This window comes from Leptodactylus fuscus, chromosome 2 (genome assembly GCF_031893055.1).
Source record: "Leptodactylus fuscus isolate aLepFus1 chromosome 2, aLepFus1.hap2, whole genome shotgun sequence".
In the NCBI taxonomy this organism is placed as follows: Eukaryota; Metazoa; Chordata; class Amphibia; order Anura; family Leptodactylidae; genus Leptodactylus; species Leptodactylus fuscus.
Genome location: NC_134266.1, coordinates 10,091,510 through 10,163,598, shown reverse-complemented (window position 1 = coordinate 10,163,598; position 72,089 = coordinate 10,091,510). Strand labels below are relative to the sequence as shown.

Genomic DNA, 72,089 nt, shown 5'->3' with positions numbered 1-72,089 from the left:
CCAGGTGCAAATGGGAGGACAGACTAATCAACCAGGAAATAAAGCTGCCTACCAGCAGTGCGCACGTGCAAGTCAGAAGGTGTGCACCAATACTCACGACAGGACAACCCCGCAGCGCCAGGATGCCACCCCAGACACTGCGCAGCCAAAAACTCCCCAGGTAAGAAAAATAGAAAGTAATGAACCTAAATACTCCTAACAGATTTCTCCCGTACATCCCTATACTCTGGAACTCCTTACCACGACACATAAGACTGACCCCCACAATCACAGGCTTCAAGAAGGCTCTGAAGACTAATGGAAGGCCTACACCCCCCAATAACACTATCACCACACCGCCATCTGTACAGCCTCTCCCCACCTTCCGTCTCTATCCCTCTCCCTCATAGACTGTAAGCCCTCGCGGGCAGGGCCCTCTACCCCACTGTGCCAGTCAGTCATTGTTAGCATTATATCTGTTTGTATATCTTGTGAATTGTATGTAACCCCTCTAATGTAAAGCACCATGGAATGAATATAATAATTAATGTATATATATATATATATATATATATATACAGTCCTATGAAAAAGTTTGGGCACCCCTATTAATCTTAATCATTTTTAGTTCTAAATATTTTGGTATTTGCAACAGCCATTTCAGTTTGATATATCTAATAACTGATGGACACAGTAATATTTCAGGATTGAAATGAGGTTTATTGTACTAACAGAAAATGTGCAATATGCATTAAACCAAAATTTGACCGGTGCAAAAGTATGGGCACCTCAACAGAAAAGTGACATTAATATTTAGTACATCCTCCTTTTGCAAAGATAACAGCCTCTAGTCGCTTCCTGTAGCTTTTAATCAGTTCCTGGATCCTGGATGAAGGTATTTTGGACAAACAATTCAAGTTCAGTTAAGTTAGATGGTCGCCGAGCATGGACAGCCCGCTTCAAATCATCCCACAGATGTTCAATGATATTCAGGTCTGGGGACTGGGATGGCCATTCCAGAACATTGTAATTGTTCCTCTGCATGAATGCCTGAGGATTTGGAGCGGTGTTTTGGATCATTGTCTTGCTGAAATATCCATCCCCGGCGTAACTTCAACTTCGTCACTGATTCTTGAACATTATTCTCAAGAATCTGCTGATACTGAGTGGAATCCATGCGACCCTCAACTTTAACAAGATTCCCGATGCCGGCATTGGCCACACAGCCCCAAAGCATGATGGAACCTCCACCAAATCTTACAGTGGGTAGCATGTGTTTTTCTTGGAATGCTGTTTCTTTTTGGACGCCATGCATAACGCCTTTTTTTATAACCAAACAACTCAATTTTTGTTTCCAAAATGAAGCTGCCTTGTCCAAATGTGCTTTTTCATACCTCAGGCAACTCTATTTGTGGCGTACGTGCAGAAACGGCTTCTTTCTCATCACTCTCCCATAGAGCTTCTATTTGTGCAAAGTGCGCTGTATAGTTGACCGATGCACAGTGACACCATCTGCAGCAAGATGATGCTGCAGCTCTTTGGAGGTGGTCTGTGGATTGTCCTTGACTCTTCTCACCATTCTTCTTCTCTGCCTTTCTGATATTTTTCTTGGCCTGCCACTTCTGGGCTTAACAAGAACTGTCCCTGTGGTCTTCCATTTCCTTACTATGTTCCTCACAGTGGAAACTGACAGGTTAAATCTCTGAGACAACGTTTTGTATCCTTCCCCTGAACAACTATGTTGAACAATCTTTGTTTTCAGATCATTTGAGAGCGGGCTGTCCATGTTCGGCGACCATCAAACTTAACTGAACTTGAATTGTTTTGTAGAAAGAAATGGTCCAAAATACCTTCATCCAGGATCCAGGAACTGATTAAAAGCTACAGGAAGCGACTAGAGGCTGTTATCTTTGCAAAAGGAGGATGTACTAAATATTAATGTCACTTTTCTGTTGAGGTGCCCATATTTTTGCACCGGTCAAATTTTGGTTTAATGCATATTGCGCATTTTCTGTTAGTACAATAAACCTCATTTCAATTCTGAAATATTACTGTGTCCATCAGTTATTAGATATATCAAACTGAAATGGCTGTTGCAAACACCAAAATATTTAGAACTAAAAATGATTAAGATTAATAGGGGTGCCCAAACTTTTTCATAGGACTGTATATATATATATATAGTAAGCCAATGGCCGGCAAAATAATGGAGGGGGTGTACATCGCGCCCAGACTGCTCAGGTGGGCAAGATGAGAGGAAGTCCAGGAATGACTTGGTTCTCAGCAGAAAGCTTTTGTCTTCTGAGCATTTTGTTACATGCTCAGTACTGGGCTGGATTTTTTAGGAATGACAGGTAGGATTGGCAGTGGGACCTGTCATTCCACACCCCTTCCAATCCACACATTGTGGATGTTTCTGCAGCGTGTCAGCTGCTGTGGATTGTCCTAATCATGGAGGTTTAAAAGGTCAGCTCCAGCAGCAAGACTTTGGTCAGAGCTGGGCTGCAGGACCAGCTGGAAGGTCACACTGTGGGAGCTGTGTCTGGTACCTTTCAATTTTTACTATTGAAACTGCTGTTATAGGTGAGGTAACCTGTTGATGTTTAGTTAGAGACCAGCCGAGCAGGTATTTATTTTTGTATTGTTTTCCTTTTGTTGCTGCGCTACCCTTTTTTTTTTTTTTTTTTTTTAGTGAAAACCCACAGTGCGAAAACACAGCGTTTTGGCCACAGCAGAAACACAATAATAGAGAATGATGCGTTTTATAGTACCTGCAAAGTATTCTGGCTAATCCCATACACACATTGCCGAAATAAAAGTCTGCAGCGGAAAAGTTGCATTTTCACAGCGCCAATTATACCGGTGGAAACATCGGCGTTTTCCATATACGTATAACACTGGAGAACAATTTGTAACACAATTTCTGTTGAGTTTGATTTTTGAGCTGTTTTATAGTTAATTTGGCATTCTGGTTTCTATACTGTAGTTAGTTTTTTTCTACCACGTCAAGTTTTTTCTCTACACCTTATAAGCTATAAGCAAAAATTATTTTACCTCAATATGTAATTAATGTTCGATAAAAAAAACGATTTGTATAAACACAATTTAACTTGCAGTAACTTTTATAGCCTTTGTATGGATAAAATGATTCTTTGTACAGGATATTTGGTAAGTTTTAAATTTATTTTTCTTTATATGCACAATTTCTATGACTTTTGACGGTATCCTGTAGCTTAACCGGTTAAGGACCGAGCCCAAAAGTATGTTAAAGACCAGGCCTTTTTTTTCAAAACTGACATGTGTCACTTTAAATGGCAATAACTTTGAGACGCTTTAACATAGACAAGTGATTCTGAGATTGTTTTTTCGTAACACCTTGTACTTCATGTCAGTAGTAAATTTTGGTCGGTATGTTATGTCTTTGATTATTAAAAAATATGAAATTTGGCGAAAATTTGGAAAAAAATGCAGTTTTCAAACTTTGAAATTGCATGTCTTTCAAATAGAAAGTCATACCACCCAAATTTTTTCATAAATATAATTAACCATGTCTTTCATTTATGTAGCAATCAAATTTTAATCACTCTTTAATTTTTTTCAGATATTATAAGGCTTACAAATCAAGCAGTAATTTTCAAAATTTTCAAGAATATTTCCAAAACACATTTTTCAAGGGACCAGTTCAGTTCAGAAGGGAACTTGAAAGGCCTCTGTAATAAAAAACCCCATAAGTCACCCCATTCTAAAAACTGCACTCCTGAAAGAATCCAAAACAGCAGGTAGAAAGTTTTTTAACCCTTTCAGCATTTCACAGTAATTAAAACAAAATGGAGGTCAAATTTACATTTTTCAATTCCTATCACTAATATATTCATTTAGCCCTAGAATTTACACATTTACTAAGAGTTAAAAGAGGAAATGCACCCCACATTTTGTTGCACAATTTCTTCCGAACACGACAATACCCCATAAGTGCTGTTACCCTAATGTACGGGCACACAATCGCTCTCAGAACGGATGGAGCGCTAATTGGATTTTGTAGGCCAGATTTTGATAAAATAGTTTGCAGGCACCATGTCCCATTTGCAGAGCTCCCAAGGTGCCAAAATAGTGGAAACCCCCCAAATGTGACCCCATTTTGGAAACTAGACCCCTCAAGGAATTTATCAAGGGGTATAGTGAGCCCTTTGACCCTACAGGTGTCTCACAGATTTATTTACCATTTAGACGTGAAAATGAAAAATTACTTTTTTTGTAATAAAATGTTACTGTAGCCCCAAATTTTTCATCTTTACAAGGGGTTAAAGGAGAAACTGCACCCCATATTTTGTTGCACAATTTCTCCCGAACACAACAATACCCCATATGTGCTGGTACCCTAATGTACGGGCACACGGTCGCTCTCAGAACGGATGGAGCGCTAATTGGATTTTGTAGGCCAGATTTTGATAAAATAGTTTGCAGGCACCATGTCCCATTTGCAGAGCTCCCAAGGTGCCAAAATAGTGGAAACCCCCCAAATGTGACCCCATTTTGGAAACTAGACCCCTCAAGGAATTTATCAAGGGGTATAGTGAGCCCTTTGACCCTACAGGTGTCTCACAGATTTATTTACCATTTAGACGTGAAAATGAAAAATTACTTTTTTTGTAATAAAATGTTACTGTAGCCCCAAATTTTTCATCTTTACAAGGGGTTAAAGGAGAAACTGCACCCCATATTTTGTTGCACAATTTCTCCCGAACACAACAATACCCCATATGTGCTGGTACCCAAATGTACGGGCACACGGTCGCTCTCAGAGCGGATGGAGCGCTAATTGGATTTTGTAGGCCAGATTTTGCTAGAATACTTTTCAGGCACCATGTCGCATTTGCAGAGCTCCCAAGGTGCCAAAATAGTGGAAACCCCCCAAATGTGACCCCATTTTGGAAACTAGACCCCTCAAGGAATTTATCAAGGGGTATAGTGAGCCCTTTGACCCTACAGATGTCTCACAGATTTATTTACCATTTAGACGTGAAAATGAAAAATTACTTTTTTTGTAATAAAATGTTACTGTAGCCCCAAATTTTTCATCTTTACAAGGGGTTAAAGGAGAAAATGCACCCCATATTTTGTTGCACAATTTCTCCCGAACACAACAATACCCCATATGTGCTGGTACCCTAATGTACGGGCACACGATCGCTCTCAGAACGTATGGAGCGCTAATTGGATTTTGTAGGCCAGATTTTGATAAAATAGTTTGCAGGCACCATGTCCCATTTGCAGAGCTCCCAAGGTGCCAAAATAGTGGAAACCCCCAAATGTGACCCCATTTTGGAAACTAGACCCCTCAAGGAATTTATCAAGGGGTATAGTGAGCCCTTTGACCCTACAGGTGTCTCACAGATTTATTTACCATTTAGACGTGAAAATGAAAAATTACTTTTTTCATAATAAAATGTTACTGTAGCCCCAAATTTTTCATCTTTACAAGGGGTTAAAGGAGAAACTACCCCATATTTTGTTACACAATTTCTCCCGAACACGACAATACCACATATGTGCTGTTACCGTAAAGTACGGGCACATGGTCGCTCTCAGAACGGATGGAGCGCTAATTGGATTTTGTAGGCCAGATTTTGCTAGAATACTTTTCAGGCACCATGTCCCATTTGCAGAGCTCCCAAGGTGCCAAAACAGTGGAAACCCCCAAAATATGACCCCATTTTGGAAACTAGACCCTTCAAGGAATTTATCAAGGGGTATAGTGAGCACTTTGACCCTACAGGAGTTTCACAGAATTGGCCCAGCAAATTGGAAAATGACATTTTTTGCTATAAAATGTTGCATTAACCCAAAATTTTGCATTTCCACAAGGGGTTAAAGGAGAAATTGCACCCACATTTTGTTACACAATTTCTCCCGAACGTGACAATACCCCATATGTGCTGGTAATCTAATGTACGAACGGATGGAGCGCTAATTGGATTTTGTAGGCCAGATTTTGCTAGAATAGTTTGCAGGCATCATGTCCCTTTTGCAGAGCCCCCAAAGTGCCAAAACAGTGGAAACCCCCAAAATATCACCCCATTTTGGAAACTAGACCCTTCAAGGAATTTATCAAGGGGTATATTGAGCACTTTGACCCTACAGTTGTTTCACAGAATTGGCCCAGCAAATGGGAAAATGACATTTTTTGCTATAAAATGTTGCTTTACCCCAAATTTTGCATTTCCACAAGGGGTTAAAGGAGAAATTGCACCCCACATTTTGTTACCCAATTTCTCCCGAACGTGACAATACCCCATATGTGCTGGTACCCGAATGTACGGGCACACGGTCGCTCTCAGAACGGATGGAGCGCTAATTGGATTTTGTAGGCCAGATTTTGCTAGAATAGTTTGCAGGTATTCAATAAGTGCTTTAGCATCTTCTTAGAGTATCCAGATTTTTTGTGAAATGTTGAAAAAGATGCAAAAAAATGTAATTAGTATTTTTGTTCCCCAATGTATTCATCTAGGGGTATAATTTAGGGAATTTAGAGTTTATAACAATAGGAATTTGCAGGTTTATGCAAAAGATGGGGCTTGGTGGCAATCACAAAATTAGAAATGGAATTTTCTGGGGAAGAGATCTAATAATGAAGAACAGTGTGGTATCTCTCAAAGCAAGGGACAATACACAGGCCTGGTTTTGAGGGGCATGAGGGACAATGGTAACGGGTATCTCTGCGTCGCCCATTTTTGGTGCAGACACGGCATTTTTTTTGCGCGTTAGCTCGTGTTGTTGTGGAGGGAAGTAGACTAATAAAATGCCTTTCAGTGAGTCGTTTGACATCTTCAGACTGGGGGGTCTCTATGGGGTCCTGAGGGTCAAAAAGGAGGTTGTGAATTATTTTTTCCTGGAAATCCAGATATTTGTCGGTGCCTCCCTTCTTTTTATAAAGTAAAAAGGCATTTTGGATTCCAATTTGTATTAGGTAGATGGCCACTTTTTTATACCAGGTTTTGGTTTTTCTTTTTACTAGATAGGGCTGTAAGATTTGATCACTTAAATCCACCCCCCCCATGTGTTTGTTATACTCGGACACACTTATTGGCTTATGCTTGTCTGCTGTGGCCCCTCTTTCCCTCACTGCCACTGTTCCTGTGGGGTGTATTGTGCTCAGCACATAGACATCTCTCCTATCTCTGTATTTCACCGCCAACAGCTCCTCACAAGAATAAGAACAGGACTCCCCCTTTTGTATGCCCTTCCCCACTAGCTGCTGCGGAAAACCAATTCGGTTTTTGCGCATGGTTCCACATGCACCTGTGCTTGCACAATGCAAGTGTCTAAATAGGGCCACACCTGAATAGAAGTTGTCACAATACAAGTGGTACCCTTTGTGTAGCAGGGGCTGCATTATCTCCACCACTATTTTACTACTGATGGGAAAATTTGGGGGGCATCCTGGGGAATTAATTTTTTTATCTCGTCCCTCATATATTCTGAAGGCGGCGGTGTAGCCAGAACTGCTTTCGCAAAGCTTATATAGCTTTATGCCATATCTTGCCCGTTTGGAAGGGAGATATTGGCGAAAGCTCAGTCTACCGTGAAAACTAAGGAGGGATTCGTCCACACTGACGTTTTGCTCTGGGGTGTAATGTTGTAAAAAGGAGTGGTTCAAATAATTTATGAGGGGTCTCAGTTTGAATAACCGATCACGGTTTGGATCATTACTTGGGGGGGCCTGTGAATTATCACTGAAGTGAAGGAACCTCATTAGTCGCTCATAGCGAAGCCTGGACATGACTGCCGAATATATAGGGGTTGACTGTGCGGGACTTTTTGACCAATATGATCTGATTGAGGGCTTTTTTACAATACCCATATTTAGGGTGAGGCCCCAAAATTTTTTCATTTCCACCAGATCTGTGGGTGTCCAATCTTTGGCATGGGCAGAGGAAGGTTTTTGGGTTATGTACTGGGTGGCATATAAATTTGTTTGAAGGACAATGTCATTGAGGAGGTCGTCGCTTATGAATAAACTAAAATAATTCATGTGGGTAAACTGGGAATCATCCACTGTTATGCCAGGAGATGCAGTAAATGGGTGGACTCTAGGGGCAAAAGATGGAGCAGGTGCCCACTGGAGGGAACGCACATCAATTAGTGGGAAAGTGTCACTGTCTGCTGCCGCACTGCTAGTTCCGGCACCTTCACCATCTGAAGAGTCAATGTCATCAGGGAGAACGTCTCCTGAAGACACATCTGAAATGACACTTGTATTGTCATTTTCATTGTCTGCAAATGTTTCAGTGTCAGACGCATCTGATGCATCTGACCAAAGAATGGCGTATGCCTCCTCACTAGTATAAAACCTCCTCGCCATAATGTCACTGATTGCGAGCCCTCTTTGGTAGAGTGGCTGTAAAGCGCCGCAGAATATGTTAGCGCTATACAAGTCACAGATATATATATACCTATATGGCGGGTATATATATATGTATATATATATCTAAAATTTATACGGTAGATATATATATAGTGCTAGAGAGCTGATTATTGTGAGCCCTCTTTGGTAGAGTGGCTGTAAAGCGCCGCAGAATATGTTAGCGCTATACAAGTCACAGATATATATATACCTATATGGCGGGTATATATATATGTATATATATATCTAAAATTTATACGGTAGATATATATATAGTGCTAGAGAGCTGATTATTGTGAGCCCTCTTTGGTAGAGTGGCTGTAAAGCGCCGCAGAATATGTTAGCGCTATACAAGTCACAGATATATATATATATATACCTATATGGCGGGTATATATATATATATATGTATATATATATCTATCTAAAATTTATACGGTAGATATATATATAGTGCTAGAGAGCTGATTATTGTGAGCCCTCTTTGGTAGAGTGGCTGTAAAGCGCCGCAGAATATGTTAGCGCTATACAAGTCACAGATATATATATATACCTATATGGCGGGTATATATATATATGTATATATATATATCTAAAATTTATACGGTAGATATATATATATATATGGTGCTAGAGAGCAATTTATTGTGAGCCCTATAGGGTACGGTGACTGACACTTTCTGTAAAGCGCCACAGAATATGTTAGCGCTATACAAGTGACAGAAATATATATATATACCTATATGGTGGGTATATATATATATATCTCCCTATCTAGCTCTGATATACACAGATATATATATATATTTATTTTTTTATATATATATATATATGATCTATATATAGATCTGGGGATAGGGGATTAGGAATTAGGGGATCGATGGGTTTGGGGGCAGGATCGGGCAGTGGAAAGTGTGTATAGGGGTGTTTTTTAGCAAGCAATGTCTCAAGTCTCTCTCCTTCTTCTCTTCTCCTCACAAAGTAACAATGTGTAAGGAGAAGAGGAGAGGGAGGAGACTTAAGACGCTGGCTATACTGTAAATAAAAGAGATCGCTGTGACTTGCTGTCACAGCGATCACATGACCGGGGACCAATCAGATCGGTCCCCGGCATCTTCACCAAGTCCCGGGCTAGAGGTAGGGGCGGGACTGTTACCAGGGGGGGGCGCGATCTGCTCTAAAATGGCACCTAAAGACCGGACGTATTTCGACAATAGTCCGGTCTTTAGGTACCATCACATGAGGCCGTAAATTTACGTACGGCGGTCCTCATGTGGTTAAAAAGTTGACGTGATAGACAAAAACTGCGGTTATTTTCGGATCCAGCGGCCAAAAGTGAGTTGAAGACAAGTCACAGATTTAAGACAATGAAATTGCTGTTCCCCAGTGTAATAGGTGCAAAGAGTCCGCAGAGGTAAACTCTGAGATCACAACAACACTGCAGAAAAATATACAATGTGTTTCTGCCACAGTCTTTTTCGCAGCATGGGGCCTCAGCCTAAAGGGGTTGTTTCATATGTATGTAAATTTTTTTTGCATAGCCAAACTAGTTGCTTGTAACCCTATATAAGTCAGGTGCACAAGCAACAAGGCAAATGTCTGTCCCTACACACAATAAAATATTTATATACATATAGAATTATCAAATACGACCGCTATATACTAAATGCTGTGATGTCACCCACTGACCACTATACCAGGACTAAATACTGTGATGTCACCCGCTGATCACTATACCAGGACTAAATACTGTCCCGTCACCCACTGTGTGTGATGTTCCTACCCTGCACTGTAATAGGACGCTGCAGTAAGATAAGTGGTTTGTTCCTAGGACCCACGTACTCCTCACTGGTGAGTGCCGGTGCCTTACAATGACATAGACTGCACCTCTGCAGGTTTGTGGCTGGACAATGATCCTGGAATACCTGAAGACTGATGCAGGCGATGTGCATTATATAGGATATGGCCGTGAACACGGCAGCATCACATGACCCTTTGTTAGTGGCCACTTTCAGGCTACCAAGGCTTGGTGTTTTGCAAAAAGATTCACCAAGACAATTTTTAGAGGGAACTTATTAGTAAAACACTGACCAGTCCGTATCTTGACCTCTGTACAGATTGCAGATACTTCCACATAGGATAACTGTCTGCTGTTGATGTCCCATTGCAGGAAACCAGAAGAGGATTTTTCTGATCTACTCCCCAACAAACAATGCTCAGAATGACCTGCAGCATGAGTGAACACGAGGCTACTGCAGTATAAGCGGCAATGAGGCTGATGCAGCATAAGCGGACATGAGGCTGCTGTAGTATAAGCGGACATGAGGCTGCTGCAGTATAAGTGGCCATGAGGCTACTGCAGTATAAGAGGACATGAAGCTGCTGCAGCATAAACAAACACGAGGCTACTGCAGTATAAGCATTCATGAGGCTGCTGCAGCATAAACGGCCATGAGGCTACTGCAGTATAAGCAGACATGAGGCTACTGCAGTATAAGCGGTCATGAGGCTGTTGCAGCATAAACGGCCATGAGGCTACTGCAGTATAAGCGGACATGAGGCTGCTGCAGCATAAGCGGATATGAGGCTGCTGCAGCATAAACGGACATGAGGCTGCTGCAGCATAAGCGGTCATGAGGCTGCTGCAGCATAAGCGGCCATGAGGCTGCTGCAGTATAAGTGGCCATGAAGCTGCTGCAGCATAAGCGGCCATGAGGCTGCTGCAGCATAAACAAACACTAGGCTACTGCAGTATAAGCAGCCATGAGGCTGCTGCTGCATAAGCGGTCATGAGGCTGCTGCAGCATAAGCGGACATGAGGCTGCTGCAGTATAAGCAGAGATGAGGCTGCTGCAGCATAAGAGGACATGAGGCTGTTGCAGCATAAGCGGACATGAGGCTGCTGCAGCATAAACAAACATGAGGCTGCTGCAGCATAAGCGGACATGAGGCTGCTGCAGTATAAGCAGAGATGAGGCTGCTGCAGCATAAGAGGACATGAGGCTGTTGCAGCATAAGCGGTCATGAGGCTGCTGCAGCATAAGCGGACATGAGGCTGCTGCAGTATAAGCAGAGATGAGGCTGCTGCAGTATAAGCAGAGATGAGGCTGCTGCAGCATAAGAGGACATGAGGCTGTTGCAGCATAAGCGAACATGAGGCTGCTGTGAGACATTCTGCACTTCAGGTCAGATTATACTGCAGGATTTATTTAGATCTCATCCACTCTGCTGCTATTGTACAATGCAGCAAATAAGCCGCCGACAAGTCCGCAGTGTCTAATCCTCTGCATGTTTATCCTGTGTACACTTAAAGGGGTATTCCCAACTCGTTTTTTCACCAACCTGCATGTTGTGTGCTCTGTTCACTTCCTGGTTTTCTCAGTACATTGCTGGGTGGGGTTTTACTTGCTGTCTCTCAGACAAAGCCAGCTCTGCTAGCTCTCTTCATAGCAGTACATGTTTGCAGTCTGTAATGAGGGATGGTTGTAAATAAAACAGCACAGTATCACTGGAAGATGCACAATATGAAGCTGATGTTGCAGAGCTGGATTTGATAGGTGATGAGAATCCCAAATTTACATGCAACAGGAACAAGAGTCAGCTTGCAATAAACTCCATTTTAGGTCTGTGTTTACAAACAGGGTAACAGACTGCCTGTCTCAGCCATTATCAGCAAAATTCAAATAGCCGACCTGATAACTGGGAGATAGCTCAGAAATAGAAGCTGATTCCGAATCCTGAGCACTCAGCTCCCCCTGCCCTCCTGAGAGAAGGGAGCTACATCACTTGTCCTGGGCGGAGAGAAAAGATCATCCCCAGGTCCGTGGTTATGGAAACGCAGTGTAAACAATGAAATGTAGAATCTCAGATAGCGGACAAACAAAGCAGTTTTGCTGAAGCAGTGTATTTAGGAAAAGTCTTAAATCCACAAAAGCTAGCAGTATAGATAGGATCCTTGAGATGGGACAACCCCTTTAATCTAAAAGGGGCTTTCCTATAACCATATTTTGTCATTTGTCCAGAGAATTGGTGCTGTATCTGATCAGTGGCGGTCCTAGGACTGAAATCGTTATCAATCACACACAAGATCCCATGTTCTCTTGTATCAATGGATTGGTGTTCATGTGCAGGTCTGTTCCATTGAAAGTCTAAGGGACATATGACAAGAGCTGACCTCTGACCTCCACCAGTTCTTTGTACAAAGCAGCCGTGCGCTCACTCACCCACCAACCTATTGATATGGGAGAACAAAGGGCATCTGGCCTCACGTAACAGCAGTCGGGCACTTATCACCTATTTTGAGTTAGAAATTTTGATTATCAAAAAACCTCTTAAAGGGAGCCTTCACATGGAGTTTACACTCTGCTCATTCAGACACGTATACACGAGCGATTCAAAACAGATCCCATTCACTTCAATGTGTGCCGGCTTATGCACGCTACACATTGAAATCAATGGGAGGCTTTTTAACCCATTGATTTCAATGTGTAGCGCGCATATGCCGGCACCCATAGAAATCAATGGGAGCTGGTTTTTACACGCTCATTCTGAACAACTTTTACGTTCAGACTGAGCAGAGCGTATACTTCATGTGAAGGCTCCCTAATGGGCTGGTACATTTAGCCCAGTTGCAGGAGGAGTACAGCTTCCTGTCCATTCTATAGAGCTGATCTAAATCCTGTAGCACCCAGCAGCTCTAACACATGCTGATCCTGGCAGGTCAAGTGAGCAACAACATCATGGCTGCACCTATAGCAGTGTATACAGCGCTCATTGAGCACTGTATACATAGCAATGGGGAATGCAGGGGAAATAATACACCTTCCCTACCTTCTCTCTGGGAGCTCTGGATGAAGTTACAGCTGGCTCCCCGTTTCAGCAGCTGTGAAATTTCGTGCAGCTGTTAAAATCTGCTTGGATGTACCGCTATGTCCTTGTAGAACAAGGCAACCACTTTCCAAACAAAGCTAAAAAGCCAATGGGCAGCCTGGAAGCGGTTAAGTTTATGGTTATAAGGTGAGAAAATGTGAAAAAGTTCAAATGGTATGAATACTTTTGAAAGCCACTGTATACGGACACTATTTTCCTGACGTCCTGTATTGAGAAAGTTTGCTTACTGAGATTTTCCTTTCCTGTAGTCTGGAGGCAGCACGCATAGGATTATTATTCCCCTGGATACAGTCAGTAGAGACAGGTTAATCAGCTGTAATTAAGATCAATTAATTATGTACTTCCTATATAAATCTGGAGAGACTTCACACATTCTTTGTAGCAATGAAAAATGTATCTAAACACAAACATGGGACTGTAAAGCAGTGAGAATTTGGATGGGACCTGCTAAGCTTTTATTAGCAGGTTCTGATAAAGGATCTACTCTCTATGCTAGGCTGTCCAGACTGTTCTCGCTGAAGGTGATGCCAGGTCGCTGTTCTTTAGAACTGTTCCTAAGAGATGTGAATTCTGTAACTTTGGCCAAGACGTTGATGTGACGCATGGCTGTAAGATGAATCTGGAACATTAGGGCATAAACTGTACAAAGACACCGAGCCACAGACTGGTTTGGTGACCTGAAGTTATTTGAAGATGGTTGACAGGGGAATAATAAACCCTTACTGGAAGGGAAAGTCCTGCTGTGCTGGAAATCCCCAACATCGGCTCCTTGAAGTAAGGATGACCATAGGAGACAATAGCAATATGGCTATGGCATCCACCTGCATTTCCACCATCTTCCTGACAGAAAAGAGAATTACAAAAAATGTGTTTGCCCAGATAATGAATATTCCATCCATTGGTACCCAATGACCTGGATAAGGAAGGGAAAGGTTAGTTTCATGGATTTGAGTTGCCATTACATGAGAACCAGAAGGCTCCATCAACTTAATATGTGGTAAGGCCAGAAGATTCAGGTTTTATTCTGCAGGGTGGAGGGCGCCACCAGTGAGACAGTCAGATTTTCTGTTATGTGCAGCCTAAAGTGTAAATCAGAATAGTTGATGAGATTGACCTTAGAGCAGGACGATGACTTAATTCTCTGGAAAGAAGATTATGATTTCGTTCTGCTCATTTATGTAGTAAAATGAGGTTAAGATTGGCCATATGAATAAGGATAATGTGAGGGGACAAAAGAAAGCAAGGATCAGCTTGATGTCTCTCAGGTCATCATTAACTCTTCACATGTGATGAGAAAGAAATCAGTATATTTAGGAAGTCCACTCCATCTAGATAAGATGTTGGCTCGAAGAAAGTGAATGGAAGCTTTGGTTCAAGGATGGCATCAATAGCTGATAAGAGTACTGGCCTCCTCATAGGTAACAAAGTTATTACCCTTCGTCAGACTGGAAAAATATGAAAAGATACATAAAAAGATGATAATTACTCTTACTGGTAATTGGAATTCCCTGAACCTCCACAATGGCACCAACAGAAGGAATGCCACGCCCCCTGGGACAGAAAACAACAGGAGCAATTATCATATTACCCTTTGTAAGCCGATGGCTGGTAAGGTAATAGAGGGGGTGTACATCTCTCCCAGACTACTCAGGTGGGTGAGATGAGAAAACTCCAGGAATGTTTGTTCTCAGCAGACAACTTTCGTCTGCTGAGCATTTTGGGCTGGATTTTTAGGAATGACAGGTAGGTTGGTAGTGGGACCTGTCATTCCACGCCCCCTCCAGTCCAGTCCACACTTTTGGGATGTTCCGGCAGCGACTCAGCTGCAGAGAGTCTCCTCGTCAAGGAGGCTTAAGAAGTTGCTCCACCAGCAACACTTTGGCAGAGTTTGGCTGGAGAGCTGACAGAGATGATTCTACTGGCTTTTGATTTCTGTTATTCTAGGTGAGGTAACCTATTCTATGTTTAGTTAGTGCCTAGCCGGGCAGGTATTTATTTTTGTATTGTTTCCTTTGTTGCTGCACTACCTTTTGTGAGTGAAAATAAAACTCTACTTTTGTTTTGGACTAAACAAACTGGACTTGTGTGTCTATGCCACCCCACCTAGCAACCCCAGACCCTGACACCTTTCTCCTCCACAACAGCATCGACAGGAGGAATGACAGAGGAGCATCAAGGGGGTCCACAGCAGATAGTACTTTGAGGCTAAAAGCTAAATCTCTACTTGAAATCTCATCAAATTTATAATGTTTATAGAACGTGTAAGGATTTGCCCAAGTAGCTGCTTGACAAATCTGCTCAATAGAAGCCGAGGTCACCTCAGCCCAAGAGGAGGCTACTGCAGGAGTAGAATGAGCCTTGAGACCAGACAGGACTGGAATCTGCTTATAATAGAAAGACGAATCCGTCAGGAAATCAAACCTTTACTAGCTGCAGTCCCTTTTTTTCCATGATATTTCAAGAAAAGATGATCTGAACACAAATCCCTCAGTGTGCTGGAGTTAGAGCCAAACACATCTTCTGACATCAATGTTGTGAAATTCCTGTTCCTTACTAGATGAAGGACTCTGACAGAATGATGGAAGGATCACCTCCTGAAGGCAATGAAACTTGGATACTACGTTTCGAAGAAGGTGATGAGGGTGATGTTTAAGGATAATACAATTATCCAAGATGGTCAAAAAGGGGACCTACAGGAGAAGGCCTGAATCTCCCACACACATCTAGCCGTGGTTATAGCCAACAAGAAGGTAGTCCTAAGGGTTAACCACCAGAGAGCAATGTCCAAGAGAGGCTCAAAGGGAGGACCAGATAAAACAGATAACACCAGAGTGACATCCTAGGGAAGTACAGAAGGACAAACAAAAGGACAGAAACTCGAAGTCCCTTTAAAGAGGACCTTTCACCACTTTTGGGCACATGCAGTGTCATATACTACCAGAAAGCCGACAGTGCGCTGAGTTCAGCGCACTGTCGGCTTTCCCGATCTGTGCCCGGTGTAAAGAGCTTACGGTGCCGGTACCGTAGTGCTCTATGGTCAGAAGGGCGTTTCTGACCATTAGCCAGAGACGTCCTTCTGCCTCGCGGCGCCAATCGCGCTGTGCTGTGGAGCCGGGAGGAACGCCCCCTCCCTCTGCTCACACAGCTCGTCCATAGACGAGCATTATCAGGAGCGGGAGGGGGGAGTTCCTCCCGGCTCCACAGCACAGCGCGATTGGCGCCGCGAGGCAGAAGGACGTCTCTGGCTAATGGTCAGAAACGCCCTTCTGACCATAGAGCACTACGGTACCGGCACCATAAGCTCTTTACACCGGGCACAGATCGGGAAAGCCGACAGTGCGCTGAACTCAGCGCACTGTCGGCTTTCTGGCAGTATATGACACTGCATGTGCCCAAAAGTGGTGAAAAGTCCTCTTTAATGAACCTCTTGGACACCAGAAGCTCTGCCAATCTAGAATCCAAGTGGCAAATGAGAGCGGCGATCTTAACCTTGATGATGCTGGTTTTTAGATCCAGAATCAATGAGGCAGGGGGTGGAGAAGACAGATCCCATTTATCCATAGAATAATTCCAGGTACTAAAATGAATTTTAGAGCTAACAGTCTTTCTAGACAGGAGGAGAGTACCCACATCCCAGACTTCACATCTGCAGACGAGAAGAGGAAACTCTAAATCCTAATGGGAGAAGAGGAGTCCACTGTGGAGATCGCTGCCCAATACGTGTCCAGCTGCCACCAAATGAGAGGAAGATGAGACCCCAAAGACTATTAAACCCCTCATCACCCCACCTACGCCTGCCTATACCCATCTCAGCAGAGCTGAGTGTGCAGCAGGGTTCAGCGCACACTCAGCTATACTACATCTCCGGCGTAGCAAAGCTCAGCGCACGGCCAGCTCTGCTTCATATCCGGTGTAGCAGAGCTGGCCGTGCGCTGAGTTCGATCTCCGGTGTAGCCGAGCTGAGTGCATGGCCAGCTCTGCTTCATCTCCGGTTTAGCCGAGCTGAGCGTACGGCCAGCACTGCTACATCTTGGCATAGGAATGCATTGACCAGCATTGATTGGCCGAATGACATATTGCTGCCAAGTGCCCATTTACCTCTGAGCCAATGGACTGTGACGCTGGTGGGCGTCGATCACTATTTGCCAGACCTGTGTGTGCTGCGGCACCGGGACTAGAGACTGGGCCTCAGGTCTGCCAAGTTGTGGTGAATGGCCATTCTGTCCAGGTGTTGTTGGACTCTGGTAGCCTGGTCACTCTGGTGCATGCCAGCTTGATAGTTGGGGACTTTATCCCGGACAAACGTATAAGTGTTTGTTGCTTCCATGGGGATGTCAAGGACTACCCTGTGTCCAAGGTCACAATAGAGACTATATTAGGATCTGTTTATTATGAAGTGGGTGTTGTAAAAAACCTTATGCATAATGTGATTTTGGGACGTGATTTACCTTTGTTCTGGGATTTGTGGGGAAAAGGTAAAACCACAAAACCAAATGTGGAAACCCCGCCTACACCCAAAGTGCATGAGGAGGGCAACACCTTTCCGTTACAGGTCTTATCTGGAGAGAAGGATGATGCCTCTTCCCCAGCTCCTGAGCCTAACATACCTGAATTAGAGATCTTACTGGATAATTTTGGTACTGCACAATTGAGAGATCCCACTCTTGCTAATGCTCGTGATAATATGACAGTTGTTAACAATGCACCTCAGGAACCTGATGCTGACCACCAATTCCCACATTTTGCTATGAATAATGAACTCTTGTATTGGGTTGCAGAAAGTATTGGGGAAATTGTGGAGCAGCGTCTTGTACCAAAGCCATATGGTACTTCATATAGCCCATAATCATGTGCTTGGGGGACACCTAGAGGCGGAGAAAACACAGGAGAGGATTCTCCAAAGATTTTATTGGCCAGGCGTGTACAGGGAAGTGAAGGACTATTGTGCGTCCTGTCCTACGTGTCAGGTACATGCCCCAGCCCCACATTTCCATAGTCCCATGCCCATCATTGAAATGCCTTTTGAAAGGATTGGTATGGACTTGGTCGGTCCAATAGTCAAGTCAGCTAGAGGTCAGCAATATATTCTGGTTGTCTTAGATTACGCTACTCGCTATCCTGAGGCGGTTCCCTTGCGTAATACGACATCAAAGAGTATTGCCCATGAGTTATTCTCTATGTTTTCAAGAACAGGCATACCTAAAGAGATACTGATCGACCAAGGCACACCGTTCATGTGAAAGGTGATGAAAGAGCTATGCAAGCTGTTTAAAATTACCCACTGTCAGGGTCTGGGGTTGCTAGGTGGGGTGGCATAGACACACAAGTCCAGTTTCTTTTAGTCCAAAACAAAGGTAGAGTTTATTTTTACTCAAAAAGGTAGTGCAGCAACAAAAGAAACAATACAAAAATAAATACCTGCCCGTCTAGGCTCTAACTAAACATAGAATAGGTTACCTCACCTAGAATAACAGAAATCCAAAAAGCCAGTAGAATCATTCAGGACTCCAAAAATATGACCTCTCTGTTTGCTCGCCAGCCAAGCTCTGCCCAACTGTTGCTGCTGGAGCTGGTTTCTTAAGCCTCCTTGACGAGGAGACTCTCTACAGCTGAGTCGCTGCTGGAACATCCCCAAAGTGTGGACTGGAGGAGGGTGGAATGACAGGTCCCACTAACAAACCTACCTGTCATTCCTAAAAATCCAGCCCAATACTTAGCATTTACCAAAATGCTCAGCAGACGAAAGTTGTCTGCCGAGAACAAACATTCCTGGAGTTTTCTCATCTCACCCACCTGAGTAGTCTGGGCGAGATGTACACCCCCTCCATTACCTGACCAGCCATCGGCTTACACCACATACGGACCTCTGTGTATCAACCCCAGACAAATGGGTTAGTGGAGCGCTTTAATAAGACTCTCAAACATAAGCTTAAAAAGGTGGTAGAAAAAGATGGTCGTGACTGCGATTGCCTGTTGCCATACCTGATGTTCTCTATTAGAGAGGTTCCACAAGCGTCTACAGGTTTTTCCCCTTTTGAATTAGTCTATGGTAGACACCCCAGGGGCTTACTTGATATAGCCAAAGAAACCTGGGAAACAGTGGCTTCCCCATACCATAGCGTCATAGAGCATGTAGCTCAAATGCAGGATCACATTTCAACAGTCATGCCAATTGTAAAAGAACATCTGCAAAGAGCACAAGAGGCCCAAAGCAGAATTTACAATAGTTCTGCCAGAGTCCGAGAGTTTAACTCAGGGGAAAGAGTCCTTATTTTGGTGCCCACTGTGGAGAGCAAGTTCTTAGCGAAATGGCAAGGCACATATGAAATTGTGGAAAAAGTAGGGCCAGTCAACTATAAGGTTCACCAACCAGGGAAAAGGAAGCCTTTTCAAATCTACCATGTGAACTTGATTAAGCCCTAGAACCAGAGGGAATCGTTGGTGGCCTCAAATACAGAGGTGGGTGATTCGTTGCCACCAATCCCTCCAGTCCTTGTGAATGAGACCCTCTCATTGTCCCAGCAACAGAAGGCAAAAGAGTTCATGCAGAAAAATAGACGCAAGTTCTCTGATCTACCAGGGAGTAATACACACCCGATAGAGCAACATGTAGAGACAGAACCTGGGAGGAAAGTAAACCTCAAACCCTACAGAATACCAAAGGCACGTAGGGAGGTAGTGTCAGCTGAGGTTAAATGTATGCTGGAGTTAGGTGTAATTGAGGAATCCAAGAGTGAGTGGTCTAACCCAATTGTATTGATACAAAAGCCCAATGGTACTTACGTCTTAGGGCCTTTTTCAACTCTGTGGTTGCTTCAGCCTTTTTTGGTGTGGCCTGCTGGGGGAGCAGTATATCAACCAGGGACAGAATTAGACTTGACAGGCTGATCAGGAGGGCCAGCTCTGTCCTGGGGAGCCCCTTGGACCCAGTACAGGTGGTGGGTGACAGAAGGATACTGTCTGTGGTGAGCTCCATGTGGGAGAACAAATCCCACTCCATGTATGAGACCTTGATGGCACTTGGCAGCACTGTAAGTGACCGTCTACTTCACCCCAAGTGTGAGAAGGAGCTATCGCAGGTCCTTCCTTCCAACTGCGACCAGGCTGTATAATCTACATCAGACCAAGCGCACAGAAAACTAAACGATTATGAAGTCTTCCTTCTGTTCCTTATCTGCTATGGACTAGTATATCTTCTCTTCTCAGCATATGCGTGTCTACTTCCATAATATATTACTGTGTATTATCCTGTATCTGTATTACTCTGCTGCTGTAACATATTGAAATTTCCCCACTGTGGGACTATTAAAGGATTATCTTATCTTATCCTACCTCACGTCCTGAATATATTACACAACACAGGGTCCTCAGCAAGAGCCAAGCAGGGTTCATGCCAAACCACCGCACCACGGAACATATCTACACCCTGCACAGCCTCATCAAGACCCACATCCAGAACACCAAAAGAGGCAAAATATTTTCCTGCTTCGTGGGCTTCAAGAAAGCATTCGACTCAGTATGACACCCAGGCCTGCTCCTAAAACTCCTACAGAGGGTCATTCCATATCAAGTGATCCAAATATGAATATTTTTTTTTACCTGACGTCTTTAGATTTTTTTTATTTTATGAAGTACAACTTAAGTTCATTACAAATTAAAAGTTTTGAATTTTTTTTCTTAATCCGTTAATTTTTTACTTCTAAAGTTTTGAAAAAGCGCAAATTTTGGCCTGGTATGGCTTTACATTTTTTAGCATATCTCAGGCTAGAATTAAGATAAAGAGGTGGGAGAGGCAGCATTTTTCTCAGAACGGAACCGGCTTTCATTTGATATGTCACAAGACTATGTTTCTTTATATTTTATTTTGGAGAAATCAAATTCAAAATTTTGATGCACAATTGTGAAAAAAACATATGATTTAAAATTGTGAAAAAATGCATGTGTGTTACTTTTGTTCTTGGTTATACTTGTACAGGGTTTCAACTTGGGACCAAATTGAGATCAATTTTTTTTAAAAAAATTTTTAAGCCTTGAATCATCTGATTTTATCTTTGTGTGAGCTTCTTCCTTTTTTCTTTTCAAATTACAACTTGCTGAATTCAACATTTATATGCAACAATAAAGAAATATAAAAAACAAATCCTGTAAGTGCCAGAACAAATACATCTTATCATCAGAACACAACTTGTTCAGCATTTTCAACCTGAATGCATTGAACAAACCGAAAGAAAAAAGGTGATCATATCCAAGTGGGATTTTCTAAATACAGATTTATCCTAATTATATGTTAAGAAGATTAAAAGAACCAATGTTTTTAACACATTTTTTCTACATGTAACAATTTTTTTTATTATATCACTAAACATGTAATTTATTAACCCCTTAGCGACCCTTGACGTAACTGTACGTCATGGGTCGCATGGGGATGTATGGAGCGAGCTCACACGCTGAGCTCGCTCCATACACGGCAGATGCCGGCTGTATAATACAGCCAGGACCTGCCACTAACAGCAGCGGTCGGTGCCCGAGCCGATCGCTGCTGTTAACCCTTTACACACTGCGGTCAAACGTGACCGCAGTGTGTAAACGGCGCCGGCGGCACGGGTGCCGCCATGTTTCGCCGATCGCCGCCCTCCTGAACGTCACAAGAGGGCGGTGATCGGTTGCTATGACAGCCGGAAGCCTATTGAAGGCTTCCAGGCTTGTCTCTGCACCAGATCTATTAGACGATGCCAGAGGCAGCCTCTAATAGAAGTGCTGCGATTTTCCTATTCACTGCAATACTGTAGTATTGCAGTGAATAGTATGAGCGATCAGACTCCCTAGGTTTCAAGGTACCTAAGGGGTCTGATCATAAATATAACAGAAGAAAAAAAAAAGTTTTTAAAAGTATTAAAAAAATAAAAAAAATATAAAAGTTCAAATCACCCCCCTTTCCCTAGATTAGCTATAAAAGTAATTAAAGAACATTAAACATAAACATATTAGGTATCCCTGCGCTCCAAAATGCCTGAACTATTAGAATATTAAAACATTTATCCCGTACTGCGAACGGCGTAGCGGCAAAAAAAATAAAAACAGCCAAAAAGCGTTTTTTTCAACACTTTGCCTCCTATAAAAAATTGAATAAAAAGTGATCAAACCATCGGATCTTTCCCCAAATGGTATCAATAGAAACGTCATCTTGTCCCGCATAAAAAGACACCACAACCAGCTCCATACATGGAAATATGAAAAAGTTACAGGTGTTAGAACATGATGACACAAATTTTTTTTTTCTATTTTGCAAAGTTTATCATTTTTTTAAAAGTATCAAAAAATTTCAAATACTATATAAATTTGGTATCACCGCGTTTGTACTGACACGTAGAACACATGTAACATGTCATTTGTACCAAACAGTGAATGCTGTAAAAATTAAACCCATAAGAAAATGGCGCAAATGCATTTTTTCTCCAATTGCGCCTCATTCTGAATTTTTTTCCAGCTTCCCAGTACATTGCACAGCATATTGAATGGTGCCATTACAAAGTACAATTTGTCCCGCAAACAATAAGCTATCATGTGACTCTGTGAACTGAAAAATGAAAAAGTTATGGCTCTTGAAATGTGAGGAGGGAAAAACGAAAATGTGAAACCAAAAAATGGCCTGGTCCTTAAGGGGTTAAGAAGAATAGTACAGTAGTTAAATCCTCATTCTATAAAATACCAGCAGTTACCCGCGACTTCGTCTGCGGTTTGGCGGTGGTGCCGAACCGCTTATATTTCTTGTCCCCCTATCGGTGCCCCCAGTATCTTGTCCCCCATCTCTGCCTTTAGCTTCATGCCCCCCCCAATCTCTGCTCCCAGTTTCTTCCCCCATCTCTGCCCCCAGCTTCATGTCCCCCCTTCTCTGCCCCCAGTTCAATTCATCTGCCCCGTTTTTTGCCCCCCATCTCTGCCCAGTTTCTCCCCCATCTCATGTCCCCCCATCTCTGCCCCAGCTTCATGCCCCCCATCTCTGCCCCCAGTTTCTTCCCCCCCATCTCTGCCCCAGCTTCATGCCCCCCATCTCTGCCCCCAGTTTCTTACCCCGTCTCATGTCCCCCATCTCTTCCCCCAGCTTCATGCGCCCACCCCACCCGTTTCTTTCCCCCCATCTCTTCCCCCAGCTTCATGCGCCCCCCCATCTCTGCCCCCCAGTGTCATGTCCCCCCATATCTGCCCCCAGCTTCATGCCCCCCCATCTCTACCCCCCCATTTCATGTCCCCCCATCTCTGTCCCCAGCTTCATGCCCCCCCCCCCTACAGCGGCCCCCGTGTAGTACCACCCACCTGTGTCTCTTTCCTGTGCTCCTGTGTGTGCTGGCTGCCTGCATAGACTTCTCATGATGTTGCCTGTGTGTCGTTTATGTAGCAGAGTGAGCTCCGGCGTCATAGCAACCAGACGCCGGAGCTTGCTGTGCTTCATATAGGACACACAGGCAGCCGGCCGCGAAGTGTATGCAGTCAGCCAGCACACACAGGAGCGAAGGAGACCAAGGTGAGTGTTACTACACGGAAGGAACTGAAGCTGGGGACCTCCCCTACCCCCCCCCCCAGGACACCCTCTCCCCGCCGGACACCCCATCCCCCCGCTGCACTGACCTGTATCTGTTGGGTCGGGTGCAGCAGCCTCCTCCACGATGTGTGTGGCAGCCTGGCATAGCTGCAGCTCCGGGTCCCTGTGGGCGGCTGCCATGTTGTTCTCTGTGTCACTGCTGAATCGGCACGCCCACATTGAGGTCTCAACCTATGGTGCCGCAGCCCTGGCTCCATATCCCGCCCACAGCTGTCATGCACCAATAGGAGGAGCGTGGACAGAGCAGCGCTGGCAGAATGCCAGCTTCTATAGCCGAGCCCGGAGGGGTGTTTGGAGGGTGACAGTGGCGATTTGGGGTGAGTGACCCACATTTAAAGTAGCCTATCATTCCTTCCTGAGAAATATATGTATCTGTGTGAAATTTCACCAAAATCCATTCAGCCGTTTGGCTGTGATTGAGGAACAAACATCCGAACACACAAACCTTTATAATATTAATAGGATGAAGTAATCAAACACTTAATAGGACGTTTTTAAACTACCGGCCTTTTATGATCAATTTGTCCCTTCTAGTGAGTGAAATGTAATCTTGTCCATAAGCGCTTACTAGCAATGTGTCACAGAGTGTGTCCGGCCTGTCATGGTGTTCGCCTCCACCTGAGTTAAAGGGATTTAATCATTAACCCCTTCCTGCCGATGGCACTTTTTGACTTCCTGACCAAGGTCGATTTTTCAAAACTGACGTGTCATTTTATGTGGCAATAACTTTGGAATGCTTTAACTTACCAAAGTGATTTTGAGATTGTTTTTTCGTAACACATTGTACTTCATGTTACTAGTAAATTTTGGTAGATATGTTTTGTGTTTAGTTATAAAAAAATAGGAAATTTGGTGGAAATTTTGAAAAATATGCATTTTATAAAGTTTGAAATGATATGCATTGCATAAAGATAGTCAGACCGCCAAAATTACATCATAAATCTCATGTCCCAGATCTCTGCTTTATGTCGGCATCAAACTATAGTCACCCTTTTATTTTTTACGGACATTAGAAGATTTACAAGTGAAACAATAATATTCAAAATTTTCAAAACCCATTTTTTAAGGGACTAATCCAGTTATGAAGGGGTTTTGAAAGACCCTTGTATTAAAGCCCCCCATAAATCACCCCATTTTCAAAACTGCACCCCTTAAATAAGCCAAAACAACATATACCTAGTAGTTTAACCCTATAAGTGCTTAACAGGAATTAATACAAATTGGAGGTGAAATTTTCAAATTTGATTTTATTTCACTAATATTTTCGTTTAGCCCTAGAATTTGCACATTCACAAGGGGTTAAAGGAGAAAACGCACCCCACAATTTGTTATGCAAGTTCTCCCGACTACCATAGTACCCCACTTGTGGGTGTAAACGAATATATGGACGCTCAGCGAGACGCAGAAGGGAAGGCGCGCCAAGGAGCTTTTGGAGGGCAGATCTGGCTGTGATCAGTTTCAGGAACCATGTCGCATTTACAAAACCCTTGAGGTGTCAAAACAGTGGAAACCTCTAGAAAGTGACCCCATTTTGAAAACCGCACCCCTCAAAGTATTAGCTCCTATGACATGGACGGGGAAGAGGGGCATTCTGGGGGATCAGCGCTGGTGTACTCTCTCTCATAAGCTATAAATATGGGGGGTCCCCTGAAAATGCTCGCACAGCTTACACATTTCCTTCTAGTCGCAGCCACTTACGTTCTAATGATTTGGCGACTTTTGGGGTTTTTGTCTTTACATTGTACAAGGTAGATTTTTATTTTCTGGCAATGTGGCCATATGAGGGCTTGGTGTTTGCGGTATTAGATGTACTTCTCAATGCCACCATTTTGGGGCCTGTAACTTATTGTAATTTTATTAACTCTTTCTGGGTGGGATGTAAAAGGAAACATCAATTCTGGCATTGCTTTCTAGCATTTATTTTTCCCCCCGTGCAGAGTACAGGATAAGTAACATGTTACCTTTATTCTGCGGGTCGGTACGGTTACAGCGTGCAGAGTACAGGATAAGTAACATGTTACCTTTATTCTGCGGGTCGGTACGGTTACGGCGATACCTCATTTATATGATTTTTTAATGCGTTGCTATTTCTGCAGAGTAAAATTCAATTTAGGGAAAAATCAATTATTTTTGCATCACCATCTTCTGAAAGGCGTAGCATTTTTATTTTTCGGTAGACAGCTGGTTGAGGGCTTATTTTTTGCGGGATGACCTCTGCTTTTTATTGGTACCATTTTGGTTTTCATCTGACCATTTGATTACTTTTTATTGAACATTTTGTAAGGGAAAGGTGGTGAATAATCATTATTTTGTGCGTTTTTCTACTTTTTTTTTACGCCGTTCGGGTTAAATAATGTTTTAATTTGATTGTTCATGTTATTACGGACACGGCGATACCAAATATGTAATTTTTTTTCTATTTTTCTTTATTTTACATAGTAAAACATTTTATATGGGGAAAAAGAGATTTTTTGGGCTTTATTTATTTATAATTTATTTTAAACTTATTTAAACTTTTTTATTTTTACTTTTTTGTAACTTTTTTTTTCTGTCCCCATGGGGGATTGAAGCAGTGATCGGCTGATCACTGCTTCACTATGTATATCTGCAATACACGTGTCACACGTGTATTGCAGAACACAGGAAGCTGTCAGCCTGTGTGGACGCATGGGCTGACAGCTTCATTTACGGCAGGATCAGCCAGGTGCGCGGACGGGGTAAGTGATGGGGCAGACCCGGGGTCACTGATCGGACCCCGGGCTGCCCCCTACGAACACTGGCACCCCCCGAAACCGGCGCGGGGGTGCCGATCGGCACATTATATTGAAACCCTGGAGATGCCGATGGTCATGTTGACCGCCGGCACCTCAGGGGTTAACACCCGCGATCGGACCCGGGTCCGACCGCGGGTGTTACAGGGCATAGTCAGCCATAACATACGCCTGACACCTGCAGCGCATGGTGCGCACACAGGTTCTGTGTGCGCACCATGCAGCCGCAGTAATAGTACGGCGCTGTGCGGGAAGTGCTTCCCGGCTGCGCCGTACTATTACTGACGATGTCGGGAAGGGGCTCTATCACTAGGAAAAGTCATTTTTGACTAATCACATCTTTGCATAGCCTGTAGAAAGTCTATTCCACACTTACCTTTAGTACATAGATTGCCTCAGTGGTTTCTGAATAAGTCCGTTTTTATTCATATGCTAATTAGACCGTTGCACGATACATCGTGCACTTCTCTCCTGTTGTTTCCTATGGGAGGCTGCTGCTGCTGATGACTCAGCTTCCTGTTTGCATCACACATAGGAGATAATAGGAGAGAGGAGGCTGCAGGGAACTTCCTGAGCTGGCTGGAAGCTCATTAGCATATGAATAAAAACGGACTTATTGAGAAACCACTGAGGCAAGCTACATACTAAAGGTAGGTGTGAAGTAGCATTTCTAAAGGCTATGCAAGGATGTGATTAGATAAAAATGACTTTTCCCAGTGATAGAGCCCCTTTAAAATGACATTTTTTTCTCCCTAACACATAGGAATAGCCTTAAGAAAGGCTATTCTTCTCCTACCTTTAGACATCTTCTCCGCGCCGCTGTTCAGTAGAAATCCCGGTTTTCTTCTGTATGCAAATGAATTCTCTCGCAGCACTGGGGGCGCTCCTCAGCACTCAAGCAGCACTGGGGGTGTCCCCAATGCTGCGAGAGAACTCTCCGGCGCCACCTCTATTTTCGCCTGGAACGGCCTTCTCCCTGCGTCTTCTTCCTGCGCTGGTTTCAAACTTCTGGGCATGCGCAGTCAGCTCTGTCGCTGGGCCTCGGGCAGAGCCGACCGCGCATGTGTGTAATCAGCCACATGAAAATGGACACTTACACCAGTTTACTGTGTAAGCAGCCACAGGAAAATTGCCGCGGGCATGCACAGTCTGCTCTGCCCGACGGCAGAGCCAACTGCGCATACTCGGAAGTTTGAAGCCAGTACCGGAAGAAGGGAGAAAAAATGTCATGTTAGGGAGAAAAAAAATGTCATTTTAATGATTGAATCCCTTTAATATCTGATTTTTGTTAAGTTTTAAAATGTCTGGTTTTCTTGGATACACAAAGGATGGCGCTGGACCAGAAGGATGCAAAAAAGTCAATTTTACGTCTTCATTTTCACAATCTTTGGAGAGTACAGTAGCCAGCTATCAGCGCCGATCATATTCACAGGTCACAGAACTAGTTATGTCATCCATTGCCAATCTTGTGCCGCCTTCTACCACTTCATGGACTTCACTGTCATTGAATGAAAAAATCCTTGTTTTTATTTCTGTTTCACTCCATGGAATGAAAGTGTGGTATTGCGAGTCCCTTTGATGGGTTCTGCTTCCTGTAACCGATGTTTTAAAAAACTCTCCTCTTCTTCGTAGTTAGGACATGAAAGTTCTGAAGCTCTGTCTTACTTCCTGACTCTGCGGTGAACAGATATTTCACATGACTCTGGGTTCACACCAGCGCCTGATTTGCGTTTTCAGGTTTCCGTCTTCTGCTGACAGAAGACAGAAACTTGACAAACCGTGTCCAGCTGTGAGTGCCGGTGAGCGTTTTGTGCTCTCTGTGGCGAAACATTTTTTTTAATCGGGCACAAAGTTCTGCATGTCCGACTTTGTGTCCGGTAAAAAAAAAAACGGTTTCACCGCGGAGAGCACAAAACGCTCACCGGCTGGACACTTTCCAAACCCATTCATTTGAATCGCTTTGAAAAATGCCTGCAGGTTTCCGTGTCCTGCGCAGTTTCGGGCAGGAAACGGAAATCTGCATAATGGAGACTGGGGCGCAGATGTGAACTTACTGACAGAGTTGTTGGCCTGTCATCTGCTCTGCATTCAATGTCTATCCCTGGTCATTCTCAGGTTGAGCCCTAACAAAGCTTTCTCCTCTGTCCTCTCCTGCTTCTAAAGTAGGGTTCACACTACCGTTGGTGTCTGTAAAAAACCTCCCCAAAAATGGACAGTTACTGATGGCTATCAGTTAGTGTCCATTATATGTCCGTTGCCCATAGACCTCAATGGTTAAAAAAAACCCCAAAAAATGGACACTTACTGACGTTTTTTTCGAACGGACAGAAAAGTCCTGCATGTAGGATTTTTTTTGTCCGCTTGAAAAAACGGACATGGTTGTAAACGGACACTAAAGGAACACAAGATAAAATTCCATTGAAATGAATGGAAATTGCAAAAGGACCAGCGAGTGTCTGTTGCTAAAATCTTGTACGGACAATAACCATGGACACTGCTGAGTGGACACCAATGGTAGTGTGAACGCCCCCTAAACTGTAACAAAATAAAATAATACAGTAATATCTAAAAATCATGGATTATTTGGTAAATTTAGACCCCACACTTTTGGACCACAGCCTGAACAGATCTGAATTCAAGATTTTTGAATCGACACTGTAATAGTTATACTTTAAAGCTGGGCTCTATCAGCAAAATCATGCTGATAGAGCCCCACATATGCGTGAATAGCCTTTAAAAAGGCCATTTAGGCACCGCTAAAGTTATATTAAACTACCCCCAAGTTTTAAAATAAAACCCTAAAACAGAATATGATCAACTTACCCATCGTGCACGGTGGGCGGGCATTCAGGGTCCGCCGTCTTCTTCAGCCACACCTCCTCTTCCAGCGATGTCCTCTGGTCCCGTCTAACTCGCGAACTGACATTGATAAAAAATGGCACGGGCGCATGCGCAGTAGTAGAAGAAGCACGCATATGTGGGGCTCTATCAGCATGATTTTGCTGATAGAGCCCCTTTAAAATATGATCCCATCGCGATCCCAACTTGAATTTTGGTACAGATGTGGTTTGGAGCATAACAGGCACATGTGCATTTTTGGAAATTTTTAAATTGAACGTTTTTTTGGAAATGCATTTTAAAATTTTGTGTTTGTGTTCGCATGGGTAAAATATTAACAAAGATACTATAGTGACATATCTGGTGAAAGCCCATACAGTTCTGAGTAGAATGGTGTTTATTTTGTTTCTCTATCTTTTTTTCTTTTTATCTTTTTTTATGAGGAGAAATGTAAAGGCAGGCAACACAGGAATTCTCACTTTTTCTGAACTTTGAAAATCAATTAAAAATCAAAAACATTTACTAGAATTTTTTTTTCTTCACATTTTGCATTCTCTGACACACTACTACCAAATAACAAAATCTCAAAAGAATAAAGAATACAGAGGTAAAAATAATTGGTTCACTTGACATGGAATGACCCATGATGGAAAAGGAAGAAGAACGTACGATGTCATCAAGAGCTCCTACAGCGGAAACCAGTGCAGTGTGAAGGTGAACGGGAAAAGGACAGCATACTTCCAACAGGCACGAGGGGTCAGACAAGGCTGTAGCCTGAGCCCAACGCTCTTCAACATCTATATCAATGAACTGGCTACAGCCCTGGAGGCCTCACCAACCCCAGGCCTCACCCTGAACGACCGGGAGGTGAAGTTCCTGCTATACGCCGACGACCTCCTACTCCTGTCCCCCACCGAGAAAGACCTCCAAGAAAGCCTGTCAGTGCTGGAAAAATTCAGCACCACATGGGCTCTACCCATCAACCAGAAGAAAACCAAAGTCATGGTATTTCAGAAGAAGGGCCACAATAAAGCCCCACCCTACTGAACGGCTCCACTCTGGAGAAAACCAACAGCTACACCTACCTGGGGCTGGAGCTCAACCAATCAGGAAGCTTCAAAACAGCAATAGAATCCCTGAAAGCAAAAGCCTGCAGAACCTTCTACGCCATCAGAAGACAACTGTACCACCTCAAACCACCGGTGAGGGTCTGGCTAAAGATTTTTGATGCAGTCATCGCTCCAATCCTTCTTTACAGCAGCGAGGTTTGGGGCCCATCCACCTACCCAGACCATCCAAAATGGGACTCCAGCCCAACAGAGACCTTCCACCTGGAGTTCTGCAAATACCTGCTCCATGTCCACCGCAGCATGTCCAACATACCCTGCAGGGCAGAGCTAGGCAGACTCCCCCTATGGCTCACCAAAAAGAAGAGAGCACTAGCTTTCCAGGCGCACATTCAGGGGAGCAACCCCGACTCCTACCAAGCATGGCTAAACCACATAACTCGAAAAAAACCAGACACCCCCCAACCAAACAACAGCCGACCATCAAACCAAAACACCAACAGATGATGAACAAGGCCCAAATAAAGGCGACCACAGAGGCAAACAGAGAGCGGTACATTGAAGAAGGGAGAAACGAAACAAATAACTCCAAGAAACTCACCGTGTACCAATCCCTACAAAGGGACTACACCATGGCCACCTACCTGGAGAAAATACCCCTCTGTATACTGACACTATTCTACCTCATGTCCTGTATATATTATATATATACCCCTCTGTATACTGACGCTATTCTACCTCACGTCCTGAATATATTATATATACCCCTCTGTATACTGACGCTATTCTACCTTACGTCCTGAATATATTATATATACCCCTCTGTATACTGACGCTATTCTACCTTACATCCTGAATATATTATATATACCCCTCTGTATACTGACGCTATTCTACCTCACGTCTTGAATATATTATATATACCCCTCTGTATACTGACGCTATTCTACCTCACGTCCTGAATATATTATATATCTCCTCTATATACTGCCGCTATTCTACCTCACGTCCTGTATATACAGTGCCTACAAGTAGTATTCAACCCCCTGCAGATTTAGCAGGTTTACACATTCTGAAGTAACTTGGCATTGTGACATTTGGACTGTAGATCAGCCTGGAAGTGTGAAATGCACTGCAGCAAAAAAGAATGTTATTTCTTTGTTTATTTATTTTTTTTAATTGTGAAAAGTTTATTCAGATGGTCATTTATTATTCAACCCCTCAAACCACCAGAATTCTGTTTGGTTCCCCTAAAGCAGGGGTAGGCAACCTTTTTTGTTCGGCGTGACGATTTAAATAAAAAAATCAAAGATGAGGTCCTCGGAGTGCCGGGCAATAATTGTAAAGCTGACGACACTGAACTAAGGTCATATAACACAAACCACAACATAGGGGTTGCTGTCATACTGCGCTCCCAGCCACATGCGCTTACTACTGTTTGTCTGGATACACATGTTCTTTTCCATTAGAAGCAATGTAACATATGTAACCCACAATTAGTGGTAATGTATGTGACTGGGAGAAGAGTAAGGTCATACCTGTGGCAGTGGACATTAGCAGTGGACACTAGCTGTCGGACACCGACGGTAGTGTGAACGATCCCTAAGTGAAACACAGATTAATTTCAGTCACTTTTAGTTCCTGGTGGTGCAGTAACCACAAAACCCTAGCCAGGAATTAATGGGTGTCACACTTACACCAAAGTGACAGCACAGGTGCCCAGGAACTGGATTTGACTATAATTGCATCTAGTTACAGTGTCACCACCCAATAGAATCACACTAAGGCTGAGGCCCCACATTACAAAAATGCAGCTTTTTTTGTTGCAGATTTAGCTGCGTTTTTTTTCCGTCAAAGCCAAGAATGGCTAGAAAAGGAACGGGAAATATATAGGAAGCTTCTTACATGTCTCCCTTCTGCTCAATCCTCTCCTGGCTTCGGCTCAAAAAACACAGCAAAATCTGCAACAAAAAAAAAAAAAAAAAAAAAAGCTGTTTCTGCAATGTGGGGCTTTAGCCTATGGCTGAGGCCCCCACGTTGTGAGAACACAGCTTTTTTGTTGAATATTTTGCTGCGTTTTTCTGAGCCTAAGGGCTCGTTCACATCTGCGCCCGGTCTCCGTTCTGCAGGTTTCCGTTTCCTGCACAAAACAGGAGACGGAAACCTGCAGGACTCTTTCATACCCATTCATTTGAATGGGTATGAAAGATGTCCGGTCGTGAGCGGCGAGGAGCGTTTTATGCTCTCCGCCGCAAAACCGTTTTTTTTTTAAATCGGACACAGAGACGGACATGCAGTACTCTGTGTCCGATTTTAAAAACCGGTTTCGCAGCGGAGAGCATAAAACGCTCACCGCCGCTCACATCTGGACCCGGTCTGACAGCTTTCCGTCTTCTGCGTGCAGAAAGCTGAGAACGGAGATTGAACGCTAGTGTGAACCTAGCGAAAGCCAGGAGTGGATTGAGCAGAAGGGAGACGTATAAGAAGCTTCCTATATATTTCCCATTCTTTCTGTAGCCATTTTTAGCTTTGGTTGAAATAAACTGCATCAAAATCTACAACAAAAACGCTGCGTTTCTGCAACGTGGGGCCTCAGCCTTACGCCTCCTGCACACAAATGGCACGGATGTGGTTTTCACTGACCTATATGTTAAAAATGAATTGACAAGGCGGAAAATGCAGACAGATATAGGGGATGTATAGGACAGATATAGGGTACGTATAGGACAGATATAGGGTACGTATAGGACAGATATAGGACCTGCTCCATAATTTTTAGCTCTTCATTTTGGCCCAGATACACAGCCACAAAAAATTGCTGTATATATGGGTCAATTGAAATGTATAGGTCTGTACTCTTATCCAAAGTTGTGGATAAAGAGTCTGGTCATTTATATTACAGCTTAGTAACTCATATTAATAGCAGTTAACCCCATCATGTCCCTCACATTAACCAACTGTGTGCTTTACATAAGGGATACTGATATGTGAGACATATGGAGGTAATAAGTGAATATCTTCATTATATAGGTCCTTTATTAGTACCCCCATATGTCTCACACATCAGTAACCCTTATGTGAGCCACACAGGGGTTAATATGAGGGATATGATGGGGTTAACTGCTATTAATGTGAGGCACATGGAGTTAATAAAACTAAATTAATAACCCCAAATGCCTGACATTAATAAGAATAGTTAGCAACACACACGTACCTGGTGTTTTTACTTTCACTTTGCTCCCCGAAGCTTCCTCTCCTCTTCAGGGCTGCAGACGGCAGGAGCTCCTCCTCACACGTAGCAGCTGTAGCAGCTGTAGCAGCAGGTCCAGGGAGCCCTTATCCTGTGCAGTGAGAGGCTCACCTCTGATTGGTGGCAGGGAGAGAAGGGGGCGTGTCCTACACCTCGGCTTTAGCCGAGCTTCTGAAAGGACGCTCTCTCTCAATTTTAGTGCATGAAGGTTGCAGGCAGGCTGGCGTGCCAGCAAAATATGCCTCGCGTGCCACTCTTGGCACGCGTGCCAGGGGTTGCCGACCCCTGCCCTAAAGTATTAAGAAGTAGTTCAGGCACAAAGAACAATGAGCTTCACATGTTTGGATTAATTATCTCTTTTTCCAGCCTTTTCTGACTATTTAAGACCCTCCCCAAACTTGTGAACAGCACTCATACATGGTCAACATGGGAAAGACAAAGGAGCATTCCAAGGCCATCAGAGACAAGATCGTGGAGGGTCACAAGGCTGGCAAGGGGTACAAAACCCTTTCCAAGGAGTTGGGCCTACCTGTCTCCACTGTTGGGAGCATCATCCAGAAGTGGAAGGCTTATGGAACTACTGTTAGCCTTCCACGGCCTGGACAGCCTTTGAAAGTTTCCTCCCGTGCCGAGGCCAGGCTTGTCCGAAGAGTCAAGGCTAACCCAAGGACAACAAGGAAGGAGCTCCGGGAAGATCTCATGGCAGTGGGGACATTGGTTTCAGTCAATACCATAAGTAACGTACTCCACCACAATGGTCTCCGTTCCAGACGAGCCCGTAAGGTACCTTTACTTTCAAAGCGTCATGTCAAGGCTCGTCTACAGTTTGTTCATGATCACTTGGAGGACTCTAAGACAGACTGGTTCAAGGTTCTCTGGTCTGATGAGACCAAGATCGAGATCTTTGGTGCCAACCACACACGTGACGTTTGGAGACTGGATGGCACTGCATACGACCCCATGAATACCATCTCTACAGTCAAGCATGGTGGTGGCAGCATCATGCTGTGGGGCTGCTTCTCAGCCAAGGGGCCTGGCCATCTGGTCCGCATCCATGGGAAGATGGATAGCACGGCCTACCTGGAGATTTTGGCCAAGAACCTCCGCTCCTCCATCAAGGATCTTAAGATGGGTCGTCATTTCATCTTCCAACAAGACAACGACCCAAAGCACACAGCCAAGAAAACCAAGGCCTGGTTCAAGAGGGAAAAAATCAAGGTGTTGCAGTGGCCTAGTCAGTCTCCTGACCTTAACCCAATTGAAAATGATAGGGACATCAATGGATCCCTCCGTATGTTGTAGAGGTCCTAATTAGAGATTAGATCGCAGGCCTGGAGAAGTCACACGCACAGCTGATGGTGTACCAAGTGAATTCTAATTTTATTGTAAGAAAAAGGTAGTTTAAATACATTACAGACAAAGAGCTGGCTTGGCTATTCTAATTAGTATAACATGATTGGTTATAGAGATATAAGATAAGCCTGGCACATGACTATTGGCTGAGGCTCATTATAACTTTCCAAACTGGGATGGACTTTCCCATGAAACAAAGAAGGATTCAAAATACTTATGTGTGAGCTAACATCCCAGACTATGTCTATATGTATATATCATGGCAAAAGAGATAAGATGACACGCTCCAACCTAATTAACAATAAGCTACATAGACTCTGTGTCTATACACGCTCGAAGTGACCTTCATATACCATAAAATATGACAGAGTGCCCAGATACCATAAGATTAATACTTTTGTTGGTTATGTGTCCATACATCATGTAAAGGAGATAAGAGATATACAAAGTCAGCTGCATCTTCTCAAAGTGAGGCCCTTGAGAGATAAGGATTAGCAACCTATGCATTAACGTTCATTATCACATTCCTTACAAAGGGCCTCCTTGACTTAAGCAGAAAAATACATACTTATACAGTTTATATGTGAAAGAGTACAAGATGGCTGCCAAAATACAAGATTAGAGGATTTGACTCTCACACTATTCTACCTCACATCCTGTATACATTATATATACCCCTCTGTATACTGACACTATTCTACCTCACGTCCTGTATATATTATATATACCCCTCTGTATACTGACACTATTCTACCTCACGTCCTGTATATATTATATATACCCCTCTATATACTGACGCTATTCTACCTCACGTCCTGTATATATTATATATCCCCCTCTGTATACTGACGCTATTCTACCTCACGTCCTGTATATATTATATATCCCCCTCTGTATACTGACGCTATTCTACCTCACGTCCTGTATATATTATATATACCCCTCTGTATACTGACACTATTCTACCTCACGTCCTGTATATATTATATATACCCCTCTGTATACTGACACTATTCTACCTCACGTCCTGTATATATTATATATACCCCTCTATATACTGACGCTATTCTACCTCACGTCCTGTATATATTATATATCCCCCTCTGTATACTGACGCTATTCTACCTCACGTCCTGTATATATTATATATACCCCTCTGTATACTGACGCTATTCTACCTCATGTCCTGTATACATTATATATACCCCTCTGTATACTGACACTATTCTACCTCACGTCCTGTATATCTATATACTGCTGATATACTACCTCACGTCCTGTATATATTATATATACCCCTCTTTATACTGACACATTCTACCTCACACCCTGTATATATTATATATACCCCTCTTTATACTGACACATTCTACCTCATGTCCTGTATATATTATATATACCCCTCTGTATAACTCACCTCCTGTATATAGTATATATCCCCCTCTGTATACCTCACCTCCTGTATATAGTATATATACCCCTCTGTATACCTCACCTCCTGTATATAGTATATCCCCCTCTGTATACCTCACCTCCTGTATATAGTATATATCCCTCTCTCTGTATACCTCACCTCCTGTATATAGTATATCCCCCTCTGTATACCTCACCTCCTGTATATAGTATATCCCCCTCTGTATACCTCACCTCCTGTATATAGTATATATACCCCTCTATACCTCACCTCCTGTATATAGTTTATATACCCCTCTATACCTCACCTCCTGTATATAGTATATATCCCTCTCTCTGTATACCTCACCTCCTGTATATAGTATATCCCCCTCTGTATACCTCACCTCCTGTATATAGTATATATACCCCTCTCTATACCTCACCTCCTACTGTATATAGTATATATCCCTCTCTGTATACCTCACCTCCTACTGTATATAGTATATATACCCCTCTGTATACCTCACCTCCTGTATATAGTATATCCCCCTCTGTATACCTCACCTCCTGTATATAGTATATATCCCTCTCTCTGTATACCTCACCTCCTGTATATAGTATATATCCCTCTGTATAACTCACCTCCTGTATATAGTATATATCCCCCTCTGTATACCTCACCTCCTGTATATAGTATATATACCCCTCTCTATACCTCACCTCCTGTATATATCCCCCTCTGTATACCTCACCTCCTACTGTATATAGTATATATCCCTCTCTGTATACCTCACCTCCTACTGTATATAGTATATATACCCCTCTGTATACCTCACCTCCTGTATATAGTATATATCCCTCTCTCTGTATACCTCACCTCCTGTATATAGTATATATCCCTCTGTATACCTCACCTCCTGTATATAGTATATATGCCCCTCTGTATACCTCACCTCCTGTATATAGTATATATACCCCTCTCTATACCTCACCTCCTGTATATAGTATATATCCCCCTCTGTATACCTCACCTCCTACTGTATATAGTATATACGCCTCTGTATACCTCACCTCCTGTATATAGTATATACCCCTCTCTATACCTCACCTCCTACTGTATATAGTATATATCCCTCTCTGTATACCTCACCTCCTGTATATAGTATATATACCCCTCTCTATACCTCACCTCCTACTGTATATAGTATATATCCCTCTCTGTATACCTCACCTCCTGTATATAGTATATCCCCCTCTGTATACCTCACCTCCTGTATATAGTATATATACCCCTCTATACCTCACCTCCTGTATATAGTATATATCCCTCTCTGTATACCTCACCTCCTACTGTATATAGTATATATACCCCTCTGTATACCTCACCTCCTGTATATAGTATATCCCCCTCTGTATACCTCACCTCCTGTATATAGTATATATCCCTCTCTCTGTATACCTCACCTCCTGTATATAGTATATATCCCTCTGTATACCTCACCTCCTGTATATAGTATATATCCCCCTCTGTATACCTCACCTCCTGTATATAGTATATATCCCCCTCTCTATACCTCACCTCCTGTATATAGTATATATCCCCCTCTGTATACCTCACCTCCTACTGTATATAGTATATACGCCTCTGTATACCTCACCTCCTGTATATAGTATATACCCCTCTGTATACCTCACCTCCTACTGTATATAGTATATATCCCTCTCTGTATACCTCACCTCCTCCTGTATATAGTATATACGCCTCTGTATACCTCACCTCCTGTATATAGTATATACCCCTCTCTATACCTCACCTCCTACTGTATATAGTATATATCCCTCTCTGTATACCTCACCTCCTGTATATAGTATATATACCCCTCTCTATACCTCACCTCCTACTGTATATAGTATATATCCCTCTCTGTATACCTCACCTCCTCCTGTATATAGTATATACGCCTCTGTATACCTCACCTCCTGTATATAGTATATACCCCTCTCTATACCTCACCTCCTACTGTATATAGTATATATCCCTCTCTGTATACCTCACCTCCTGTATATAGTATATATACCCCTCTGTATACCTCACCTCCTACTGTATATAGTATATATACCCCTCTGTATACCTCACCTCCTGTATATAGTATATATCCCTCTGTATACCTCACCTCCTGTATATAGTATATATACCCCTCTGTATACCTCACCTCCTGTATATAGTATATACCCCTCTGTATACCTCACCTCCTGTATATAGTATATATCCCTCTGTATACCTCACCTCCTGTATATAGTATATATCCCCCTCTGTATACCTCACCTCCTGTATATAGTATATATCCCCCTCTGTATACCTCACCTCCTGTATATAGTATATATCCCCCTCTGTATACCTCACCTCCTGTATATAGTATATATCCCCCTCTGTATACCTCACCTCCTGTATATAGTATATATACCCCTCTGTATACCTCACCTCCTACTGTATATAGTATATATACCCCTCTGTATACCTCACCTCCTGTATATAATATATATCCCTCTGTATACCTCACCTCCTGTATATAGTATATACCCCTCTGTATACCTCACCTCCTGTATATAGTATATATCCCTCTGTATACCTCACCTCCTGTATATAGTATATACCCCTCTGTATACCTCACCTCCTGTATATAGTATATATCCCTCTGTATACCTCACCTCCTGTATATAGTATATATCCCCCTCTGTATACCTCACCTCCTGTATATAGTATATACCCCTCTGTATACCTCACCTCCTGTATATAGTATATATCCCCCTCTGTATACCTCACCTCCTGTATATAGTATATATCCCCCTCTGTATACCTCACCTCCTGTATATAGTATATACCCCTCTGTATACGGGACTTTCACCCTCCTTTCCTCAGTGCCATGGTCGCGCGCCTTCACCCTGTACATCCTCGCGCGCTCTCGGTAGAGGCGGGGCCTGTCGCCGTGGTGACAGTGACGTAGCTGCTGGTATAAAGTGCCGGGGGCAGCGCGTTTTCTCTTCTGTCAGGCTGAGGTAGCGCGCGGTCCCGGGAGAAGAGACCGAGAGAACCTACAGCATGGGATACGGGGTGAGGCCGGGGGTGATATAGTAATGGGGGTGCTGGGTCCTGGGTTACTGGGCAGGCTGTAGGGGGCAGTACGCACTGGGCAGGCTGTAGGGGGCAGTACGCACTGGGCAGGCTGTAGGGGGCAGTACGCACTGGGCAGGCCGGCTGTCTTGAGGACTTCATGGCTCACTTTGGTTTGGTTTTCCCATCTGTCTGTATTGATGCGGTGCCCCCTCCCGTTATTGGCTCCTCTTATAGCTCTGGGTAGAGTTGTTGGGTCCTCTCCATTGCTGTCATCTTGGCAGTGAATGGGATAAGCGTTGGCATAGTGGCCTCCGGTGGCAGGAAGAGTCTGCATTGTGAAGGGGGGGTGGGCTGACGTCTGGGCTCTGAGGATGCGGCAGTGATGCCAGGGACGGAGCGTGTGCCACTCACTCTACTGCTTTCACTTGTAAATTAGTGTTGGCACCTCGGCTGGCCCCTGACACTGGCAGCTGTTGGGGCCACGTGTCCCTGCGGCTGTAGCATACAGTGGTGTGTGCTCAGTGGGGGGCACATACTTATTTACCGTCTGTGATGCAGGCAGGCCGGTCGTACGCGAGGATCCTGTTCAGAATGGGTTGAGGCCTTTATATTAGCATTACCTGCATCCTGTGGGGTGGGGAGTTTCTATATTTAGCTCAGGGGAGGTGGGGTCTACACAGATACTTGTGCCCGTCATTCCCTGGGGTAGGTGGTCTTCTCCTGGATGGCCCACAAATACACGAGGGGCTACTTGACCTTGTTGTGTCTTTGCAATGTTACTTAATAGAGGGGCCTTCTGGGGTATCAACAGGTTGTACTGCAGCCAATCCTGCAGTGGTGGAGGGCTCTGTGCCAATGTGTAAGGGCCTCACATGGTTAAAAATGATGGGGTGGCCTCTGAGTGGGCGACCACCAGGATCTCCTGCAAATTCTTGTCTCCTCATCCCAGGCTCCATTACTTCTCTCCAATGCTCCCTGAAGACCTCTTTTGGGCTCATTGCTGCCTTGTCTGCCCCACTCTATTGTTCCCACTTCTTTTTTGCTACCATAGTGCCCACTGTTCTTTACCCTCCTTCTGTATCAGTTCCTGCTGTATTTTGCCCCCTTCCTTATTGCTGCCTGCTTTGTTGCTTCCATATTGCTGCCTGGTTTCTTGTTGTGCCGTCTTCCTTATTGCTACCCGTTTTGCCCCCTTCCTTATTCCCATCTATAAGCCCACTGTGCCCCCTGGTTGTAGAGAAGAATTTTATGGGCCCTCTATGGCTCCAGCTCATCCTGTACTGTACAGCTGCTGTGTGGGATGGGCACTGCAGAGCTGGTGCAGATATTTGCAGCAGGCACATAACCTTTTGTGGATATTTTTGTTTCAGTAAAGTGCTTCTTGTCACCTTTTTTGGTGGGGAGGGTGGTGTTGGTGGCCCAAACATTGGCAGTATTGGTGCACTATAAAGGGGTTAATGTTAATGTCTGAGGTTGTCAAATTGAAATGTTCCTGTAGGTGTTTTGTTCCCAGAATATGTGCCTGGCATTGCTCCTGTGCCCTGAGGGTGTGCCAGGTCTGGCAGTCTCCTCACCTGACCTCTGGCTTCAGGATGTGCCTCTGTTTGTATGACTGGAGGCGTTCTCTGGAGAGGAAAGCTCTGAAGTACCCCGTTTCCCAATCCCTCCCCTCACCCCAGTCTTTCCCAGACTCCTGAATGGCAGTATTGCATCCTCTATCTGTACACAACTGGTCACGGCGTACTGCCTGGATGTGAGTGGACGAACGCCATATAGGGTGTGATAACTGCAGTGGTTGCTGGACTGCACTAATGGCTATATCGCTCCCTAGTAGTGGGCACCTTATCTGCGGTGTCTGCAGGCACAGGGTTTACCTTTATTTTCTGTGGAGTTTGGTTCCATCAAGCATTTTATGACACTGAGATGATGACTTGGATTACAAGACTCTGGGCACCATTGTTGGTGACATGTCCTCCCTACCCCCTCCATGCTGGGCGATGAGCAAGTACACCTCCTACCCCATCATGTGCAGGTCCATGGGCTACCCTCCTGTTCTCTGTTGGCTGATGTGCAAGTACATGACCCATGAGGTTATGATGTGTGGGTTGTGCAGCATGATGAGACTCACTGACACCATCTTATCGTCTTTTTGGTGGCATGTGGGGCGTGTCGCTCTGCCTGTAACCTTGGCCAAGGTCATTGCAGTAGGCACCTCCGGACATTGTCTGAGAATCGTATTCCTGTAATGATTAAGTTTATAGTGGGTGGAGTCTGAGGACTGACGGAAGGCGTGCGCTGTTCTCAACGTGCACTCCTTGGGCTTCATGGCCACCATAGTATAAGGGCTTGTTCACATGTTGCGGATTTGCTTCCACAAGTGAATAAAATCTGTTCTGTATGTGTGAATGGTGAGGTCATAGAAGTTTTAGTGACAAACCTGCCATATGTGCATTCACCCTGTGTATGCCATCTCCCCGGCCATTGTCTGGTCATCTTCATTATCCATGCATCATCTTGATCCCTGGAGCTTACAATCTGTTGACTGTTATGTTGTTGGCTGAACCCACCCAGAGACCTGTCGGCATTGGGCCTGTAGCTGTAATGACCGCCCTATAGCTTGCTGAGATGTGCTGGATTGGCACTACCAACAGTCTTCACCGTCCCAGTACATACCCAGGGGGCTGTCAAAGAAAGGGTTACTGCACTCCTTATTGCAGAGTCTCCGGTGTCATCAGGAGCCCTGGTGGGAGCAGAGTCATGGAAACAGTGGCTGCAGGCTTCAGAAATTGCCCTCCCTGTACTGTGTGACTGCAGCATTGTTCAAGGCTGGGGGTGGGGGCAGGACTTTAACCCTGTCACTGCTCATATTGCTGCATGACTCGCACACCATCAACTCTTCTCTACTATCACTTGTTTTCTTGTTAATGGGTAGTGCCAGTGGAGGTGACCCATAACTAAGCAGCAGGGCTACTCATATGTCTGGAACGGTGGCCCTTGCCATCTGTGATCCTCAATGTTGGCGGCATCATCATTGTGTATAATCTGATGAGTACTAGCAGCTGCATGTCCTGCGGTCCTCTTACATCATCTGTTTCTCCGCAGGCCGGACGTGATGAGTATGAGCCCGCAGCCACTTCTGAACATGGCGACAAGAAGAAGGGCAAAGGGAAGGAAAAGGATATGGATGAGCTCAAGAAGGAAGTGGCACTGGTAAGAGAAGACACCATGATAGATCTTGTTACTAGAGATGAGTGAGTAGTATTCGATCAAATACCTCGCTCCCATAGGAATACATGTAAGCGATTGAACACCAAGGGGTTAAGCGCATTGAATATTCAATGCGCTTAACCCCTTGGTGTGCAGCTGCTTGCACGCATTCCTATGGGGGCGAGGTATTCGATCGAATACTACTCGCTCATCTCTACTTGTTACCCTTGTATGGCTCTTATCCCTCCATGCTGCCTCTCAACTGCTCTCCTCTTTATACAGGATGACCATAAGATGACCCTAGATGAGCTGCATCGCAAGTATGGAACCGATCTGACCCGGGTAAGATGGCTGCTGTCTCTGTGATGGCTATACAGTTGTCATCGCTTTATCTAGTCATATAACACACATGTTCTTCTTACAGGGGCATACCACAGAACGGGCAGCAGAAATCCTGGCACGAGATGGTCCGAATGCCCTGACCCCACCTCCCACCACCCCAGAATGGGTGAAGTTCTGCCGCCAGCTCTTTGGAGGCTTCTCTATGCTGCTGTGGATCGGGGCCATTCTCTGCTTCCTGGCATTTGGTATTCGGAGTGCAACTGAGGATGAGCCACAAAATGATGATGTGAATATCAGCAGCAACACCCTAAGATACAACTCCATGGTGCTGTGTTCTCTGTGTGACATGTGGTCTTCTCCCCTCCTCAGCTCTACCTCGGTGTTGTCCTGTCCGCTGTCGTCATCGTCACTGGCTGCTTCTCCTACTACCAAGAAGCAAAGAGCTCAAAGATCATGGAGTCCTTTAAGAACATGGTGCCTCAGGTGCGTCCCTTAGCAGACTGTGCACAGGTGACGCGTCTTATCTTGTAGTCGTCTATTATATAGCCCTGTCTATGTTCTCCTGCAGCAAGCCCTGGTCATCCGAAATGGCGAGAAGCTTAGTATCAATGCAGAAGAGGTTGTCCTGGGAGATATTGTAGAAGTCCAGGGTGGTGACCGGATCCCAGCCGATCTCCGGATCCTCTCTGCCCATGGCTGTAAGGTGAGGGGAGCCGCATACAAACCCCATAGCTGGTTCAGCACTTGTGTCAACCTATTCACATACTTTGTTCAATCCCACTAGGTGGACAACTCTTCCCTGACTGGCGAGTCTGAGCCCCAGACCAGATCTCCAGACTTCACCAATGAGAACCCTCTGGAGACCCGTAATATCGCCTTCTTCTCCACCAACTGTGTGGAAGGTAAGTGTCTGCTGGGACTTGTCAGTTGCAGTCTGGGAGATTCTAAGAGTCTGGTGTGACACTTCATTGCCCTCTCAACAGGAACAGCTCGTGGTATCGTCATCAACACCGGTGACCGCACTGTTATGGGACGTATTGCAACCTTGGCTTCTGGTCTTGAAGGCGGCCGTACCCCCATCGCTGTTGAGATTGAGCACTTCATCCATATCATCACCGGTGTGGCAGTCTTCCTGGGTGTCTCTTTCTTTATCCTGTCACTCATCTTGCAGTATACTTGGCTTGAAGCCGTCATCTTCCTCATCGGTATCATTGTCGCCAATGTGCCTGAAGGTCTCCTGGCTACAGTCACTGTAAGTAGCCTGGGCTAGGGGGTTACTGTGATGCCCTCTCAGCATATCTTACAGTGATTCTGTCCCATAGGTGTGCCTTACACTCACCGCCAAGAGGATGGCTCGTAAAAACTGCTTGGTGAAGAACTTGGAAGCAGTGGAAACCCTTGGCTCTACCTCGACCATCTGCTCTGACAAGACCGGAACCCTGACTCAGAACCGCATGACCGTAGCACACATGTGGTTTGACAACCAGATTCATGAAGCAGACACCACAGAGAATCAGAGCGGTACGATCATTTCTCTAAAGCTGTGAAGGGAGGGTCCTGGGGTTTATGGGATGCTGGAAGGGGGGGATCTCATCCTTCTGTTTTTCCCCACAGGTGCCGGCTTTGATAAGAGCTCCCTCACCTGGACAGCTTTGGCTCGTATTGCTGGTCTCTGTAACCGTGCAGTGTTCCAGGCTGGACAGGAGAACACTCCTATTCTGAAGGTGAGTTCCTCTGGTTCCTGGCCCATTGTTCCGTAGGTTTTGTAACTCTGCAGCGCCTTACTCTTGCCTTCTGTTTTGTAGAGGGATGTGGCCGGAGATGCCTCTGAGTCTGCTCTGCTGAAATGTATTGAGCTCTGCTGTGGATCTGTCAAGGACATGAGAGAAAAGAACCAGAAAGTGGCCGAGATCCCCTTCAACTCCACCAACAAATACCAGGTGAGCCCTGGGGAAGATGTTCTTTAATCTGTATGTAGTGTCAAGCAATGCTCTATAGTTTTTAAGTGTGGTGTATCCTACTAATATTGTAAATGTGAAAGTTTGTTTTTATCCCGGTAAATGACATGGTTTCACGACTGTTATGAATTTATGTTCACATACTATAATACACTGCTCTTGCCTGCAGCTTATCTGAGGTTCTGATAAAGCCTGGTCTGTTATCTCTCTATGTAAACGAACAGATAACAATGAGTCCATTGTGTACAAAAAATGAGGGCTATGAAGGAAGCCAGAAGTCAACAGAATTCTCCTCAAGCTGAGCTGTAAAGCACCTTGGAATTAATGGTGCTATATAAACAATAATAAAAAAAAAATAAACAATAATAATAGAGCAAGGTAGGCGTCAGGCGGATCATTGGTGCCAACACGTTAATTATATGGTGTCCCAGCAAGCTGCTGAAATGCTGGAACAATCACAGGCACGGCGCGAGGAACAAGTTCAGCAGCAGCACAGCTTGAGAGCTTCTGAAACGTCAGGGCAGGTGAACCATCGACTGCAGCAATTTGCTGAATATAGGCGGATCATCGATGCCAAGTACACGCAGACGAAGTAGCGAGCAAAGGCTAGTATTATCTAGTTGGTAGTGTCAGGAGGTGTTGCTGCTTTGCTGTAGGCCTCAGATGTGATGAATATTGCTGTGGAGTCTGATAAAGGCCAGTGAGGACAGGAGGAGGTCGGTCCGCGTCTGTCAAGTCTGCTTAAAATAAACCTGTAATGTTAAGTGGAGCCGAGGCTGTAATGTTGGCATGTCTACTATGCTGCTTTCCTGTTTATGTGAAGAGCACATTCTGTCTGCTCACATGGTGCTGCTGCGGTTAGGGTATGTTCACACCGTTTTTTTTGCTAGTTGAAAAAAATCTGCTTCAGGAATTAGGAAATGGCTTTTTTGATGCAGTTTTTTTTACATAAGGCGTTTTTGGAGTGTTTTTTTTTTTTTTTTTTTTTTCTGCAGCACAGTGTATGGACCTGGAAACTTCTCTTTGAAAAAAACACTAGCAGTTTTTGCAAAAACCGTGCATAAAAAAATGTCGCAGTTTTTCTGCCTCCCTTTGACTTCAGTGGGTTTTTCCAGGCGGGATCCGCCTGAAGATGGGCAGTAGGCAGTTTGCTGTGGATTTACCGTCCATTCACACGGGGTAAAGTGGCGCTGATTCTGGCACGATAACTCGTGGGAGGCTTTTTAACCCATTGATTTCAATGTGTTCTGCGCAGAAGACAGAATTCATTGAACTCAATGGGAGTCTTTATCAGCGCTGATTCTGCTGTGAGTTATCGTGCCAGAATCAACGCCACTTTACTCTGTGTGACCGGACCCTTACAGCTCCGGTTTGAACATTCCCCGAGGCTTATCTTTTCCAGTAGGAGCCAGTTGTTGTCAATGGCCGCAACTGACTGTAGGAGGCCTAAGCTGTATGGACAGGCTGACTCTTTTAGGTATGTTCAGAGGAGGAAGACTCTTACCCCATTCTCTCTGTCCACAGTTGTCCATACACAAGAATGCCAACTCCTCAGAGTCCCGATACCTCCTGGTTATGAAGGGTGCCCCTGAAAGGATCCTGGACCGTTGCTCTACTATTCTGCTGCAAGGCAAAGAGCAACCCCTGGACGAGGAGCTGAAGGATGCTTTCCAGAATGCCTACATGGAGCTTGGGGGTCTAGGGGAGCGAGTATTGGGTGAGGCGCTAATCTTCTGCCCGCTCCTGTCCTGTTAGCTGCCAGCAGCCATCTTATCTGATACCTTCTCTCCTCAGGCTTCTGCCACTTGGCCCTCAATGATGACCAGTTCCCTGAAGGCTTCAACTTTGATACAGAAGAAGTGAATTTCCCCACAGAGGGCCTGTGCTTTGTTGGCCTGATCTCCATGATTGACCCTCCCCGTGCTGCTGTGCCTGATGCAGTCGGCAAATGCAGAAGTGCCGGAATCAAGGTGGGTGACCTTATTTTGTAATGATGCTGTTGTAGATGTGTGATGCCCTTTTGTGAGTTTAAAATCCATGTTTCTGTGTCTTACAGGTTATCATGGTCACCGGTGACCACCCCATCACTGCCAAGGCTATTGCCAAGGGAGTAGGTATCATCTCTGAGGGCAACGAGACCGTAGAAGACATTGCAGCCCGCCTCAACATCCCAGTGAACCAGGTGAACCCCAGGTATGTGGCGAGGCAGGCTTGCTTACATTGTCCTGACCCCTCTTGTGTCCACACTGGGGACTCATTGCTTTCCTTCTTTTGCTTAGAGATGCTAAAGCATGTGTGATCCACGGCTCAGACCTGAAGGACATGTCCTTGGAACAGATTGATGACATCCTCCGACACCACACAGAAATTGTGTTTGCCAGAACCTCCCCTCAGCAGAAGCTTATCATTGTGGAGGGTTGTCAGAGACTGGTACGTCTATGAATACGTCTATTGTTCATACAGACCCGGATAGGAGGTGACAGTGGCTAATCCTGAATATGGTTGTCCTGCAGGGAGCCATTGTGGCCGTGACTGGTGATGGTGTGAACGACTCCCCCGCTCTGAAAAAGGCCGACATTGGAATTGCTATGGGTATTGCGGGCTCTGATGTCTCCAAACAGGCTGCAGATATGATTCTGCTGGACGACAACTTTGCTTCTATTGTGACTGGTGTGGAGGAAGGTAAGTGCTCCATCGTGACCATGGACCCTCCTTCTTGCCCCCTTTTTCCTCTTGCCTTCCTTTTACCTTTCCCTTCTCTTCCAGGACGTCTGATTTTCGATAACCTGAAGAAATCTATTGCCTACACTCTGACCAGTAACATCCCTGAGATTACTCCTTTCCTCATCTTCATTATGGCAAACATCCCCCTGCCCCTGGGCACAGTCACCATCCTCTGTATTGATCTGGGCACTGACATGGTATGTAGCCATCACTCTCCATGTTGGGGTGGTGATGTAGAAGTTCCAGGGTCACTGATCACCTTATTTCGTTAGGTCCCTGCCATCTCCCTGGCCTATGAACAAGCAGAAAGTGACATCATGAAGCGTCAGCCCAGAAACCCCAAGACAGACAAGCTGGTGAATGAACGTCTCATCAGTATGGCGTACGGGCAGATCGGTGCGTGTCCTGCATGTCTGGTCTGGTGTTCTGGTCTCTGGTCTCTTTTCCAGCTCTCATATCCTTCTTCTTCTCACAGGTATGATCCAGGCCCTTGGTGGGTTCTTCACTTACTTTGTTATCTTGGCGGAGAATGGTTTTCTGCCAGGGACGCTGCTCGGCATCAGGGTGAACTGGGATGACCGCTGGGTAAATGATGTGGAGGACAGCTACGGGCAGCAGTGGGTGAGTATACTTCTCTGTGCCTTGAAGTAGGTGTGTTGGGCACCATACCCCAGGATCCTCACACTTTTGTCTCCTGACAGACCTATGAGCAGAGGAAGATCATAGAGTTCACCTGTCACACCTCCTTCTTCGTCAGCATTGTCATTGTGCAATGGGCTGATCTGATCATCTGTAAGACCAGGAGGAATTCTGTGTTCCAGCAGGGCATGAAGTGAGTGACAACCCCAAGTTGTATTATCAGAAGGTTGGGGTGTGTTTGTCGGTATGGGGGAGTTCTGCTGCTGAGCTGTATGGATGTAACAGTGCTGTCCTGTTATAGGAACAAGATCCTGATCTTTGGCCTGTTTGAGGAGACTGCACTGGCCGCCTTCCTCTCATACTGCCCGGGCATGGATGTGGCGCTCCGCATGTACCCACTGAAGTAAGTGTCGGCTATTGGTCTGATCAGCTCTCTTGTGTACTAGGGGTAACGTCTAATCACTTCTTGTGTATTTCAGGCCAACATGGTGGTTCTGTGCCTTCCCATACTCTCTGCTCATCTTCATATACGATGAAATCCGAAAACTGATCATCAGACGCAGTCCTGGCGGTGAGTGTGGTGTTGTCACAGCGTTCAATGCCTTCTGGTTGTGTCTACACTGTTGCAGTTGCTGATTTGGTTTCTCTTGTTTTCCAGGCTGGGTGGAGAGAGAAACCTATTATTAAGCACGCGGTTTGTCCTGACATTTCACATATTGCCCTCCTTCCCTTCCGCCTGCCTGCACACCCTTGTTCCCTGAGTGCACCCATCCGGCCTGTTTTCCGTGAAAGAAGATGCTTTTTGGCAAAGGGGCGCAGAGTCGCCTGTGTGCGTCCTGTTCAGAGTTCTCATTGTGCCTTCTTTGGTTTAGTTTTTGTAAGGGCGCACGTCCACAGAGATGTTTTATAAATATATCTGCATTTTTACAATAAAGTTGGGTTTCTGAGGTTTCCCCTTGTCTGTCTCTTGTAATGATGTCGGGCCGCTGGTGTTGGTGTGGACTACAGTGTACCGTTAGTAAGTACAGCAAAAATTAGATCTGAACTGTATGTGACGTGAGCAGATGTTGGCTAATACTGATCCTAGTATGTGAAGGATCTGACCTGTTACGTGGTGACTATTTGTATGGTCTGTAAATATGGGCTCTTTGGACTGAGCAGTTGTGTATGTTGGGTGTTTGGGGACACGTGAAGGTCTTGTGTATGGATTTCCATGCTGGAGTTGACTGCTGTATGTTAGATGATCCTGGAGAATGTGCTGGACAAGGGGTTCTGTTCAGCATCTTATAATTCCTGTGGGGACTGCACTTGGTTGCCCAACCTGTGGACATCACTGATCCAAGGAGGGGGCAGGGCTGTTTGTATAGATCTGAAGCCTTGGGGGGTGGGTGATGTGCTGGTATATCTGTCTCTGATGGGGTACACAAGTTAGAGCAATATCCCTCTGTCTGCTGTGAATAAAGCTTCATTATATTTAGACTTTCAGACTGTACTTCCCTTATTTCCCAGCACAATAATTGAGAATTTCTGCCCCTAAGTGCAGGAAGGATGAGGGAAATCTTAATTTCCCTGAATTAATTGCATAGGATCCCCCCCCCCCTACTATAAGTGGAAGAAAAAAAAACTTCCTTTCTTGGTTGTCCTCGGCAGCACAATACACATGGGTTATGGTTCCCTAGGTATGACGACCGAGTCAAGTCAATTAAGCCGTAGTCAAATAATTGAACAATTAACCAGACCCCAGGTATAAATGGGACGCAGTGTATTTCTTTTCTCTCCTAGGTAACAGATCCTGTCTTCATGTCTATCTCCCAGGAAAATGGTGTATCCATTACCCTGGAGGCCGATTGGATGGCTTTTCTGCTCTATATACAGGGTTGATCCCTGTCCCTCAGTGATCAGGGTGTACCATGATGGCAGTGCCCATCTTTGTTCAGGAGCTCATAAGTAGGGGTTCTCTATCCTCCTGCATTATGCCATCAGGACATATTCAGGCAAGTGGCTAAAAGTAATGTTGCTCGCTCTTCCATGTTATGGCACCAGTCTGTTTTTGCTTTGCAGACTTTTAGCTAGCGTCCGTTGCTAAAATCTTGTAGCTGACAATAACAACGGACACTATTAATGATCTCCAACGGTAGTGTGAACGCCCCCCCCCCTATAATATTGGTGGCTTCCTTGGCGCACTCAGCCGACTACTCTGCTTGCTACTGTAAGTATGGCACATGCCTCCAGCCATCTCCATCCATGTATTTTCCAGAAGAGTTTGGAAGTTTTGTCCTGTGTCTTTTTAGCTTTGTTTATCATGCTGTATTTGCTGTTTTGCCTCATGTATGTTTGCCTAGGTGTACTTAATTCTTTCTGCTTATTGTGCAGACACTAAGCATGTGTTTTCTGTGTCTTAGAAGTCATCTTCTCAAGAAAGCTCGAGGGAAAAGGTTCCATAAAGCAAGACACACAGTTTGTAGTGTGAACAGCTGTTGCCTGATGACTTACACAGGCCTCACGTTTCAGAGTATATCCTACAGCTCCATTATCCAGGGAAGATCCAGATGGTTTCTTAAAATGGGTAAACTGCAAATATCAGAGGCCGTGCAGGGGGTTAAATCTGCATGAGAAACTACACGAGCCAGAGAGTTCTCCTCTCCTGATGATATTATACAGGAGTCAGCTGCACCTTTTAGACTCTGGTGTAGATTTCTCCTTTTTGGCTTCTAATATAGATGATTCTGAAGAATAATTTATGTCTAAAGATGGCCTTAATAAGTTACTTAAAAGTGTTAGACACAGTGGAGTCAGATAAAAATGTGCAGTGTAAGCCTAAAAGGCAAAGGTTGTTTTATTTTCTGGCTTTTAAGTACCGTATATACTGAAGTATAAGCTGACCCGAATATACGCTGAGGCCTCTAATTTTACCATAAAAAACTGGGAAAACATTGACTCGAGTATAAGCCTGGGGGGGAGGAAATCTACCATTGTAGATAAAAAAAAGTCTGGTCATACTATTTCAGCATAAAATCTGTGCTGAAAAAGTCGGATTATACTTGAGTATATACGGTATAAGTCATTCCCAAGTCACCACGTGGTGGGATAATGAATGAGGAGAGTTCCGGATAAACCAGATAAGAAGGCTAACCTAGGGTCAAAAATAAAAACTATTTACAAACTAGATGATTCTGTGACAAAAAGCCAGATAATATAAGTAATGATATAAGTATAATAGAAGTAATGGCAACTCGCCAGAATACCAAGCTGCCTCTATTCTACTCTCTGAATCATTGTGACCAAGCCTTGGTGGTGGACAGCTTGTCAATTCCTTGGTCAGGGAAACCGATCTATGTCTTTCCTCTGATCTCAGAGTCCTGGAGAAGATTCGCATTGAGAAGGTGGAGGCTATTGCAATACTTCCATTCTGGTCCCAGAGGGCTTGATTCGCTCTAGCATTGAGTCTTTTGAAAGGCAGGTAATGGAAGCTTCCAGTGGAGAGGAGTCTTTTTTTTTTTTTTTTTTTTTTTTTTTTTTTTTTTTTTTCCCCCAGAATGCAGTGTGCCATGGAGACTGACTGGAAGATCTGATCAACATGGGTCTCACCGGAGGTTGTCAACACCCTCCTGTGTGAGAGAGCCTTCCACAGTGAAAGTTTATAACAGGATAGGGTCAATTTCTAACTCCTGGTGTTCCAAAAATGACACACAGGTGCATTCAGTAAACTCCATTCTTCAATTTCTTCAAGAGGGTTTCAATAAGGGTCTCAAGATAAATAGCCTGAAACTGCAGTTCACAGCACTGATCTTTAGGGCTCTGAAGAACCTAAACCCAGATATGAAGAAGCCATCTCCTTAGTTGGATCTCTCCGTGGTACTCTGCTTTGATGCTGCCACCTTTTGAGCGTGTACGAGATATGTCAATTTGATTTCTTTCTCTAAAAGTATTCTTCTTGGCAATAACTTCTGCCAAGTGAGTGAGCTGCCAGCCCTGTCCTGTATGGAGCCTTACCCAAGGGGATTACCTGCTGTTAAGGGCCATGCCTGGATTTTTGCCTAAAATTCCATAATTCAAGAATATATCAGAAGATCTCTTTGCCTTTTCCCCATCTACAAGGGGAGGAATAAGAAAAATGGAATACTAGATGTTAAAAGAGCTGTACTTGTTTAAATCCAGAGAACATCATTGTTTCAGTTGACAGAGAATCTGTTTCTTCAGTTTTTGGGGTCCCGATAAGGGTCAGATGGATTAGATCAACCATTGAAAGTTGTTATCAACTTTCGGGCCAGCAATCCCCTCTTCAGATCAGGGTTCACTCAACTTGTACCATGGCTACTTCTTAGGCTAAAGTAGGCCACATTCCTCTTGAACAAATTTGTAGAGCAGCCATGTGGTCTTCCATCTCAACATTCATTATAGGACTGATGCATTGGCAGCAAAGGAGGAATTGCTTGGCAAAAGAGTGCTTGGGTTGGCGTCTTTTAACCCTCCCACTTAAAACATACTGCTTCACGGGTCCCATGTATTTTGTGCTGCTGAGGACAACCAGGAAAATGAAAATTTAACTCTCCAAAATTTTTATTTCCTGTAGTCCAAGGCAGCACAAGTATACTACCCTTTAATAATTTTGTTTATACTATCGCTTGCATCAGAATACACTGTGCCTTACTTTCTGTGTCCTATTTATGCCTGGGGCCTAGTTGATTAATTATTTGTTTGATTACGGCTTCGCTAACCTGTCTCTATGTGGTTGTACCTAGGGAACCATAACCCATGTGTTTTGTGCTTTCTCGGACTACAGGAATTAAAAAAATTTTGATCAGTTAAATTTAGATTTTTTTCCTCCCCTTTTCTTCTTTTTGGTAGAGTTGGAAGGGACCTCAAGGGCCATCGGGTCCAACCCCCTGCGAGTGCAGGTTTTCCTAAATCATCCCAGCTATATGTTTATCCAGATTCCGCTTGAAGATTTCCATTGATGGAGCGCCCACCACCTCCCGTGGCAGCCTATTCCACTCTCTCACTACCCTCACTGTCAGAAAGTTTTTCCTAATGTCTAATCTGTATCTCTTTCCCTTTAGTTTCATCCCATTGCTTCTTGTACTTCCTTGTGCTAATGAGAATAGGGTCGATCCCTCTGCACTGTGACTACCTTTCAGATATTTGTAGACTGCTATTAAATCTCCCCTCAGCCTTCTCTTCTGCAAACTAAACAATCCCAATTCTTTTAGCCACTCCTCATAGGACATGGTTTGCAGACCTTCCACCATTTTGGTTGCTCTTCTCTGGACTTGCTCCAATATATCGATGTCTTTCTTGAATTGAGGCGCCCAGAACTGTACACAGTATTCCAGGTGTGGTCTGACCAGGGAAGAGTACAGCGGAATAATGACCTCTCTTGATCTAGATTCAATGCTTGTCTTAATATATCCCAGAATTTTGTTAGCCTTTTTTGCAGCAGCACCGCACTGTTGGCTCATGTTGAATTTGTGATCTACTATTATGCCCAAGTCCTTTTCCCCTATGCTATCACTTAGTTCTATTCCTCCCATACTATATATGTTTTTTACATTTCTGTTACCCAGATGTAGAACTTTGCATTTGTCCCTGTTAAATCCCATTTTGTTCACCTCAGCCCATTGTTCCAGTGTGTCTAAGTCCTTTTGAATACACTCTCTCTCCTCTCTAGTGTTGGCTATTCCTCCTATCTTCGTATCATCTGCAAATTTTATGAGTTCCCCAATAATTCCATCGTCCAGATCATTTATAAAGATATTAAAAAGTACTGGGCCCAGAACAGAGCCCTGCGGCACCCCGCTTTTGACTTTCTTCCACTTCGATGTGTAGCCATTTAGTATTACTCGTTGTGCCCGATCATTAAGCCAGTTGTGAATCCACCTAACTGATTTTTTGTCAAAGCCATACTTAATCATTTTTTCAATAAGAAGGTTATGTGATACTTTATCAAATGCCTTACTGAAGTCAAGATATACTATGTCCACGGCATTCCCTTGGTCCAACCATTCAGTGATTTTGTTGTAGAAGGAAATCAGGTTAGTCTGACAAGATTTATTGGTCATAAAGCCGTGCTGGCTCTGGTTAATTAATGCCTTCCCATCCATGTACCGAAGTAAATGTTCCTTGACAATTTGCTCAAAGATTTTTCCTGCTATCGAGGTCAGACTTACCGGCCTGTAATTTCCTGGATCGTCCCTTTTCCCCTTTTTGTAGATGGGGACAACATTTGCCCTTTTCTAATCTAAAGGGACCACTCCTGTTTCCCATGACTTACCGAAGATTATAGCAAGGGGTTCTGTTATTTCCTCTGCTATCAATATCTTTTTCTTGATATTCTTTTAAAAGAAAAATAAATGTTATGGAGATGTAGTCCACCAGCATATTTCTCATATTCTGAGACTGGCTAAGGTTTCTTTTTCCTGAGTCTTGATACTTGCCAGTTCTGGACTGGAAGTCTGGGCAGACGGAAATTGTGTTTGCAGCCTTGGCTTCCGCTGGTGGTTGCCACTGGTAATCATGGCTTTGGCGTCGTGTCACTGGAAATGGCGCTAGAGGGGTTTTTTTTTTGTTTCTAGTTTCAATCAAGTAGTCTACATGAGGTCTTGTGTCCTCTGAGAGCTTATTCACTGGATGTTATTACTATACTATACCATTGCACTTCTTAGTGGTTCATCTTAAGCTGTTAAGGTAGTCTATTTCCTCTGGGGCTTTTATACAGTGAAAACTTTTCAGATGCATTTTTTCTTTATAGATGTTATCTTCAACTTCTGGTGGTGGAGACTCAACTAAGAGGAAATCTTCCAAATGCAAACACCTGGCCTGTAAGGGATTGTAATATTCCCCTACCTGATGGTTAGGACTATAACTAATGTTGCATCCATTCAGAAGAGCACTCTATGTTGATGTTACCTGGGTCAAGAAGAATATCCAGGACTCCATGAAGGAAATCAAGGACTCTTATGTTGCAGCTGACAAAAAGTCTACATCAGCAGTCCTATTGGATTAGGAGCTTTAGATCTTGAACAAAACAAATACTTCCTCAGATGACGACCACCAAGAGGAATTTAGGAAAGCATATTTTTCCTTTTGTCAAAATTCATAAACTACTTAAGACCATCGGGTCAGGCCACATTGACTGGGGAAACTCTAGAGTTTTACTTCTGCATGGTGTGCTGTTGGGGTCGCTACTAATAAAGTCAGAGCAAAACTGCATAGAGATCCTTAGCAGTTACAGAAGGACAGATTTTGAGGTAGCCAGAGATATCATGTTCTTCATGAAATCTGTTAACTTCTCTGTATATTTCATAATGGATTCTTCGCTTCAGCAGGTAACACTTGAAGCAAAGTCCATGGTCTTGACTATCACAGCCTGTTACGCCCTGGCTGAAACCCTCGATATCTGCCAATACTTCTAAATACAATATCTTCTGACTTTTCATTTAACCTGGGCAGTTCTTTGGGCCGGAGCTTGACAGGATAATGGAAGGCCAACAAGTAAGGGAAGTGTCTTCCCCAATCCTTTTGTGGGAGGGCCAAACAGCCCAGATGTGTCTAGTCACCTCTGAGATCCCAGCAGCAGAGAGGGAGAATTTGTGGGCGTTCCAGAATAGAAATACTGGGCACAAAGATACCAGAGATGCCGCCAAGAACCAGAAGTCAGAGTTCAGAAGCCATTCCTTGGCTGTGACCCAAGAGATTCCTGTGGGAGGTTGCCTATCTTTTTTCAAAGATGCCTGTGTTCAGCACATATGAATCCTTTGGGTTTTATATATAGTGCAGTCAGGATACTGGGTAGAATTCTCTAGTCTTCCTCAAGACAGGTTCATTGTAACTGTTCTTCCTTCCATCAGACAGCTAGCGTTAGAAAAATCCATCCTGGATTACATGCAAAAACAGGTTTTGGAGAAGATACCTATTCTCGAGCAAGATTCAGATATCTATTCACCAGTCTTTCTTGTTCCCAAACCCTTGGGAGACTAGAATGAATATCAAATTGTGGTATCTCAACCGCCACATTCTCAATATAAAGTTTTGTATGGAAATTATAAGATCTGTGATTTTTATTCTGCAACTTGGTGACTTTATGGTCACTCTGGATGTAAAGTATGCCTATTTACCTTCTCCACAGAAAACTTCTGAGGATGGTGGTAGTCTTATAAGGACAGAAGAAGCATCTATAATTTACGGCTCTTCCCTTTGGTATCTCCTCAGCCCCCTGCACAACTTTACAAAGATGGTCTCTCCGATAGCCGCAGCCCTCAGGACCCAGGGTCTGTTTATTGTACCCTACCTAGATGACTAGCTTATAAAAGTCGACTCCATACAAAGTCTGCAGTCCCAGTTTCAAAAGGCAATTGCCTTTCTCAAACAACTAGGTTTGATTATCAATTGGAAAACATTGGATATTGTTCCAGCGACTCTCAAGAAATTTGTAGGGTGCTCTAAAGTTGAGACCCTGCACTTCCAATTCAATCCCAGTGGGATCTGTCTATAGAGAAATAGATCTCAAGTTTCTTGCACATAAGGTTACCTTCTTGTTGGCCGTCGCCTCTACTTAAAAGGATTGGCCAACTCAACTTTCTCAGCTGAGTGACTTTACACTTGTTATTCTGTGGATAGAGAGAAACTGATTCCTTTTGGGATTTCATTCAAAGATTCCAGAGCTCGGAGACCAGTGCTTTTGCACGTTTTATATTTAGTTCCTTCTTGCTAATGGACACTCTCTCCAAGGGTTTCTACTTGCTAGGATCCCTAAGAGAGTGCTACACTATGGTTTAAGCCAATTTAAAGTGTGGTTCCTGTCAAACTTGTTCAACCCAAAATGAATTAGGGAACCGAGCTGCCGAACATGAAACTAATCTTGACAGGTTTGCTTATCTCTAGTTATAAGGAATCTGTCACATTCACACAGTGAGAGGTGGATCGGGGCTGGTGGTGTAAGAGAGGGCCTTCTGCCAAATATGTGCAAGCAGAAAACTAACACAGAGGGAATGTTGAATCCCGCCCAGTATAAAAAAAAACAAAAAACACCCTACTATAACTTTCCTGAGCACTTGGGTGTGGGCATTAAGGATGGTCGTTGGCTGTAGTGGACCATGCCATGTTGTGGACAGTCAGTGGCTATGATGGACAGTGCCATGTTGTGGACAGTCTCTGGTGGTCCATGTTTTGTTGGTGACCACAGTGCATAGTGTGTTGTGGTTGTGAACAGTCGGTGACTGTGGTGATTGTTGCTTTTTTTTGTGCTGTCCAGGCCGCAGTCAGAATTTCTGAGGCCTCACTACATAAACACTCACTACATAAACACTCATCTTCCCCGTCTGACTCCGGCGTCATGTATGATCAGGCGCTGGGATGATACAACATGCCATTTCGAGTTCGGAGGCCTACACTTATCGGTAGGATTATTTCAGATTAAGTTCCTGTATGGAGGGATTATGTTCGTATAAACTGCCTTGTCCCTCGGAGAGACCCACAGATAATGATGCCGCAGATACTGACAGTGACAATTCCCATCAAGGAGTGAAAAATTCCTCCCTGACGTGTGAGAAAATTCCCAGAGAGTATGATGTGTGCAGACAGAGGAGAGAAGTTCCGGGGGGAAGGGGGATAGTTTATTAACTTCATATAAAATTGGTCATAGTCTCTGGCCCTCATGCGGGTCTCACTCCCTGGATGTAGATGAAGTTGCCTCCTGCTGGAATTATAGAGACTCCTTGAAAATCTTTCAATAATACATGAAGACTAGGGCATTGCCAGTAGTGGAGCATGCACCCTGCAGTTGAATCTAGTGGCGTGTGGGCAGGTTAAGGTTTAAGCTCTTTGGGATTTCCCCAGCGCCCTTTGTATTTTCAAAGGTGGTCGCTGCAACCATCAAGCTTCAAGGACTAGCCATTGCTCCTTACATCGACAATTGGCTCATAAACACCTCATACAGGCAAGGCTATCTCTTCCATCTTCAGTTTGCACTTCGGTTTCTTCAGTCTCTTGGGTATATCATAAAGTGGCACAGGTCAGATATTATCCCTTCTATCCCGTCATAAACTCCAACTGAATGATGATCTCCTTGCCTCCTGGCAGGAGAATGAGATTAATAGCTGCCTCAAAAAAATTCCTAATGGTGCCTCAACAGATCTCAGTTGCCTCATAGAACCAAATCCCTGGGTTTTATGGCACCTCCGGCTATTGGGAAGGGACATCCTGATAGTATGGGACCCCAAGGATCTGAACAAGAAAATTTGCCTCTTATCTTTCACTCAGGTGATGTCTCGACCCGAAAATGCATGGTCCAACCAGTTTAGACCCTATTGATGAAAGATCCCTCAGGGAATGGAGAGCACATCTAGAACAGTCTCAAGTGTTATGGACTTGGAGTGCTCAAGAAAGGAGGTTGTCATCCAACATGAAGGAGCTCAAAGCTATGTGGTTAGCCCTCTTCCACGTCTTCACCTGACTCATAAGGAAGATAGAATAAGGTCAGAAAATATGATGACAATCCTATATATCAAAAAGCAAGGAGGCAGTCATTCCCCGCACCTTCAAGTGGGCTTGATCATGAACTGGATCCATAAATGTGGGTGTGGATCATTTGAGCCGAGGCAGAGTTCTTCTGGGAGAATGGTCTAATGAAATAAGATTTTTCATCAGATCACCTTGATATACAGGGTGTTTTACAGAGATAGACCTAATGGCCAATAAATTCAATGCTAAGGTAAAGAAGTTCTGCTCTCTGTATCAGGAGGACAATCCCTTGGCAGTGGATGCCCTGTCCATCCCTTGGAGGTTCAGGCTGGCTTACATCTTCCCCAATTTCCATGATACCAAGGGTATTGATGAAAATCAGGCAGTAATTGCCTCATTCAGATGCTGAGAACAGTTTGAGTTTTGATGTAGAAGAGGAAGAGGAAGCCATGACTGCTGGTGAAGGAGGTATTAGTGGCAAGGGTGGGGTACTGGCAGTCTTGCTCGCAGGGACACTAGGGAGGTAGAAATAATGATTGTAGGGAATAATCCCATGGCTATAATTAATCTAAATGGTGGGAAAGACTATCTAAGCTGATGATGATTCTGTTGAAGACAAGACCTGGCAACCAGGTCATGGAAACAATCAGAGGTAGAAAGTGCAGGCAGTGGTTGTTGTAACAAGTCAATGCACGCCCCAACATAGAAAGAAAAAAAACTAGCAGGGCAGACCTAAGGCAAGCTTTGGTGGAAGTGTTGTTGGTGGTAGCAGCTACAGTGTTGGCCAAAAGTATTAGCACCCCTGCAATTCTGTCAGATAATACTCATTTTCTTCCATACAATGATTCCAATCACAAATTATTTGGTATTATGATCTTCATTTAATTTATCTTCAATGGAAAACCACAAAAAGAATTGTCAAAAAGCCAAATTGGATATAATTCAACAGCAAACATAAAAAAGGGGGTGGACAAAAGTATTGGCACTGTTTGAAAAATCATGTGATGCTTCTCTAATTTGTGTAATTAACAGCACCTGTTACTTACCTGAGGCATCTAACAGGTGGTGGCAATAACTAAATCACATTTGCAGCCAGTTGAAATGGATTAAAGTTGACTCCACCTCTGTCCTGTGTCCTTGTGTGTACCACATTGAGCATGGAGAAAAGAAAGAAGACCAAAGAACTGTCTGAGGACTTGAGAAGCAAAATTGTGAGGAAGCATGAGCAATCTCAAGGCTACAAGTCCATCTCCAAAGACCTGAATGTTCCTGTGTCTACCGTGCGCAGTGTCATCCAGAAGTGTAAAGCCCATGGCACTGTGGCTAACCTCCCTAGATGTGGACGGAAAAGAAAAATTGCTGAGTGATTTCAATGCAAGATTGTGCGGATGGTGGATAAAGAACCTCGACTAACATCCAAACAAGTGCAAGCTGCCCTGCAGTCCGAGGGTACAACAGTGTCACCCCGTACTATCCGTCGGCGTCTGAATGAGAAGGAACTGTATGGTAGGAGACCCAGGAAGACCCCACTTCTTACCCAGAGACAGAAAAAAGCCAGCCTGGAGTTTGCCAGAACTTACCTGAGAAAGCCAAAAATGTTTTGGAAGAATGTTCTCTGGTCAGATGAGACAAAAGTAGGAAAAGGCCTCAACATAGAGTTTACAGGGAAAAAAAAAGAGGCCTTCAAAGAAAAGAAGACAGTCCCTACAGTCAGACATGGCGGAGGTTCCCTGATGGTTTGGGGTTGCTTTGCTGCCTCTGGCACTGGACTGCTTGACCGTGTGCATGGCATTATGAAGTCTGAAGACGACCAACACATTGTGCAGCATAATGTAGGGCCCAGTGTGAGAAAGCTGGGTCTCCCTCACAGGTCATGGGTCTTCCAGCAGGACAATGACCCAAAACACACTTCAGGTCAGCACTAGAAAATGGTGGTGAGAGAAAGCCCTGGAGACTTGTAAAGTGGCAGCAATGAGTCCAGACCTGAATCCCATAGAACACCTGTGGGGGAGGGGGAGAGATCTCTTGGTGGCAGTTTGGAGAAGGCCCCCTTCACATCTCAGGGGGGACCTGGAGCAGTTTGCAAAAGAAGAAGGGTCTAAAATTCCAGCAGAGCCTTGTAAGAAACTCATTGCTGGTTACCGGAAGCGGTTGTGCGCAGTTATTGTGTCTAAAGGTTGTGCTACCAAGTATTAGGCTGAGGGGGCCAATACTTTTGTCTGGCAGTTTTGTGTAAAATGATCAATGATTTGACTTTTTTTTCATTCTCTTTTGTGTTTTTTCATTGCAAGCAAAATAAATGAAGATATTACCAAAGAGTTTGTGCTTGTAATCATTATCTGGAGGAAACTGAGTATTATCTGACAGAATTGCAGGGGGGCCAATACTTTTGTCCAACACTGTACACTATGTATTATGGATATATAGTCCTAGGAGCTCTGACAGTGTCATACACTATGTATTATAGATATATATAGTCCTAGGAGCCCTGACAGTGTCATACACTATGTATTATAGATATATAGTCCTAGGAGCTCTGACAGTGTCATACACTATGTATTATAGATATATAGTCCTAGGAGTCCTGACAGTGTCATACACTATGTATTATAGATATATAGTCCTAGGAGCCCTGACAGTGTCATACACTATGTATTATAGATATATAATCCTAGGAGCCCTGACAGTGTCATACACTATGTATTATCCTACTAATATTATAAATGTGAAAGTTTGTGTGTTTGGATGTTTGTGAGTTTGGATGTTTGTTCCTCAATCACGCTTAAATGCCTGGACGGATTTGCATGCAATTTTCCACAAACATAGTTTTCCCTCAGGATTGAGTCACAGGCTACTTTTGGTGCCACTAAACAACATGGCTTCCTAGCAGGAGACTCACAAAAGCAGGACTCCTAGCCCCAGCTATAGACTCACACACACTGCCTGGCATTTCCTGCCTCAACCTGCCTGCACACTCCTTACTGTCACCTCAGGAGTAGCCCTCACTCTACTCACTCACATTTACATATAGCTTTCCACTATACATACACAATACAACACATCACATTGTAATTACATGTATCTCCTATCACTGCTATATACAGTGCCTGATACATATATACTCCTGTACACAGGCTGTATCCTATTAATATTATAAATGTGAAAGTTTGTGGGTTTGTGAGTTTGTGTGTGTTTGGATATTCGGATGTTTGTTCCTCAATCACGGAAAAACCGCTCCACTGATTTGGCTGAAATTTTCCACAAACATAGTTAATACACCCGATTGCGCAATAGGCTACTTTTCGTCACAATAGCACACATACGTTTGTGCCAGGACCCCCACAAATCCCAAACTCACACCACCATCTCTGCAATCTCACACACTTTGGACCATAGCAAGCCACAAAATTCATATTGCCCTCTGCAGCCTCGCCCCTAACCCCACACAATCTCATATACATATACTTTACCACTTTGCCCCTCACCTTACCGATACTCCAGGAGGCTCTCTTTAACGTGTTTGCAGACCCCCACCGCTCTGACAATCCGCGACACCGCCCACCCATGTCAATACCCTTAGGCGGTCTAATAAATGCAAAAAAAAAAAGTTTTAAAAAAGTAAAAAACATATATATATATATTAAAAAAAAGGATTAAAAATTCAAATCACCCCCCTTTCCCTAGAACACATATAAAAGTAGTTAAAAACTGTGAAACACATACAGGTATCCCCACGTCCGAACTCGCCCGCTCTACAAAGCTATACAAATATTTTTCCTGTTTGGTAAACGCTGTAGCGGGAAAAATGGTCAAAAGTGCCAAACCGCCATTTTTTCACTGTTTTGATTCTGATAAAAATTTGAATAAAAAGTGATCAAAGCAATAACATTTCCCGAAAATGGTAGAACTACAAAGTACACCCGGTCCCACAAAAAAAGACGCCCTATACATCCCCGTACACGCACGTATAAGAACGTTACGGCTGTCGGAATATGGCGACTTTTCAAAAAATAATTTTTAAACACAGTTTTGGATTTTTTTTAAGGGGTCAAAATGTAAATAAAACCATATAAATTTGGTATCCCCGGAATCGTAACGAAACACAGAATACAGGGGACATGTCATTTTGGTTGCACAGTGAACGCCGTAAAACCAAAGCCCGTAAGAAAGTCGCAGAAATGCATTTTTTCTTCAAATCCACTCCATTCGGATTTTTTTCCATGCTTCTCAGTACATTATATACAATAAATAATGGTGGCATCATGAAGAAAAATTTGTCCCAGAAAAAATTAAGACCTCATATGGCTCTGGGAGCGGAGAAATAAAAAAGTTATGGGGTTTAGAAGGAGGAGAGTCAAAAATGAAAATCAAAAATTGCCATCGGCGGGAAAGGGTTAACTTCAAATCAGCGGCGTAACTACCGTGGTAGCAGCAGCTGCCACAGGGCCCGGGCCATTAGGGGGCCCGGTGACAGCCGCTACCGCTGCGGGTTTTTTTTTTTTTTTTAAGTCCGTTACGGGCCCTATTCACTTGCCGATCCTGGCTGGGCCGGGATCGGCAAGTGACACTGCGGGCCCCACAGAGGCTATCATTATACTCGGGGGTCTTTGCAGACCCCCGAGTATAATGATCGGCGGACCGGAGAGGTAAGGTAACATAAAAAACAGTGTTACTTACCTCTCCACGATCCTGCCAGGCCTCCGTCATTCGTGTCTGACGTCACATGACCCAGGCCAGCTTCCCGGGTTATGTGACGTCTGACGTCATTAAAGCTGGACCAGAGCGGCAGCCGACAGGAACAGGTAAGCAACTATCTCTGTTCTTTTAATGGTTTTAATCCCCCGGGTCTCCGATTATTATACTCTGGGGTCTTTTCAGACCCCAGAGTATAATAAATGTTTATAGGTGTCCACAGTGGGACATGTGGGGACACTATAGGGGTTAATACTGTGTGCAGGGGACACTATAGGGGTTAATACTGTGTGTAGGGGACACTATAGGGGTTAATACTGTGTGTGCATTGGACACTATAGGGGTTAATACTGTGTGTGCAGGGGACACTATAGGGGTTAATACTGTGTGCATTGGACACTATAGGGGTTAATACTGTGTGTGCAGGGGACACTATTGGGGATAATACTGTGTGCAGAGGCCACTAATGGACATAATACTGTGTGCAGGGCTTACTAAGGGACATAATAGAGTGCGGAGGAGGGGGTCAGTCGAGGTCTTCGGCATCGGTTTGGGGAGGGGGGGCCCCATGTCAAAAGTTCGCCACGGGGCCCCGCCATTCCTAGTTACGCCACTGCTTCAAATACTTCTGTCTCAAAGTCACTATGTAAAGTTTCTCACAACACCGTATATATAGCAGCTCAAATACAAATTAACTTCAATACAAAAGTCTCACGTATTCTCTGAATTTAGCAAAAACAAGATACAAAGTTACATTTCATATCCCATACCTTATACACAGTACGAAAACCTTACCCGCGCCTGTATATACCCACTGCTACACTCACCGCAGACGAAGTCGCGGGTAACAGCTAGTATACTATATATTACATGTATCTCCTATCACTGCTATATACAGTACCTGATACATATATACTCCTGTACACAGGCTGTATATACTATATAATTACATGTATCTCCTATCACTGCTATATACAGTACCTGATACATATATACTCCTGTACACAGACTGTATATACTATATATTACATGTATCTCCTATCACTGCTATATACAGTACCTGATACATATATACTCCTGTACACAGGCTGTATATACTATATAATTACATGTATCTCCTATCACTGCTATATACAGTACCTGATACATATATACTCCTGTACACAGGTTGTATATACTATATATTACATGTATTACCTATCACTGCTATATACAGTGCCTGATACATATATACTCCTGTACACAGACTGTATATACTATATAATTACATGTATCTCCTATCACTGCTATATACAGCGCCTGATACATATATACCCCTGTACACAGGCTGTATATACTATATAATTACATGTATCTCCTATCACTGCTATATACAGAGCCTGATACATATATACTCCTGTACACAGGCTGCATATACTATATAATTACATGTATCTCCTATCACTGCTATATACAGTGCCTGATACATATATACCCCTGTACACAGGCTGTATATACTATATAATTACATGTATTACCTATCACTGCTATATACAGTACCTGATACATACAGTGGGGCAAAAAAGTATTTAGTCAGTCACCAATAGTGCAAATTCCACCACTTAAAAAGATGAGAGGCGTCTGTAATTTACATCATAGGTGACCTCAACTATGAGAGACAAAATGAGAAAACAAATCCAGAAAATCACATTGTCTGATTTTGTAAGAATTTTTTTGCAAATTATGGTGGAAAATAAGTATTTGGTCACCTACAAACAATCAAGATTTCTGGCTCTCACAGACCTGTAACTTCTTCTTTAAGAGTCTCCTCTTTCCTCCACTAATTACCTGTAGTAATGGCACCTGTTTAAACTTGTTATCAGTATAAAAAGACACCTGTGCACACCCTCAAACAGTCAGACTCCAAACTCCACTATGGTGAAGACCAAAGAGCTGTCAAAGGACACCAGAAACAAAATTGTAGCCCTGCACCAGGCTGTGAAGACTGAATCTGCAATAGGCAACCAGCTTGGATTGAAGAAATCAACTGTGGGAGCAATAATTAGAAAATGGAAGACATACAAGACCACTGATAATCTCCCTCGATCTGGGGCTCCATGCAAAATCTCACCCCGTAGGGTCAAAATGATCACAAGAACGGTGAGCAAAAATCAAAGTACCACGCGGGGGGACCTAGTGAATGAACTGCAGAGAGCTGGGACCAATGTAACAAAGCCTACCATCAGTAACACACTACGCCGCCAGGGACTCAGATCCTGCAGTGCCAGACGTGTCCCACTGCTTAAGCCAGTACATGTCCGGGCCCGTCTGAAGTTTGCTAGAGAGCATTTGGATGGTCCAGAAGAGTTTTGGGAGAATGTCCTATGGTCTGATGAAACCAAACTGGAACTGTTTGGTAGAAACACAACTTTTCGTGTTCGGAGGAAAAAGAATACTGAGTTGCATCCATCAAACACCATACCTACTGTAAAGCATGGGGGTGGAAACATCATGCTTTGGGGCTGTTTCTCTGCAAAGGGGCCAGGACGACTGATCCGGGTACATGAAAGAATGAATGGGGCCATGTATCGTGAGATTTCGAGTGCAAACCTCCTTCCATCAGCAAGGGCATTGAAGATGAAACGTGGCTGGGTCTTTCAACATGACAATGATCCAAAGCACACCGCCAGGGCAACGAAGGAGTGGCTTTGTAAGAAGCATTTCAAGGTCCTGGAGTGGCCTAGCCAGTCTCCAGATCTCAACCCTATAGAAAACCTTTGGAGGGAGTTGAAAGTCCGTGTTGCCAAGCGACAGCCCCAAAACATCACTGCTCTAGAGGAGATCTGCATGGAGGAATGGGCCGACATACCAACAACAGTGTGTGCCAACCTTGTGAAGACTTACAGAAAACGTTTGACCTCTGTCATTGCCAACAAAGGATATATAACAAAGTATTGAGATGAAATTTTGTTACTGACCAAATACTTATTTTCCACCATAATTTGCAAATAAATTCTTACAAAATCAGACAATGTGATTTTCTGGATTTGTTTTCTCATTTTGTCTCTCATAGTTGAGGTCTACCTATGATGTAAATTACAGACGCCTCCCATCTTTTTAAGTGGTGGAACTTGCACTATTGGTGACTGACTAAATACTTTTTTGCCCCACTGTATATACTCCTGTACACAGGCTGTATAACACATCACATTGTCTGTATCACAACATACACAATATAACACATCAAATCACATTTGCTAGCCCACCAAACTTTTTAAAGCACTTTTACAGTTTCACACGTCTGTGTCCGCCCAATACTCAACTCACCGCAGACGAAGTCGCGGGTAAAAGCTAGTAGATATATTTAGTCCTAGGAGCCCTGACAGTGTCATACACTATGTATTATAGATATATATAGTCCTAGGAGTCCTGACAGTGTCATACACTATGTATTATAGATATATAGTCCTAGGAGCCCTGACAGTGTCATACACTATGTATTATAGATATATAGTCCTAGGAGCTCTGACAGTGTCATACACTATGTATTATAGATATATAGTCCTAGGAGCTCTGACAGTGTCATACACTTTGTATTTTAGATGTAGAGTACAATAATGCTGCCATAAAATGACGTTGTTATGTAAATATTTTTTTAAAAAGAAAATAAAAAACAACAATTATTCTCGGTCTCTTCAGGTCTCATAGGCCCTGATGTGGTTCAGTATCAGATAACATAGAAACCACTGGTACTCGCTCTTCCTCACCTCTCCTGGGCATCCAGTCTTCACTTGTGGGCTTTCATGGCCTCTTCCATCATTTTCTCCGATCCCTCATGCCGTACGTCACAGCTGGGTCTTGTGATTGGGACTCGGCAGTCACGTGGTGTGCACTGATGTTATAATACTGTATGAAAGTATCTCAAGACAATGCTGAGGCCCAATCACAGGACCCAGCTGTGATCCTGGGCGCGTGATGCCAGAGAAGTTGCTGGAAGAGGCCATGACAGCGGGAAAAGACTAGATGTGTAAAAGAGTTGAGGAAAGGGGAGTGTCATTAGTTTATTTATTTTGTCTACACCTCTCCTGGGCATCTGCTTATTATTAGAAATGAGCGAGTACTATTTGAAAGTACCGTTTCGAATAGCACACTCCCATAGGAATGAATGGACGCAGCCAGGGCCGGCGTCCTGCCGCTAAACCCCCTGCGCGCCGGCTGCTCCCATTCATTCCTATGGGAGCGTGCTATTCGAAACGGTAGTTTTGAATATTACTCGCTCATCTCTACTTATTATACTCTTGGGTCTGAAGAGAACCCATAGTACAATAATGATTTGCTGATTCTAGCTATATGTGAAACTTTTGTAAAATTTGTAACAAACCCAGCTCACGATGAACCATTTCATTAATCTGTAATAAGTGCCATAATACACCCCCATGTGGTGCTGGAGATACATATTAGGCTAAGATCACATCTGTGTCAGGCTCTCTGTTGTTTGAGTCCACTAGGGAATTTCTAAAACAGCAGTTACATGCTGATACTGGACCACGTTGACCATAATGGGGTCTGCTCTGTGTCTGCCGGTTTCATACTGAAGGAGGCAGAGAATAAAGTCCACTGTGCAGAAATTTGCTCGCTGCCGATTTCTGGCAATTTCTGCAGCAGAGTCTCTATCAGCTCTGACACACCATATAGAGCTCCAGATGTGATATACAGGACGGCACAATAAGCCTCATTATACACAGCCAGGAGAAGGCGGCAAGAGACCCGACAGTGAGAGGAGAAGGCTAGAGGATCCCATAGAACACCTGTGGGGGAGGGGGAGAGATCTCTTGGTGGCAGTTTGGAGAAGGCCCCCTTCACATCTCAGGGGGGACCTGGAGCAGTTTGCAAAAGAAGAAGGGTCTAAAATTCCAGCAGAGCCTTGTAAGAAACTCATTGCTGGTTACCGGAAGCGGTTGTGCGCAGTTATTGTGTCTAAAGGTTGTGCTACCAAGTATTAGGCTGAGGGGGCCAATACTTTTGTCTGGCAGTTTTGTGTAAAATGATCAATGATTTGACTTTTTTTTCATTCTCTTTTGTGTTTTTTCATTGCAAGCAAAATAAATGAAGATATTACCAAAGAGTTTGTGCTTGTAATCATTATCTGGAGGAAACTGAGTATTATCTGACAGAATTGCAGGGGGGCCAATACTTTTGTCCAACACTGTACACTATGTATTATGGATATATAGTCCTAGGAGCTCTGACAGTGTCATACACTATGTATTATAGATATATATAGTCCTAGGAGCCCTGACAGTGTCATACACTATGTATTATAGATATATAGTCCTAGGAGCTCTGACAGTGTCATACACTATGTATTATAGATATATAGTCCTAGGAGTCCTGACAGTGTCATACACTATGTATTATAGATATATAGTCCTAGGAGCCCTGACAGTGTCATACACTATGTATTATAGATATATAATCCTAGGAGCCCTGACAGTGTCATACACTATGTATTATCCTACTAATATTATAAATGTGAAAGTTTGTGTGTTTGGATGTTTGTGAGTTTGGATGTTTGTTCCTCAATCACGCTTAAATGCCTGGACGGATTTGCGTGCAATTTTCCACAAACATAGTTTTCCCTCAGGATTGAGTCACAGGCTACTTTTGGTGCCACTAAACAACATGGCTTCCTAGCAGGAGACTCACAAAAGCAGGACTCCTAGCCCCAGCTATAGACTCACACACACTGCCTGGCATTTCCTGCCTCAACCTGCCTGCACACTCCTTACTGTCACCTCAGGAGTAGCCCTCACTCTACTCACTCACATTTACATATAGCTTTCCACTATACATACACAATACAACACATCACATTGTAATTACATGTATCTCCTATCACTGCTATATACAGTGCCTGATACATATATACTCCTGTACACAGGCTGTATCCTATTAATATTATAAATGTGAAAGTTTGTGGGTTTGTGAGTTTGTGTGTGTTTGGATATTCGGATGTTTGTTCCTCAATCACGGAAAAACCGCTCCACTGATTTGGCTGAAATTTTCCACAAACATAGTTAATACACCCGATTGCGCAATAGGCTACTTTTCGTCACAATAGCACACATACGTTTGTGCCAGGACCCCCACAAATCCCAAACTCACACCACCATCTCTGCAATCTCACACACTTTGGACCATAGCAAGCCACAAAATTCATATTGCCCTCTGCAGCCTCGCCCCTAACCCCACACAATCTCATATACATATACTTTACCACTTTGCCCCTCACCTTACCGATACTCCAGGAGGCTCTCTTTAACGTGTTTGCAGACCCCCACCGCTCTGACAATCCGCGACACCGCCCACCCATGTCAATACCCTTAGGCGGTCTAATAAATGCAAAAAAAAAAAGTTTTAAAAAAGTAAAAAACATATATATATATATTAAAAAAAAGGATTAAAAATTCAAATCACCCCCCTTTCCCTAGAACACATATAAAAGTAGTTAAAAACTGTGAAACACATACAGGTATCCCCACGTCCGAACTCGCCCGCTCTACAAAGCTATACAAATATTTTTCCTGTTCGGTAAACGCTGTAGCGGGAAAAATGGTCAAAAGTGCCAAACCGCCATTTTTTCACTGTTTTGATTCTGATAAAAATTTGAATAAAAAGTGATCAAAGCAATAACATTTCCCGAAAATGGTAGAACTACAAAGTACACCCGGTCCCACAAAAAAAGACGCCCTATACATCCCCGTACACGCACGTATAAGAACGTTACGGCTGTCGGAATATGGCGACTTTTCAAAAAATAATTTTTAAACACAGTTTTGGATTTTTTTTAAGGGGTCAAAATGTAAATAAAACCATATAAATTTGGTATCCCCGGAATCGTAACGAAACACAGAATACAGGGGACAGGTCATTTTGGTTGCACAGTGAACGCCGTAAAACCAAAGCCCGTAAGAAAGTCGCAGAAATGCATTTTTTCTTCAAATCCACTCCATTCGGATTTTTTTCCATGCTTCTCAGTACATTATATACAATAAATAATGGTGGCATCATGAAGAAAAATTTGTCCCAGAAAAAATTAAGACCTCATATGGCTCTGGGAGCGGAGAAATAAAAAAGTTATGGGGTTTAGAAGGAGGAGAGTCAAAAATGAAAATCAAAAATTGCCATCGGCGGGAAAGGGTTAACTTCAAATCAGCGGCGTAACTACCGTGGTAGCAGCAGCTGCCACAGGGCCCGGGCCATTAGGGGGCCCGGTGACAGCCGCTACCGCTGCGGGTTTTTTTTTTTTTTTTAAGTCCGTTACGGGCCCTATTCACTTGCCGATCCTGGCTGGGCCGGGATCGGCAAGTGACACTGCGGGCCCCACAGAGGCTATCATTATACTCGGGGGTCTTTGCAGACCCCCGAGTATAATGATCGGCGGACCGGAGAGGTAAGGTAACATAAAAAACAGTGTTACTTACCTCTCCACGATCCTGCCAGGCCTCCGTCATTCGTGTCTGACGTCACATGACCCAGGCCAGCTTCCCGGGTTATGTGACGTCTGACGTCATTAAAGCTGGACCAGAGCGGCAGCCGACAGGAACAGGTAAGCAACTATCTCTGTTCTTTTAATGGTTTTAATCCCCCGGGTCTCCGATTATTATACTCTGGGGTCTTTTCAGACCCCAGAGTATAATAAATGTTTATAGGTGTCCACAGTGGGACATGTGGGGACACTATAGGGGTTAATACTGTGTGCAGGGGACACTATAGGGGTTAATACTGTGTGTAGGGGACACTATAGGGGTTAATACTGTGTGTGCATTGGACACTATAGGGGTTAATACTGTGTGTGCAGGGGACACTATAGGGGTTAATACTGTGTGCATTGGACACTATAGGGGTTAATACTGTGTGTGCAGGGGACACTATTGGGGATAATACTGTGTGCAGAGGCCACTAATGGACATAATACTGTGTGCAGGGCTTACTAAGGGACATAATAGAGTGCGGAGGAGGGGGTCAGTCGAGGTCTTCGGCATCGGTTTGGGGAGGGGGGGCCCCATGTCAAAAGTTCGCCACGGGGCCCCGCCATTCCTAGTTACGCCACTGCTTCAAATACTTCTGTCTCAAAGTCACTATGTAAAGTTTCTCACAACACCGTATATATAGCAGCTCAAATACAAATTAACTTCAATACAAAAGTCTCACGTATTCTCTGAATTTAGCAAAAACAAGATACAAAGTTACATTTCATATCCCATACCTTATACACAGTACGAAAACCTTACCCGCGCCTGTATATACCCACTGCTACAATCACCGCAGACGAAGTCGCGGGTAACAGCTAGTATACTATATATTACATGTATCTCCTATCACTGCTATATACAGTACCTGATACATATATACTCCTGTACACAGG

The 72,089-nt window shown here is 43.9% G+C and overlaps 1 protein-coding gene across 1 annotated transcript; it reads left to right on the top strand.

The window, feature by feature from the left end:
• The first annotated feature begins 39,558 nt into the window (after positions 1-39,558).
• On the top strand, positions 39,559-49,484 carry LOC142194319 (sodium/potassium-transporting ATPase subunit alpha-1-like). The gene is made up of 23 exons (XM_075263367.1): positions 39,559-39,659; positions 42,765-42,872; positions 43,152-43,211; positions 43,294-43,497; positions 43,581-43,694; positions 43,780-43,914; positions 43,996-44,113; positions 44,195-44,463; positions 44,534-44,732; positions 44,826-44,935; positions 45,017-45,151; positions 46,694-46,886; positions 46,964-47,139; positions 47,226-47,362; positions 47,449-47,599; positions 47,683-47,851; positions 47,936-48,090; positions 48,166-48,289; positions 48,369-48,514; positions 48,595-48,725; positions 48,834-48,935; positions 49,012-49,103; positions 49,191-49,484. Exons 1-23 carry the CDS (start codon positions 39,648-39,650, stop codon positions 49,217-49,219), a joined length of 3,069 nt encoding a protein of 1,022 aa, XP_075119468.1. The 5' UTR covers positions 39,559-39,647; the 3' UTR covers positions 49,220-49,484.
• The last annotated feature ends 22,605 nt before the right edge of the window (positions 49,485-72,089 follow it).

Coding starts and splice junctions, on each gene's coding strand:
- LOC142194319 (XM_075263367.1), top strand. Junction 43,212..43,293: donor ATGGAACCGATCTGACCCGG/GTAAGATGGCTG, acceptor TTCTTCTTACAG/GGGCATACCACAGAACGGGC. Junction 44,733..44,825: donor CACCACAGAGAATCAGAGCG/GTACGATCATTT, acceptor TTTTCCCCACAG/GTGCCGGCTTTGATAAGAGC.